The sequence below is a fragment of the Lissotriton vulgaris genome, chromosome 3_1 (genome assembly GCF_964263255.1).
Source record: "Lissotriton vulgaris chromosome 3_1, aLisVul1.2, whole genome shotgun sequence".
Taxonomy (NCBI): domain Eukaryota; kingdom Metazoa; phylum Chordata; class Amphibia; order Caudata; family Salamandridae; genus Lissotriton; species Lissotriton vulgaris.
The window spans coordinates 1339025546-1339097634 of record NC_141689.1 but is presented as its reverse complement, the minus strand read 5'-3'; positions in this window follow the sequence as shown (position 1 = coordinate 1339097634).

Genomic DNA, 72089 nt, shown 5'->3' with positions numbered 1-72089 from the left:
AACCTAGATTTTAACACACTCACTGGAGTGGGATAGTAATTTTTACCCCTACGCTATCCAACGCTTTCCCTACTGTTGCACTCACTGGAGTGGGAATAGTAATTTTTACCCCTACGCTATCCAACGCTTTCCCTACTGTTGCACTCACCGGAGTGGGAATAGTAATTTTTACCCCTACGCTATCCAGCGCTTTCCCTACTGTTGCACCCACTGGAGTGGGAATAGTAATTTTTACCCCACGCTATCCAACGCTTTCCCTACTGTTGCACTATTTGGAGTGAGAATAGTAATTTTTACCCCTACGCTATCCAACGCTTTCCCTACTGTTGCACTCTTTGGAGTGGGAATAGTAATTTTTACCCCTACGCTATCCAACGCTTTTCCTACTGTTGCACTCTCTGGAGTGGGAATAGTAATTTTTACCCCTACGCTATATAACACTTTCCCTACTATTGCACTCTTTGGAGTGGGAATAGTAATTTTTACCCCGACGCTATCCAACGCTTTCCCTACTGTTGGACTCTTTGGAGTGGGAATAGTAATTTTTACCCCTACGCTATCCAACGCTTTCCCTACTGTTGCACTCTTTGGAGTGGGAATAGTAATTTTTACCCCTACGCTATCCAACGCTTTTCCTACTGTTGCACTCTCTGGAGTGGGAATAGTAATTTTTACCCCTACGCTATGTAACACTTTCCCTACTATTGCACTCTTTGGAGTGGGAATAGTAATTTTTACCCCGACGCTATCCAACTCTTTCCCTACTGTTGGACTCTTTGGAGTGGGAATAGTAATTTGTAACCCTACGCTATCCAACGCTTTCCCTGCTGCTGCACTCAATGAAGTGGGAATAGTAATTTTTACCCCTACGCTATCCAACGCTTTCCCTACTGTTGCACTCACCGGAGTGGGAATAGTAATTTTTACCCCTACGCTATCCAGCGCTTTCCCTACTGTTGCACCCACTGGAGTGGGAATAGTAATTTTTACCCCACGCTATCCAACGCTTTCCCTACTGTTGCACTATTTGGAGTGAGAATAGTAATTTTTACCCCTACGCTATCCAACGCTTTCCCTACTGTTGCACTCTTTGGAGTGGGAATAGTAATTTTTACCCCTACGCTATCCAACGCTTTTCCTACTGTTGCACTCTCTGGAGTGGGAATAGTAATTTTTACCCCTACGCTATATAACACTTTCCCTACTATTGCACTCTTTGGAGTGGGAATAGTAATTTTTACCCCGACGCTATCCAACGCTTTCCCTACTGTTGGACTCTTTGGAGTGGGAATAGTAATTTTTACCCCTACGCTATCCAACGCTTTCCCTACTGTTGCACTCTTTGGAGTGGGAATAGTAATTTTTACCCCTACGCTATCCAACGCTTTTCCTACTGTTGCACTCTCTGGAGTGGGAATAGTAATTTTTACCCCTACGCTATGTAACACTTTCCCTACTATTGCACTCTTTGGAGTGGGAATAGTAATTTTTACCCCTACGGTATCCAACGCTTTCCCTACTGTTGCACTCACCGGAGTGGGAATAGTAATTTTTACCCCTACGCTATCCAACGCTTTCCCTACTGTTGCACTATTTGGAGTGAGAATAGTAATTTTTACCCCTACGCTATCCAACGCTTTCCCTACTGTTGCACTCTTTGGAGTGGGAATAGTAATTTTTACCCCTACGCTATCCAACGCTTTTCCTACTGTTGCACTCTCTGGAGTGGGAATAGTAATTTTTACCCCTACGCTATGTAACACTTTCCCTACTATTGCACTCTTTGGAGTGGGAATAGTAATTTTTACCCCGACGCTATCCAACTCTTTCCCTACTGTTGGACTCTTTGGAGTGGGAATAGTAATTTGTAACCCTACGCTATCCAACGCTTTCCCTGCTGCTGCACTCAATGAAGTGGGAATAGTAATTTTTACACTCCCGCTATCCTACGGTAATAAAATTGTTTATTTTTTTATAATATTATGTTAATATATATATATATATATATATATGTTTTAACAAATACAATTGTATTTTTTTATATATAACTTAAATTAATTATTTAATAATTGTAAGGTTATTTAAGTATCTTAAAGTATATTTTAGTTATTTATTTTTAATATTATTTTAATTTTACATTCATTTGAATAATTTCGATATTTTCACAAAATACATATTTTAAACAATATTTTGGAGTCGATATTTTTGTACTTACATGTTTGTAGATAGAACTTCGATATTTTGTCTGTCGATATTTTGGCATAGATATTTTGGGTACACTATATTTTGTCCCTCGCTATTATGTCAGTGATCCCTCAAATTCACAGCGCTTGGACTGCCTAGGCGAGAGCTCCAAAGCAAATGTATACAATTCTGTATGTTTTCTTTTGACGTATAAACCTAAAACAGCATGTATGTGAATAAATCATTTAAAAGTGTCTATTTTTTTAATACTTAATAAAGGAAATGGAGGCATGATTTTACTAATGTGGAGTTACTATTTTCCACACAAATTTGTTTCCACCTACTAGCTCTTAGCTGTTCCAAAATAGCAAATGTAAGCAAATTATATTTTTTCTAGTGTAACCCGATTATCAAGTATCTGTATGTCATGTGAGATTGCAGTCTTCACTGTTTAATTACACCATGTTGCATTCTGGGACTGGAAATGTTTCTCTTTAAAGTTTGACAGTACAGGTGAAAAATGATAGCAAGTAAAGTGGTAATGTGGCTAAATGAGAAGGACATTGAATATGCTTTGTGGGCATCAACAACTTTTCCGCCTCAGTCGCCTTGCGGCCGGGGCGGAAAAGGAATAATATGGGGGCGGTGTCTATCAGACACCGCCTGCCATATTATGATGGGCGTCTGTAGGTGCCTTTCCGCGGCGGCGATGCCGCCACGGAAAGGCATGCAGTCTTCACTCTGAGGGCCCCCTGCAGGCCCCCAGAGTGAAGGAGAGGTGGGGGGTGCACACGGGGGGGGGTACCTATGGTACCCACCTTCATTTGCATTAACAAAGCGGCAGGCACCACGCGGTGCCTGCCACTATGTTTATGCAAATGCATCAATGCATTTTTAGCATTGTGACGGGTGGTGCAGAGAGCACCACCCGCCACAATGCTATAAATGCAGGATGTGCCCGCCACTGTGGCGGGCACATCCTAATACCCCCCAAGGGACCCCCACCCTTATGGTGGGCGGTCCCGAATTCCAACAGGATGGCGGGCGGACAATGTCCGCCCGTCATCCTAATGAGCCCCCAAGTGTTAACACTTACGGGCATAGAACATGACAAACTATTCACTTGTTGGCTAATTTAGCTGAGTATTTATCTGTCACGTCACACCCTTCGTAGTAACTTCCACTCTGCTTTATAGGAATACCAAATATCATGGATTACACATTGCTATAGTATCTTGTATCTCCTACTATTCAATGGTTACCTTTTAGCCATTGACCATTTGAAATTAGTTTTTTTTATTTTATTTGGCATGGTCTATCAGCAGGTCTATCTACATGTGGTATTTTTAATGAATCCTCACATTCAGTTCTTGTGGAGGATACCTGTACGCTGCTGTAATATTTTGTTTAAAAAATAAATGCTTATGCTTCCCCATATAAGCCCATACATACTGTTCTTAATATCTTCACACATTTTGGGAAATACTTGGGGTACACCATTAACTGGGTTTAGTCTGCGCTCAGAAACTAGGCATGCTATTCTATCAACCAGGGTTTGATATGTGGGATATGATCTGCATCTCGGCAGTGAAGGACTTGGTTAAGAAGGGGGCAACACTCAAATTTGAAGACCTCCGAAAGAGTTACCAGATGGCTCCGGGGGAGGTATTTAGATACCTACAAATAAGGCATGCCTTACAGGCGGCCTTTCCGAACTGCAAGGACATACCAGACTTGTCGCCACTGGAGGATCGCTTACTTGATGACCCTCTGCAGTCTAAAGCAATATCCTTGACGTACAAAAAACATAGTAATAATTTACCGGATAGTTTTGGCAAGCTCAAAGAGCATTGGGAGAGAGATCTGGGGCTGATCGAAGAAGATTGGTGGGAGGCTCTTATGTCACCTAGGGAGGCAGTCATCACGCTCAGATTTAGACTGATACAACTCAGGATCCTCCATAGGTCACATATGATGGGAAAAACTCTAGCAAAAATAGGGACAAGGCAGGATGAGTTATGCTTGAAGGGCTGCAAGCAGCCGGCTACCTTCAAGCACATGATACGGGAGTGCCCGCTGATAGGCGGTCTCTGGGATAGAGCCACGAACCATATGCAGTCGGCATTGGTAAAGAAGATAGACCTGACTTCCCGCCTGGGCCTGCTAAACATATGGGCGGACTCGGACCTGACTGAAATTGAACAGCAACTGGTGACGCTGGGTACACATTGGTTAAAAGAGAACTGGCAAAGGGATGGGGTGGCGCGGCACGCCTGCTGTATCGGTATGGCTGAAAGAATTAGGTAGGTGTATGATTGCGTAGAAGGAGGTGTTTGTAACCAGGGGGTGCGGAAGAAATGGGATAAAAATGGTTGCAATGGAACATTTACAGGGGAGAGATCTGTGTATCACCCATGGTGGACCTGGAAATGCATAGAAATGTGGACAGAGGCGTAACTATTTGAAATATCTGTTTTTTCAACCTCTGTAACTTGCATGCTGATGGATGTAATTTGCTAATCAAATGTGTCACTGTTGTATAATTGTAGGTCGCTAACCTTTAAAAATAAAAAAAAAAAAAAAAAAAAAAAGTAAACGCTTACCTTGATAAGATTTGAAACAGTTTTATGTTGGCCTGTTGACTACTGTATTTTTCCGCCAAGTCACACACTTTTTTGTGTTTTCCAACATCTTCTTCTATAGGGACACCAAATATTGTGGCTCATTTATTTCTTTTGATTCTATCCCCTATATTTCAAGGCTTACATTTTAGTTATTAATGAACTGAAATGGCTTTTTATTTGATAGGAGATTACAGTATCTTTTAGCACTTTTGATACCATTCCACAAGCTTTCACTTCAGGTTTCATTAGGGATTACCAAATATAATGGCTCATATGGCCAATAATATTTGGTATCCCCTGTTTCTTGGGTTAAAACGTACTAGGATTTGACATGGTCTTGAAGTGGTGTGGAAAACACAGTGCTTTTCTGACACATCACACCCTTGTTTATAATTTGCACTGTCTCTATCAACAGGGATACTGAACATTATGGAACATGCACTTGTAATTGCAAAACAAAAGCTTCCACCTTCTATTCCTTTGGGGGATATCAAATATAATGGGTAATAAGGGCTGTAATCTTTGCTATTCCATATGCTATTAGAGTTTAAGCTTACTAGGACAACATTTGACACGTCCTTAAGTTGGCAGGGTGAACAGAGTGTGTTCAGCCATATCGCAGCATTTTTTGTGTATTTCAGAGTCTCTTTCTTTATGGACACCAAATATCACAGCTCATGTTTTGCTATAATATGTGGTATCTGCTACTTTCCAAGGTTTACCTTTCAGCAATTAACAAGTTGTAATGGCCTCTTATTTTAGTGCACATTACAGTGAACTTTTGTACTTTTGAATGCATTTCACAAGCTTTCACATCAAATTCATTTTGGGGATACCAAATATAATCACCCATACAGACTATAATATTTAGTATTCCGTAGGTTTTGGGGGATAAAAAATTCCAGGCTTCATTTGAAATGGTCTTATGTTAGCTTGGTGAGCACAGTGTTTCTCTGCATAACTGGCAAACTTCCTTCAGTTTTCTAACACTACTTAGTATGGAGACACCTAATATTATGGCTCATTCATTGCAAAAATGCGTAGCTGGCATTTTTTGCTTGGTCGCAGTTCTCAACGTCAAGTAGGCGACCGCGATCGAGCAAAATCATCAGTCTGGTGAAACTTTTTCCTCGTTCGCGATCAGCAACATCAAGTTGCCGATCGCAAGCGTGGAAAATAAACCTCCCAGTGAGATTCTCAATGTGGGGAGGTCAGGTTTCTCATTGCGAGTGGTCACGTATGCTCGCGACCGCTCGCGATGAGAAACTACCAGTCTGCGTTGAGAAAACTGTAGCTCGAGTACAAATCTACTCAAATGGGCGAAAATGACCGCTTGCACTGTGCAAGATGCCGTTTGCAATGACTGTACAGTGCGGACAAGCATCCGGCACTGTGCAATCAGTGCGAACAGCATTTTGCACAGTGCATTACGCAGTTCACGTAGCTTGCGTAGTGCAAAGTGCACTTCGCGTAGCTACATGTAATGCTACTATGCGAACTACGCCCAGGGTTACACTTGAAGTTGCCTTTTATATGATAGCAGACTGTGGTATCTTTTCACATTTTTTACATCATTCCACAAGATTTTACATTCCGTTCCCTTTGGAGATACCCTACACCAGCTTTAATATCTAGTATCCCCTGTGTTTCCCGGGTTAGAGCTTGCCAGGAATTGATTTTGCATGGTCTTATGTTAGATGGGTGAGCACAGTATTTCTATGCCAAGTAGTACCCTTCCTTTTGCTTACCAACATCTTTTACAATGGGGATACCATATATAATGGCCTATAACGGCTATAATATTTGGTATCCCATGTGTTTCTTGTGTTAGAACTTACCTGGATCGGGTTTGGTATGGTCTTATGTTAGATGGGTGAGCACAGTATATGTATGCCAAATAGCACCCTTCCTTTTGCTTTCCAATGTCGTTTTCAATGGGGATACCAAATATGGCTCACACATTGCTGTAATAACTCGTGCCCCCTATGTTTAATGGGTTACACTTTAGCCATTGACCACTTGAAGTTGCCTTTTATTTGATAGCTGACTACAGTGTCTGTTCAGATTTTTTACATCATTCCCCACAATTTTACGACTGGTTACCTTAGGGAATACTAAATATATTGGCTTATACCGGTTATTATATCTGGTATCCCCTGTGTTTCTGGGGTTAAAGATGATCTTATGTAGGATGGCTGAGCCCAGTATTTCTATTGGAAATAGCACCATTCCTTTTGCTTTCCAAAGTCCTTTTCAAAGGGAATACCAAATATTATGGCTCACGCATTGCTGCAATATGTTGGGTCTCCTACGTTTCATGGGTTACATTTTAGCCATTGACCACTTAAATGTATCTTTTCTTTGATAGCTGATTATAGTATCTTTTCACATTTTTAACTTCATTCCACAAGATTTTACACCCTGTTCCCTTTGGGGATACCATATATAATGGCCTATACCAGCTATAATATCTGGTATCCCCTGTGTTTCTTGGGTTAGAACTTGCCAGGATTCGATTTAGCATGGTCTCATGTTAGATGGGTAAGCACAGTATTTATATGCCAAACAGTACCCTTCCTTTTGGTTTCCAACTTTGTTTACAATGGGGATACCAAATATTATGGCTCACGCATTGCTACAATACCTCGTATCCCCTACTTTCATGTGTTACCCATTAACCATTGGAGACTTGAAGTTGCCTTTTATTTGAAAGCAGACTACAGCATCTTTTCAGATTTTTTTAAATCTTTCTACAAGATTTTACGTCCAGTTCTCCTAGGGGATACCAAATATAATGGCCTATACTGGCTATTATATCTGGTATCCCTTGTGTTTCTGGGGTTAGAACTTACCAGTATTCAATTTGACATGGTCCTATGTTGGATGGATGAGCCCAGTATTTCTATGGCAAAGGGCACCATTCCTTTTGCTCTCTAACATTGTTTACAAAGGTGATACCAAATATTATGGCTCAGGCATTGCTGTACTATCTTGCATCCCCTGCGTTTGTTTTGTTAGCCATTCAGACTTCTATGGACTGGCACACTTCCCGCATGTGATAGGCTGCATTGATGGCACCCACATTCCCCTATGCCCACCTGCAGCCACCGAACACATCTACAGAAACCGTAAGTCTACGCACTCCATCAACGTTCAGGTGATATGCAATCCCCTGCGTTTGTTTTGTTAGCCATAAGGATCATGCATATAATGAGAGGCAGAGTCCGTGGTGTCCGATTCAGAAGGGCTTTAATTCAGAAACTCGAATTACTGGAGAATCGGGTTCCATCTCCACTAGGGATCAGGAAGGATCGTCATCTGAACCTTTATTCACAGAGCACATTATATATAGTTAAAACGTACATTAACTTGAGAAAAGGCGGAGCGCTCCAGGCGGAGCAGGTGAAAGAGAGAGATAAGAGCACATGGGCGTGAAAGAAGGCGTACACATGGGTGTTCACTAGATGAGTCATAGGTGTGTCATAGGTGGGTGGATACATAGAGGGGGTCTGCATGGTCAGCAGGAACCTTTACCCTACTTGTGCGTGCAAAACTGGTCATGATGTGGAATTGACGTGTAACTGGGGAGAGCTGGGGGGGGGTGACTTTAGTGCTAGTAGAGGAGTCTTGGATGTCAGAACGACCTGCACCCCTGGCATTATCTGATATCGTGTATTTGGAGGATGTATTGTCTGAAGCAAAGGTCGCTCGAGCAAAGGCTGCTCATCACTAAATGCTAGTGTGTGCATATATTTCTTCGTGCATTGCGTGGGGCCATGGGCCTTCTATGGAAACGGGTTCTGTAAATCACTTGGATGGAGACAGAAAGGCTAGGCCCTATCTTCTGCAGGCGGAATATGTTTACCCCTTTCGTTAGTCAGGAATGTGTTTCTGCGGAGCAGGGCAGATAACTGTAGGCAAAATACTGTCTTGGCAGGCCAGGCTGAGCACCTCTCGGCTGAGCAGGAAGTAAGTGAGAGGTCAGGGATACATAACTAAACCGCAGCTTTCAGAGTATCAGGAGGCTCGGAGCCTGAATTCGGGTCCTGGCTCAGCTGTGCCACAAAAACGAGTTCATCTCGACTTTTAAACGTGTACCATGTAAATGCATTGGCAACATAGGCCTCAGTGCAGAATTAACGTTTCATTCATGGAGGGCCTAATAACTGACATGCTACCATTGGACGGAAATGCAGAGCCATTATTATTACAGGCATGAGAAGGGAATTGCATTGTAACATGGACATACATGGGGAATATGTACATACATAGGGTGCGTGTAGGGGACACACTGGCCACGTAAAATTTCTATTTCCTCATTCCCTCCTTGTCCCCTACTGTGCCCTTCAGGACACATCTATGTTCATGATACCATATATCTGATCATACAGCATCATTTGCTCGTCTTTTTTCTTTTCTCCACGTGGACGTGGACGGGGAATACAGGCAGTGGCACACAAGCCGCAAATCGCTGGGCCACATTGCAGACAGAGACAGCAACTGAATATAACTAGTAGTATCAGTCCTAGGAACGACAGTACTTTCCATCCCCAAGCTGATATTACACTCCAGAGCCAACCGGACCAAGTCCATGTGCCTGGATTTTGGTGTATCTCGTGAGCTATCTTATGGAGCCTTGTTATTGCTGTATACACGGATGGCGCGTTATTTGGAATAAACACGCAACAACTGGAGCCAATCACTCTACAAGCCCCGCCCCTATCGGCCAGGATGACGTCAAGAACAAGGCGGTTCTGAAGAACAACAAGTCTCATAGCAGACTGCTCCTCGGTCAAGTTTCCTAAAGCAGAAGTAGTCTCATTCACTACTGCTTCCAAAGTTCTTGTTAACCTGCGTATGAGTTTACTATTTTGAACGGGACCTATGAAGAAAAAGAATCCTTTATTGAAATCTGAATATTGCTCCCAAGCCGTCTCAGTCTGATCGACAACTGGGGATTCGGTCTCCCTCTTGTGTCTAACATGTACTAATCGTGAGTCTCGATGATAATGGGATGGGGCTAGAAAAACAGGTGGTAGTAGGAACGCTATATAACACGTCCCACCCCAGTCTAAGGGGAGACGCACATAGGCAGTCTGACGGCAAATGAAATAGGAATGGCGGGAAGCTTTGAAAGTAGACTTTCCTTTATCATTAAACTCAACCACAGTATTACAATCACTGTGTCCTAAGTGCACTGAGCCTTTCTTTCTAACGCATAATTCACCTTTTACTGGTAAAACTGTTATGAACGGTGAACCTATATTTGTCTCGGACTGGACATTCAGGATCATAAGGTTAAGGGAAACATTTCCTAGTTCGTACACTTCATTTTCTAGATCTGTTCCTTTCCTTTGGGGAAAACCATTTTTGTCGGGGAAACATGCCTTATTCATTACTATATTCAAATCTCCCCAAATCCATTCACTCTGGGAATCTGTGAACTTTCTGTCTTGTGATGATGACATTAAAGCAAACCATGCTCCGCACGAACCATTGTGCGAGAACGGGTAAGGAAAGAGGGGCAGAACTCCCTTAGTTTTCTGATAAGGTGGGAGTCGGCCACTTACCCAGCAATTTGTTACATTGCTGGTTTGATGAGAATGGTGTAACATTCGAATAAAAGTATTGTTGCGCAGTGCTAATCGATATGACAATTCATGAGGTGGCAGATCACTGAATGTGTGCTCTACAGTGTCATTGAAGGAAGAATGTATATGTGAACCAAGAGGAGGAAAGAAAACATGTAGCGTCAAGCTTATACATATAATCGATATACTTAGAAAAAACATAATGATCAGAGTTACTATGCATCTGCTGCGTAAGGTCTTGCAGTATTTCTCTTTCTTATCTCTCTGTCTAGTATTCGGGTCTACGATCTTATACATGTCAGGAACCTGTCTAACCGATTCACCACAGGGTGGACTTAAACAATTAAACGCTGTCTGACTTACTAGACCGTAGCTTTAATTTGTACTCCTGTTGCGGAGTCTTTTCTAGCAAAGGGAGTTTCGAGTCACTGGTATCTAGGCAGTCCTTAGTTTCGATTACTGTTCCGTGTCCATGGAATCTTTTAACGTGTTGGGCATGGATCCAGCCCTTTCTTCCCTCGACCTTGACGGCGGTCCTCGTTGTCAGAAGCACTAACTTCGGTGCCTTCCAGCGGGGCTCGAGTGGACTTGAACGATCAAAGTTCCGGACAAAGACAGTATCTCCAGGAACAATGGAATGTTCCTTCACTTGGGTGTTGTCGGGGAAGGCAGCTGCAACCTGTGAACGACAAGAGAGGAGTGCAGACATCAAGGAAGCCAGATAATCTGTCAGCATATTACTGTCAACATCGGTAATTCTTTTTGACATAGGCGTACCCCACATATTCGGCGGTCTACCAAAAACCACCTTGTACGGGGACAGTCCTGTTCTGGAATGAGCTACCATACGCATGTAAAAGAGGGCAACCGGCAAGGCTACCATCCAATCCACGCCTTTTTCTGCACAGACTTTCGCTAATTTTGTCTTGTGTGTCTGATTGTGTCTCTCAACGAGTCCGGCTGCCTCTGGGTGTCGTACACAATGGAACTTCCACTGGTACCCTAACAGAAGAGATACTTGTTTCATTAATTCAGAGGAGAATGGCTGACCGTTATCTGAGTACACGACACGGGGCAAGCCGTACCGCGGAAAGAATTCTCGAACCAACTGCCTGGCAGTGGTCACAGCAGTGTAATCTGGGACTGGGTACGCTTCTGTCCATCTAGATAGTGCACATACAACTACTAGGACGTACTTGTATCCTCGACATCTGTCCATCTGAATGCAATCCATCTAGAGGACTTCAAAAGGGTGGTCAAGAGGATGAAATCCACCTTGTTCCACGGGAATGCCTTTGCCTGGATTGAACTGGCAACAGATCATGCAGGTACGCACTTTCTGTTTTGCTGCTGCACGCAGGTGCTTGTTGAACCAAATGTTCTGTAAACTGTCTAACATTGCCTTTTCTCCTAAGTGTGCTGGACTATGTGCTGTATTTATAATGACTTGAACCATGGAGTCAGGAAGAAACCATGTAGCTTTGCCTTTTGTCATCCAACCCTGGTCAGTCTGGACCCCTCCTTGTTCAATCCATTTCTTTATTTCGTCTGGAGTGGCATGTGTCTGTATGTCGAGTACATCTTGTGAGGGATTCCTGACTGTTATGCAATTTGTCAGTGATGGTACTTCTGTCTTTGTTGTGTCTGTGGGAATGTCCGTTGGAGTCTGGGCTGGAAGTTTAGCTGTTCGATCTGCCAGATCGTTACCCTGGGAAATGGTGTCTGTGACTTTAGTATGTGCTTTGCACTTCATGATAGCTATGGCTGTAGGCAAGTGTATTGCATCTAACAGAGCCTGAATGAGGGGACCATGCTGAATCTTGGCCCCATGAGAGGTCAAGAAACCTCTCTCCCGCCACAAAACTCCGAAGTCGTGAACGACTCCGAAGGCATACTGAGAATCTGTGTATATGTTTACCTTCAAGTTCTTGGCTCGTATGCAGGCTTGTGTCAGAGCGATGAGCTCTGCTGCTTGGGCTGACAGTGTGTCAATTCGATGTGTCTCAATGACTTCAGTATCAGTGGTCACTGCATATGCAGCCACTAATTCTCCTGTGCTTGTTCTCATGCATGAACCATCCACATAAAGTGTCAGGTCTGGGTCTGGCAGTGTAATGTCTGTCAAGTCTTGTCTTGGTTTCGTTACTGTATCATTCACTTCCACACAGTCATGTGGTGCAGTGTCTACTGTGCTTGAGGGCAAGAGTGTAGCAGGGTTTAAAGTGTTGCATCGTCTGATCTCTATGTGTGGCTGGAATAATGTCAGTTCATATCCTGTCAGTCTTGCTACAGTCAAGTGTTGTGTCTGAGTCCTGTTCAAGAGAACTTCCACTGAGTGTGGAACCTGTACTGCCAGGGGGTGTCCTAATACTATGGAATCACTCTGTCTTATTGCTAGGGCTGTTGCTGCAACTGATTTCAGGCACGCAGGCAGAGCCTGGGCCACTGGATCTAATGTACTAGAAAAATAAGCACAAGGCTTGTGTTTTCCTGCTTGATCTTGCGTAAGGACAGATAATGCTGTTCCATCTCGTTCAGTGACAAAAAGTGTAAAAGGCTTGCTGTAACAAGGAGTCGCTAAAACTGGTGCTTGACATAGAGCTTTTTTCAATTCTTCAAATGCAAGTGTATGTTCTTGTGTCCAAGGGAGGACAGTCAAAGATGCTGCCTCCTGTGTTGTTAACTGTATGAGTGGTTTGGCTAGATATGCATACTGGGGAATCCATTGTCTGCAGTAAGAAGTGAGGCCAATGAAGGCCCGTACTTCCTTTTGTGTCTTGGGCTGTGGAAGATTTGCAATTAACTGAATGCGGTCTTGTGTTAGCTGTCTACCCCTCTTGGACAGCAAGTGTCCAAGGTACACCACTTGCTGTGCACAGAATTGCAACTTCGAAGGGGACACCTTGTGCCCCTTGTCTGCCAGAAAGTATAACACTGTCAGTGATGCACGTTCGCAGTCTTTTTCCGTTCGTGCTGTAATCAAGATGTCATCGACATATTGAAGCAGTGCGGTGTCGGCAGGCATGTGAATACTGTCTAGTTGTCTTTTCAATGCTTGACTGTAAATACTAGGACTTTCTGTGAATCCTTAAGGAGCCCTCGTAAATTTAAAACTGCGTCCATTTAAACAGAATCCGAAAAGGTACTGGCTCTCTGGATGTATTGGGACACTGAAGAAGGCGTTCTTAAGATCGATTACAGTAAAGAACGTCGCCTCGGAATCAATTGCAGTCAGTAATGAAGAAATGTCTGGGACCACTGGGTACTGGGGTATTATGCACTTGTTCAGTTCTCGGAGGTCAATCACTAGTCTGTAGACAGGTGGTGCATTCGGGTCAGTTCGTTTAAGAATAGGGATGACAGGTGAATTACACACATTTGAGTCAGTTTCTACAACCACTCCTTGTGCAATGAGTTCGTCAACAATTTTCAGTAATGCTACTACGGCATCAGGTGGTAACTTGTATTGTCGGATTCGTGGCAGTACAACTCCTGGTTTGAGAGTGACACGGTGTGGCGTAATGTGCATGTAACCTACATCAGTCGGACCTTGCGCCCATAAATGCTGTGGTACATTTTGGAGTCTGGGATCAAAATCTCTCAACACATACACGTAAAAACAATTGCACTCCTTCTGGAGAACAACAAATAACAGCTCCTAATTCTTTCAATGTCTTTATACCAAGCAAATTTTCTGGACATGACTTAGTAAGTAACAAGTCTGTGGTGCGGGACAATGGACCAACTCCTAGGGAAACTGGCTTTGACACTTTGTTAACAATAGGCTTTCCTGAAAATCCCAGGGAAATATTCTGTGAGCCTGAGAGGGGTGCCCCTGGAACCTCGTCATGACTGATGGTAGTTCTGCTCGCCCCTGTGTCAATCAGAAATTTTCTGTCTTTTCCCAATACACGACTATGTACATAAGGACCCTCTTGATCTACAGGAACCTCAATAAGGGGCAAGCCAACCTCCCTCTCTAGGCTATTTCATGAGTACTGTTGATATTCTGGATAGTCTGACTGTGCGTACTGGTACATTTGTTGAGTGACATGTTGTGTGGCAGCTATGGGTTGCGGGACAGCTACTGTCTGTTGCATGTTCTGTGGCGTTTGCGTGTTCTGTGGGGTGTTATTCTGTCTTGAAGGATGCGGTCTTTCTTTGGTCTTGCCAGTAGCTATATCGTGTTTCAGAACAGCACATTCATTTACATAGTGACCTGGTTGTTTGCAATAATTACAGTTCCCCTTAACAGGAGCCGTGCCCTTTTTATGTCCATCAGCTGGTACTGATTGTGCGACTAGCACTTTCATTTTCGTATCTTTCATGCGTCTCTTTTCATGTTCCTGTTCCTCTCTAATTCTGTTCTGGTGGTATTGTAACATTTGCAACATTTGGGAAGGGCTATTCGCTTGCCAGGTACTCTCAACCTTCTGTACTCTATTTCTGATTGGGGGTAAGGAATTCTCCACTAATTTGTTCACAAAAAGATGTGGATACGATTCACTATTTGGCTTAAGGCCACTATTAATAGTAAAACATTTTTCGAATCTAGAATAAAAATCACTGGTGTCTTCGTCTTGTTTCTGTTTACAGGCTGAAATAGCATCCCAATCTTCCTTTTTAGTAGTCAATAATCTCGGCAAGACCTGTATTAGGAGTTCAGGTAGTTCCTTAGCTTTTGCCCCAAGACCAACACCAGGGTTCCGATCTTTATCCTCGTCTTCCAATTCTGTCCAATTTATCTTTTTCTCTCCCACTTCCCAATCTTTTTCTTTAAGCTTTTCGTAAATGCCTGCTGGTAACAGTACTTTTAACAATTTAATGATGTCAGCGTATGTGTAATCCCCTATGCGGAGAATGTCTTTCAATTCACGGTGGAACCCCCCCGGGTCTTTATCATGGCAGGGCAGCGCCTTTTTCATGTCTAGTATCTCTATTTTCGTCAAGGGTGTGTAAACGTATACTCGTTGAAGCTCATTCGCTGCATTTCTAACGGGATGCACCTCTCGTAGGGGGTTCTGTCTGTCTATGTGTAAGATCTTCCTGTCGTGGTGTGGAGCAGGAATCATGTGCGTGGTCAGAAAAGACAAGTACTTATGTCGTTGGTCTAGAATGACATTAATTAATTCGGTACCAAGGCCTCTCCATCTTTCTAGGAGTATATCGTCCAGTAATTTATACAAGGGACCGGGATCAGAACGTTGACTCTCGTACAACGTGATCAGATGTTGAACCATGTAAATACCAGCCAAACGCTGTTCTTCCAAAGGAAGGCTTAAAAAGGTTTGCGCCACTACGTCATCATTATATATATTAGAATTACACGCCCATTGAACGGCTGACCGGGCTAGTTCCTGTTCATGCATAGTGTGAGGTCTACCGCCCCCGCCCCCTACTCGTCTTCTCAGTGCATTCTCAGTAGCTTGGAATAGGTGTTCGAGAGAATATCTTTCTGGTATGGGAGGTCCATGTTTGCTGTAATCGAGGCCTTTGGGCCTGTCAAACTGTCTTGCTCTACCTACATAATTCAATTTATCTACTTCCTCTGTTTCAAGCTCAACATCATCCGATGCTGAGTCGTCCTCTTTCTCGTCTGATTCTTTCCTGTGTAAGTTTACAATCTCCTTTCGTATTTTCTTATACATGCATTCTATCTTTCCCACTGTATCATGTTTACAGGCGGCTATGTTGTCACTCCACTCTGTCATACCTCTAGTTACTCCTTTATCTGGCTGGTCTTGTTCCCTGATCAGACAATTAATTAAAAAACGTAAAAGTGAGCGTTGGACATCCACCTTTCTTTGTGCCATGGCCTCATGTATACTCTCGGGTCCCTCCCCCGTTCTAATGAAATGGTATATTCTGTCTAAATGGTTCTTCATGCCTGGTAATGTGATCAGATAGTCTGCAACGCGTCTTAATCGTAGTGAGAACATGAGCATTGGGCCCACACCTGGTACTGGATCATATATACATTGTGAAATCGTTACAGTTTGTTTATGGGGTGTTGCTGTCATTTGTGGCGTTCGTTGTAATGCTAGCTCTTGCAGTTTTCGTGTTGGTGGCGGTGTTTGTGGTATGTCTGTGGTGGGCCCCCCTCCCACTGCCCCTTGGCCTGAGTCATCTTTCACAGTTGGTGGAGGCCGTGATTGTGTAAACTGATCCTGTGATGCGGGCGGGGGAAGAAAAGGATTGTTGCCGGGAGGAGGAGGAGGAAAACCTGCATTAACATAATCCGGAGCGGCCTCTTCTAAATAGGAGGAGAGAAAAATGTCTGCTGCTGTCTGTTTATGATTACGTACTTTGGTCGGGATCAGTGGTGGCGGAAAATTACTGGGTACTTCCGGGGTCACTTTAGCTAGTCCTTCAGCGAAGACGGGATACATGCCTCTGATGAGGGCATTTCTTTCTCTATCTGCTTGTTCTGCCTTGACCCGTTCCCCTTCTTCCTTTAGTTCTTGTTCTCTGGCTTTTTCTGCTGCTTCTTTGCTTCTCTCTGCTTTGTGGAATTCTTTCTCTGCTCTCCTATGCGCTTCTTTACGCCATAACTCAATGGCATCTTTCTGGGACTGTCAAGCTTTCCTTTTCCATAGCGCTTCCTCTACTCTCATGATGCAATCAGCATCCCATGTTCCTGAGGCAGGCCATCTATATTTCTCTTCCAGATCCTTCGTGTAATCTACCCATAAGTCTAAAAACAGTATGGCATCTAACCCATGCTTTTGGTACATAAAATGGCCAGGAGTGTCTCTAGGCTGGACGTGGACTGCTTCTTCGAGTATCCCTTTCCTGGTCCCTATCTGACGTAATTTCGAAAACAGTGGCATGTTGGAACTAACTTGAATGAAAACACAATATGCACAAGAATAGACTGGAAACAACCATTCACACTACGACATTAAAACATGTAAAACAGATACATCCTAACTAGTACATAGAAAAAAAAACATGATCCTGAAAAACTGTTTACTTTATGCACTGCAAAACAGTACAACCATACCGGTCTCGTAAAGAGACACGTCTCTACCGCGTCCACAAAAATGGACACGTCTCTACCGTGCCTGTGTACCCAGACACGTCTTTACCGGGCTCAACTAAATGAACCCGTCTCTATGCGTTCCCAATAACGGTACTCACCGGGAAGCAGAACTGAAGGCCTCGGAAACTCGATACTGGACTGCTACTGCTGCGGCGGCTTCTGCTGCGCATGCGCCTCGGAACAGGTGGGCCTCGGGATACCTCGGACCTTGCTCTCTCGGCTTGGGCTCTGGTCGGGATGGTCCGCGATCCTCACCGCCTCGTATGGATGCCTGGTCGCAGTCTCCGTCTCCTCCGTGGGCCTGAGGGAGTAGGCAGGAAGTCCCGCTGTCGTGTACACTTGAAGTCCGTCACGGCTGTAGAAGGGGGCAGGGATACTGGACCTACATCACCGGCGCGTGGGGAAGGGGACTTGTGCCTATTCGGGCGCCAGATTAATGTGGTAAATAATGAATTACCCTGTCATAATTTCTATACATTAATAAGGATCATGCTTATAATGAGAGGCAGAGTCTGTGGTGTCCGATTCAGAAGGGCTTTAATTCAGAAACTCGAGTTACTGGAGAATCGGGTTCCATCTCCACTAGGGATCAGGAAGGATCGTCATCTGAATCTTTATTCACAGAGCACATTATATATAGTTAAAACGTACATTAACTTGAATAGAAAAGGTGGAGCGCTCCAGGCGGAGCAGGTGAAAGAGAGAGATAAGAGCACATGTGCGTGAAAGAAGGCGTACACATGGGTGTTCACAAGATGAGTCATAGGTGTGTCATAGGTGGGTGGATACATAGAGGGGGTCTGCATGGTCAGCAGGAACCTTTACCCTACTTGTGCGCGCAAAACTGGTCATGACGTGGAATTGACGTGTAACTGGGGAGAGCTGGGGGGGGCTGACTTTAGTGCTAGTAGAGGAGTCTTGGATGTCAGAACGACCTGCACCCCTGGCATTATCTGATATCGTGTATTTGGAGGATGTATTGTCAGAAGCAAAGGTCGCTCGAGCAAAGGCTGCTCATCACTAAATGCTAGTGTGTGCATATATTTCTTTGTGCATTGCGTGGGGCCATGGGCCTTCTATGGAAACGGGTTCTGTAAATCACTTGGATGGAGACAGAAAGGCTAGGCCCTATCTTCTGCAGGCAGAATATGTTTACCCCTTTCGTTAGTCAGGAATGTGTTTCTGCGGAGCAGGGCAGATAACTGTAGGCAAAATACTGACTTGGCAGGCCAGGCTGGGCACCTCTCGGCTGAGCAGGAAGTAAGTGAGAGGTCAGGGATACATAACTAAACTGCAGCTTTCAGAGTATCAGGAGGCTCGGAGCCTGAATTCGGGTCCTGGCTCGGCTGTGCCACAAAAACGAGTTCATCTCGACTTTTAAACGTGTACCATGTAAATGCATTGGCAACATAGGCCTCAGTGCAGAATTAACATTTCATTCATGGAGGGCCTAATAACTGACATGCTAACATTGGACGGAAATGCAGAGCCATTATTATTACAGGCATGAGAAGGGAATTGCATTGTAACATGGACATACATGGGGAATATGTACATACATAGGGTGCGTGTAGGGGACACACTGGCCACGTAAAATTTCTATTTCCTCACGATTTAGCATGGTCTCATGTTAGATGGGTGAGCACAGTATTTCTATGCCAAACAGTACCCTTCCTTTTGGTTTCCAACTTTGTTTACAATGGGGATACCAAATATTATGGCTCACGCATTGCTACAATACCTCGTATCCCCTACATTCATGTGTTACCCATTAACCATTGGAGACTTGAAGTTGCCTTTTATTTGAAAGCAGACTACAGCATCTTTTCAGATTTTTTTAAATCTTTCTACAAGATTTTACGTCCAGTTCTCCTAGGGGATACCAAATATAATGGCCTATACTGGCTATTATATCTGGTATCCCTTGTGTTTCTGGGGTTAGAACTTACCAGTATTCAATTTGACATGGTCCTATGTTGGATGGATGAGCCCAGTATTTCTATGGCAAAGGGCACCATTCCTTTTGCTCTCTAACATTGTTTACAAAGGTGATACCAAATATTATGACTCACTAATTGCTGTAATATCTCGTATCCCTACGTTTCATTGGTTGCCTTTAGCCATTGACCACTTAAAGTTGTCTTTTCTTTGATAAGAGACTAAAGTATCTTTTCACATTTTTTACATTATTCCACAAGATTGTACGTCAGATTCCCTATGGGGATACCATATATAATGGCCTTTACTGTCTGTAATATTCGGTATTCCTTATGTTTCTGGGGTTAGAACTTCCCAGTATTCAATGTGACATGGTCTTTTGTGCTATGGGTGAGCACAGTATTTGTATGCCAAATAGCACCATTCCTTTTGCTTTCCAACATCTTTTACAATGGGGATACCTAATATTATGGCTCAGGCATTGCTGTACTATCTTGCATCCCCTGCGTTTGTTTTGTTAGCCATTAGCCATTGACCACTTGAAATTGCCTTTTATATGAAACCAGACAACAGCATCTTTTAACATTTTTTAGATCTTTCCACAAGATTTTACATCTGGTTCCCTTTGGGAATACCATATTTGGGGCCAGATGTAGGTCGCCAAATACTTGTCGGTAACGGCCCAAAATCGGTAAAATCGGCCGTTACCGACCAGTATAGCGAGAAAGAGACGTAGGTGACCAAAAACTACCGAATCGGTAAAAATGAATCGGAAAAATACCGACTCGGTATTTACCGAGTACATATTTACCGATTCGTAATTTACCGATAGGAAACTTACCGAGTCCTTTTTCACGGAATCGGTAAATAAGAAATCGGAAAACATGCCCATCGAGATGTAGGAAAGGCCAAAAATACGGAATACATTGAAATTCGGTATTTAAGAGTCGGTATTTACCATGGACTGAAAGGTGGTGGTAACCATGTGCATGCTATAAAAAAGGGCCCAAAATGTAACAGTGTTGTCAAAATGGCGGCACTCTATGTGATTGCGAGGAGGCGAAGGCTACAGGCTGCAGGTCTGAGGGTATGGCAAAGGGAGGAGCAGGTGTACAGGCAGAGGATCACTCTGTTCCAATTGACTGAGCCTAAGATACTCCAGAGGTACAGGCTGCACCCGAATACCATCATGGACCTAATAAGGGACCTCCACCCATACCTGGATCATCCAACACCCAGGGCCCACGCCATCCCTCCCCATGTCCAGGTGCTGTGTAGCATATACCTGCTTGCCTCTGGGAGCTACCAGAGTGTGATAGCTGCAGTAGGAGGTGTATCCCAGAGCTGTCTGTCCCGTTTTTTCAGGAAGTTCCTGGATGTCATGACTCAGAGATTGGGACATTACATACAGTTCCCTGACACACCTGCGGAACTTGCCAAAACAAAAACAGACTTCTATGGACTGGCACACTTCCCGCATGTGATAGGCTGCATTGATGGCACCCACATTCCCCTATGCCCACCTGCAGCCACCGAACACATCTACAGAAACCGTAAGTCTACGCACTCCATCAACGTTCAGGTGATATGCAATGCAGGGGACATCATCATCGACATAGTAGCAAAATTTCCAGGGAGCACGCACGACTCCTACATATTCCAGAACAGCGGAATATACACACGGCTACTGAATGGAGGTTTTGGAGATGGATATCTGTTAGGTATAAATGTTGTACACACCCTGAAATGGATCTCAGCTCAATGTGAAATGTGAATGTAACTCATGTACCTCTCGTTCTCTCCCAGGTGATAGTGCATATGCCCTGCGTTCCTTTGTGCTGACACCGTACCTGAACCCAACCAACAGAGCAGAAAGGCGATACAATGTGGCACACAGGTCCACCTGCAACGTAGTGGAGAGAACCTTTGGACTCCTGAAGAGCAAGTTCCGTTGCCTCCACAAAAGTGGAGGTGCGCGACAGTACACCCCCATCCTGTGTTGCAAAATAATAGTGACCTGTGCCATATTGCACAATCTTGCTACCAAGGAAGGCACAGAGGTGGAGTTGACACATCATGAGAACATAGATGACGACCAAGAACATGCAGAGCCCCAGGCAACAGGACCAGCCGCACTAGATGGTAGATTGAGACGGACAGAAATAACACAACGATATTTCTAGTTAAAGTATGACACATACACAGGTATTCTCCAGGACATGAGTAGTTTAATCAGCACTGCATCATAATTGTCACATGAAAGTACGGCAACGTCACTGGCTGCACATTCTCAGTTTCTGTCACTGTGTGCAGTAGAGTCAGTCTCCTGCATAGTTCAGTGCTTGCGTCCTCACACTACATTGCGGGATTTGGTGCCTGTCCTTCAGGTTCCCTGCTGGTGCCTGTCTCCGCATGGCTGTGCCTGCCACTCCTGCGCCCCTCCGGTACAGGTGTACTGGAGCCACTCCTGCTGGTTGACCCCTCAGTCTCCTCCACACCCGTGTCACCAGCATTGCCTGTGTTTGAGGTCAACATCTGCTCCATCACAGAGGTCACTCTACCCATGCCCCGTGTTAAGTCTGTGCAGCAGTGCACTATAGCTTCCTGCATTGATATGGAGCGTCTGCAGAGGAGTGCTGTATTGGTAGCGAACCTATTCATGGCCTTGGTCTGTTGGCGCATGCACTGGCGTTCCCTGGCACGCTGGAAATGATCCCTGTCCAACTTGTCGGATAGGACTCCCATGTATGTCGAGATGTCAGTGATCCCTTGTGCAATGTGCTCCAGGCTAGATGCCATTTGGCTTATGCCCTTGTCCATGTTGGACATTTTTGTGTTCATACAGCGCACCTGCCTATGCATGGCTTGCAGTGATTTGGCCTGCTGGCGTTGAACTTTAACCATCGTGCCCACAGAAGACGCTCTCCCCTTCCTGGCCCTCCCCACCCTCACGTGCCCTCCTGCCAAGGACACTGGTGCGCGCTGCACCTGCTGCAATAGTTGGTCTTGGCCTGTCAGCCACTGGTGCAGTCTTTTGGTGGGCATCTTCCTCATCCTCTGATTCAGAGGTCTGCAGGATCCTCTGCAGGGGCTCCGCATGGCTACTTTCCCCTCCCGGCATGGACCCTCTGGACATTGCACTGGGTGTGTTAATGAGGTCAGGAGATCCAAACAACAGAGGGGACATTGGGACAGGTGTAGTGGGTGGGTCTGGAGATGAGGGCTCCTGGGTGGGGCCGTTTCCTCCTTCTCCAGCGCTGTGACTACTTTTCCTCTTTTCTTTCTCCCCTCTTTTAGTTGTTGCTGCCCTCTCCTCCCTCGGCGGTGCAGAACTACGTGACGACTCTCCTGTGGAATCAAATTGACATAGGGTCAATGTTGTTGTTTGTCTGTGTGTGTTTCTTAATTAAATAGTCTGTACACCTTTGCACAGTCCACATTGCTTGTTTGGTGATGTGTGGGGCATGCCTTGCTGAGTCATGTGTGGTGTACATTGCATCTGTGTATACATGACTACGTCTACCATGATGCATTGCTGCCACAAAGTCTGAGCTCTCCTGCAGTGTGATGTGTGTACACAGTGGGGTACAGGGTTGGGATTGCTGGGGGTGGATGTTGGAACATGCCACTTACCTTGTTTCTTGGCTGCTTTCGCCGTGCTGTCCAGGTCTCCTATCCAATGGATGCAATCAGGCTCTATGGTGGTTTCCACAAGCTCCTCTATTGGTGTCAGTTTTGGTGCTTTGCTCCTGCAATCTCCAGTCACACCAGCATCCTTCTTCTGTCCTGCAATTTTCTTCTTCATCACAATGCGCAGGTCATACCACCTCTTTTTGATGTCCTCAATCTCCCCGTGGGTGACACCTATGGCATTGACTTTTGCCTGGATAGCTAGCCAAATGTTCCTCTTCACAGTCTCTGCAACATGCAGAGACAGTCTCCCAAATATTTGGCTGTAGTGGCTAACTAGTTCATCCACAGCCACCTGTAGTTCCTCTGGACTGAACTTAATCTTTCTTTTCCTCTCACCACCATCCTTTTGCCCTTCCTGTGCCTCCATTGTGTCAGTCTGCTTGCCTGTGGATGCTCTGCTCCTCTCTCCTCTGCAGAACTGTTTGTTCTGTTGGTTTCCACCTGCATGGGTGTGGCCACTCCCAGGTGCTGGGGTGGGGTGCTTCACTCTCATTGGTTGGATTCACATGGCCTAGGTTGTGGGGTGTGTAGGCTGTCCCTGATTGGTTGCCAGGCTCACATGGCGTGTTTCAAACTTCCGAATCAGTAATTACCGATTCGGTAAATTCTGATTCGGTAAAATCCGATTCGGATTTTTCCGATTCGATGAATCCCATTCATTCCTATGGGCCATGTGGCCCATAGGGTTGCTTGGGTTTCACCGACTCGGAAATTAGCGACTCAGATTATTCCGATTCGGTAATTACCGATTTGGGGTAACGAGTCATACCGATTCGGTAACTTTTACCGATTTTTTAGCTACATACCATTTACCGATTCAGGAATACCGATTCGGTATGAGTCGGTATTTATGAGTCGGTAAATGGAGATTACCTACATCTGGCCCATAATGCTTATTCCAGGTATATTATCTTGTATCCACTATGTTTCTTGGGTTAGAACTTGCCAGGATTCGATTTGGCATGATCTTATGTTAGATGGTTGAGCACAGTATTTCTTTGCCAAATAGTACCCTTCCTTTTGCTTTCCAACATCGTTTACAATGAGGATACAAAATATTATGGCTCAAGCATTGCCGCAATATCTTGTATCCCCAACCTTTCAAGGATTACCCATTAACCGTTAGAAACTTGAAGTTGCCTTTTATTTGAAAGCAGACTACAGCATCTTTTCAGATTTTTGACATCTTTCCACAAGATTTTACATCCCGTTCTCTTAGGGCATACCAAATATAATGGACTTTACCGGTACAATATTTGGTATCCTCAGCGTTTCTCGGGTTAGAAGTTACCGAGATTCAATTTGACATCACCTTATGTTGCATGAGGGAGCACAGTATTTCTATAACAAATATCACCATTGCTTTTGCTTTCCAACCTCAATTACTTTGGGGATACCAAATATTATGGTTCACATATTACTGTAGTATCTTATATTCCTTATGTTTCAAGGGTTACACATTAGCCATTGACTAGTTGAAATTGCCTTTTATTTATAAGCAGACTACATTAGCTTTTCACATTTTTTATATTATTCCACAAGACTTTATAACCGGTTCACTTAGGGGATACCAAATACAATGGCATTTACCGCCTATAATATGTGGTGTCCCCTGTGTTTCTCGGGTTAGAATGTACCAGGATACAATTTGACATGGTCTAATGTTGGATGGGTGAGCACAATATTTCTATTTCAAATAGCACCCTTCCTTTTGCTTTCCAACATTGGTTACTATGGGGGATACCCAATAATATGGCAAACGTATTACTGTAATATCTCATATCCCCTACATTTCATGGGCTACCATTAAGTCATTGACCAGTTGAGGTTGCCATTTATTTGATAACAGACTTTGACCATTTTATACATCATTCCACAACATTTTACATCTGGTTCCTTTAAGGGGGATACCACACATTATTGGCTATACCTGCTATAATATTTTGTACCCCTTGTGTTTCCAGAGTTAGAACTTACCAAGATTCAATTTGACATGGTCTTATGTTGGCTTGGTGAGCACAGTATTTCTATGCCTAATAGCACCCTTCCTTTAACTTTCCAACATTGGTTACTATGAGGATACCAAATAATATGCCTCACACATTCCTGTAATACCTTGTATCCCCTACGTTTCATGGGCTACCCTTCAGACCTTCAGCAGTTGAAGTTGCCTTTTATTTGTTTGCACACTACAGTATCTTTTCACATCTTATACATCATTTCACAGCATTTTACATCTGGTTCCTTTATGGGATACCATATTTAATGGGCTATATCATCTATAATATTTGGAACCCCCTGTGTTTCTCGGTTTATAACTTACCAGGATTCAATTGGACATGGTCTTATGTTGGGTGGGTGAGCACAGTATTTCTATGCCAAATAATACCCTTCCTTTTGCTTCCCAACATCAGTTACTATGGGTATACGAATTATGACTCACACATTGCTGTAATATCTTGTATCCCCTTCAGTTCTTGGGCTACGGTTCAGCCATTGACCAGTTGAGGTTGACATGTATGTGGGTGCACAGTCTAAATATCGAGTTTATTATATCGACCTACAGAAATATCCAGTTTTTAATATCGAAAATACAGAATATCGAGGTCAAGAATATCGTTGGACAGAATATCGATCCTAAGGTAAGTAATATCGATTTTTTTTATATCGTTGTAAGTAATATAGAAGTCAATGATATCGATATCAAATATAACAATGTTACTAATCTCGATGTTACTAATATCGATTTTTGTACTTTTATTACAGTATTTTACTTGTTTTAAATTATATGTGTACTATTTTTATATATTAATGTTATTTTTAAGTAAATTTTATGTTTTAGTACCGGAGCGGGTTGTGGGTTTATAGGGGAATAGGGTGGGAAGTAATTTAATAATAGTAAATTAATTATTAATTTTTAGGAGTTAATAATGAATTTTAATTAATTTTTGGATGTAAGTTCTGTAGCGGGTAGTGGGTTTATAGGGGAATTGGGTAGGAAGTATTTTAATTGTAATTAAGTAATGATTTATTTTTATTTTTTGGAATTCATGATTAAATTATTTTCAATTAATTAATAATTATATTTTTTATTTGTTAATTAAACTTTTTAATTGGTAATTAATGTTTGTAATTGAGAATTAATTTTAATTGGTAATTAATATTTGTAATTGGTTATTAATGTTTGTAATTGGTAATTAATTTTTTAATTTGTAATTATTATTTTTTATTTGGAAATTATTTTTTATTAATTGGTAGTTAATTTTTTTTTAAAGTATATTTTGGTATACAAAATAATTTTATTGTTTAATTTTTTTAAATTGCTAATCAATTTTTATTCATTAAAATGTTCTTTTTTTTTAAAAATCTTTTTTTTAAAAATATGTATTATTTGGTAACTAATATTTATTAATTAATATTTATTGGTATTTATTGTTAAATAATTATTCAATTGTAGGAGGAGGAGCTACGACAGCAAGCAAGATGGCCGCATAGTCTCCCGGCTCCGCTGACCTCCGTCTTTCGCTCGAAGATCCTGTCATCTATCCTGATTTCCCGCCCCATATCCGTGTGTATGAACTAATCTGCAGTCCGATGGAGCGATTCCGAGACTTTTTCGACATTGTGGAGTGGAGTAATGTCGAGGTTTGATTTGAGGCCTAACCCAGTCTGGAAGCCAGGGTCTCGAGTGCTGGTCCAGCCGGGTCCTAGTTGAACAACAGCGGACCCGTGAGGGCGGCAGGGTCCGGTCCATGGAACTTTCGACATCTTTTGGATTGCTTTGCTGCCGATCTGCTGCCTTGCACCGTATCGGAGGTGAGGAGACGAGTGACGCCCGAGGCGGTGTGGCGGGGGTCCCTGACCCGGAGGCCTAGCGTTTGCATCGCCGGTGCCTTTGGGTTGGAGACTTGGCGCGCACTAACGCATGTTGACGATCTGTCCCTCACGGTTCATTCCTGCTCCGACTAATCTTACCCCGGGGAAGGCGACTCTCCGTGGGAATCACTATGCCTGATGTTATGCAGAACCTGGCGGAGCGGGCTAAGTGCGGCCCTTCATTGCGGTCAATGCTGGCAGCCCTTGAGGCACTTCAGGCGACTATGGAGGCCCAGGTCTGGAATCTGATGTCGGCAGCGGATGGAATTAGAGGGTCGGGACCGGACCCTGACTCGTTGCCCGGGACCGGGCGGCCAGCTCACCTCCCGACAGACACCCCAGCGGTGCATTCAGACCCGGTGCTTGGAGCTGTGCCTGCCCTTACAGAAGTGGAACTGTTGGAACATGCTGAGATCGGCGTTTCAACTATATGGTCGGAATCTTTGGTTTTGCAACCGGCGGAACATTTAACTGCTGTTCCCATTCTGGAACCTTTTGGTCGGAACTGTGAACTGTGTTGGATTGTGTTGCACCCCCTTCCCAGCTGGTCCATCAAGATGGCGGATGAGACAGTGCCTGGCCTTGGAGTCGGGGAGGGGCATCGTTGGAACCGACCGTCTGCTTTGGGACTTGCCATCCTTTCTCCATCTAACAGACCATATTTCGGCAACTTCTGTGTAAATTTTGACAATTTGACGATGGGGCTCTACTTATCGGAGGGAATCAGCAAATTTGATCGACGGGACCAAGGCTGAGACTGTTGTTTGGGGTTTCACACTATGGTTTCATCGGTAACGGGATTGCTTTACTAGGTTAACGGAGACCGGGGCGGGGTTTATAGTTTCCTCCGGTGTACTTTTCTATTGTGGTCTGCTCGATTGTGTCAGCTTTGTGGGGGATTCTTCGTTAAGGCGGTGGGGAAAGACCGGGAATGCGTATGATATAGCCCTCCTCCATTTCTCCTTTTAGGGTAGGGGTTTAGTTCCTTCTTTCTTTCTCTTTGTTCTTCCTATATTTCGGGTTTCAGTTCTTTGGGGCGACAGGCACGCTGCTAGAGGGGTAGGCCGTAGTCATCTGCAGGGGTGCAGGGTGGGGGCGGGAATTTTGTTTTTCCGTATTGTTTCTATGGCCTTTTTTCTGTTTCTTATCTTTCCTTGCGTTTTCTTTCGTTTCTTCCCTTTTCGGGTCAGCATAGTGGGTCCATTCTTCTGTCAATTGTCGACTTTTTTTATCTGTGCCTATACTTTTCACGGTATTTCAGTATCATTAGGCGAGCGCTGAACTGGTGCGAACTGTGATTGTATGCTTGTTTATCCTGAATTGTCTGCCTTAGCGCCACTGTCTTAAATGAGATCGATCTAATTGTGGAAATCCTACTATTTTGCCCGCCCTTTATGTGACTTTGTGATATTGTATGGCACCTGAACCTTCTATTTTTATATTGTAAAATGGAGCCTTTAGAATCCTGTCATTCGCATGGTATGTTCTATAGCCAGTTTTAATTGAAGTTGTGGTACATTTGCTTCCCGGGAGGCCGAGTCTTGCCCTAACTGACTTGCTGTGATGAAACTGATTAGCGGCCGGCCCTGGTGGTTGTAGGCCCATATTTGTAACTGGTTGAAGTGTTAATAAAGGTTTCCCCCCCCCCAAAAAAAAAACAATTATTCAATTGTAATTATGTTTTTTATCATTATTAATGGGTATTTGTAAATGATGTTGAGTTGTTTAAAATTTAAATTATTATTTATTTTAATTCCAATTTTTTTTATAAGTATGTTATATATAATTTCTATGCTATCCAACGCTTTCCCTACTGTTGCACTCACTGGTGTGGGAATAGTAATTTTTATCCACCCGCTATCCAACGCTTTCCCTACTGTTGCTCTCACTGGAGTGGGAATAGTAATTTTACCCCTACGCTATCCAACGCTTTCCCTACTGTTGCACTCACTGGAGTGGGAATAGTAATTTTTACCCACCCGCTATCCAACGCTTTCCCTATCGTTACACTCACTGGAGTGGGAATAGTAATTTTTACCCATACGCTATCCAACGCTTTCCCTACTGTTTCACTCTCTGGAGTTGGACTAGTAATTTTTACCCACCCGCTATCGAACGCTTTTCCTACTGTTGCACTCACTGGAGTGGGAATAGTCATTCTTACCGCTACGCTATCCAAAGCTTTGCCGACTGTTGCACTCCCTGGATTGGGAATATTAATTTTAACCCACCCGCTATCCAACGCTTTCCCTTCTGTTGCACTCTCTGGAGTGGAAATAGTAATTTTTACCCCTACACTATCCAACGCTTTCTCTACTGTTGCACTGTCTGGAGTGGGAATAGTAATGTATACCCCTACGCTATCCAACGTTTTCCCTACTGTTTCACTCTCTGGAATTGGAATAGTAATTTTTACCTACCCGCTATCTAACGCTTTCCCTACTGTTGCACTCACTGGAGTGGGAATAGTAATTTTTACCCCTACGCTATCCAATGCTTTCTCTACTGCTGCACTCACTGGAGTGGGAATAGTAATTTTTACCCACCCGCTATCCAAAGCTTTCCCTACTGTTGCACTCTCTGGAGTTGGAATAGTATTTTTTACCCTTACGCTATCCAACGCTTTCCCTACTGTTGCACTCTCTGGAGTCAGAATAGTAATTTTTACCCCTATGCGATCCAACGTTTTTCCTACTGTTGCACACTCTGGAGTGGGAATAGTAATTTTTACCCCTACGCTATTTAACGCTTTCCCTACTGTTGAATTTTCTGGAGTGGGAATAGTAATGTTATGTTCTACGATATCCAATGTTTTCATTACTGTAGGTTTTTTGGACTTTAATTAGAAGTTTTATTTATTAATGTATTTAATATTTTTTGTATTATTTTTAGATAATATGGTATTTAATTAACTTTAAAAATATTGAAAGTATATTTAATTTTTTTAATTTATTAAATATAATTATTTATTGTTATGTATGTTTTATTTTATGTGTGTGGATGTATTTGTAATTTATAGTATTTTTTTATAATTTATAAGTAATTAAAATAATTATTAAAAATTATTAGGTACATACATAATATATACTGTATGTATATTTTTAATTAAAATTGTATTAATAAATATGTATTATTTATTAATTTTAAACATTATTAAATATATTTAAAAATGTTGATTTTATTTTATATTTTTTAATATATTTTTTATTGCGAAAGTATAAAAGAGGCACAAAGTACATGGTCATTGAGACCGCTTATATGTAGAAGATGATAACATGCTGTTGCAAGGGTAATACACAGCCACATATGGCCCACATCCCGGAGGCTGGGCGACGTAGGAGCAAAGCATGTAAGGAGGAAAGGAAGATTGCATTTGTGCTCTAAGGATATGAAACTATCGTTACATTCGCTAATTTTCTTATTTTTTAATCTTATTTTATGTAACTTTTTAACAATAACCAAAACCCCAAGAATGGCATCATTAGTACAGAGTCGAACAAAGTAGGTCATTTATGCAGGATCCAGCTAAGGCGCAGTCATTATAATGTAGTACGGACCTATGGGGATCACAGCTATGTACAAGCATATATATCAAGGAATATCGGTGTGGCTACGTAGGGTCTTTACACTGGATCCAAACTCCCCACATCAACCCCCTCCCCATCACAGTCAGACTCCGAGTTAGTGGGAGTAAATAACTCAGCACTGGTGGCATGCGAATCATCCTCCGCCAGCCCTTACATGCACAAGATCCTCCAAGCCTGCAGATCATCCTGCAGCTTCCCATCCCTACGAGTGCGTTGCATGTGCGTCTCCTCAGCTAAGGCCCATTCTCTTGCATCCCTCAGCCAAAGGGAAATCTCGGGTGCCCTCTGACCCATCCAGGTGATAGCCACGCGCCTCCTCGCCAGAACTAGCAAGAGTTGCAAGAATTTATAAGACAGCTTCTTCTTTCTGGGCTTGGGCACCAGCACCAAGAGACAATGGATTGGGTCTAAAAGAAGCCTAATTTGTGTGGCTCGGGCAATGTGGGCCACCACTTTCTGCCAAAAGTCCTGAACCAGAGGGCATTCCCATGCCAAGTGCAGAAAACCCGCCCTCTGCGCCCCACACCTAGGGCAAGTGTGTCGTTTATCCACCAATATGCGATGCAGGGAAACAGGGGTCATATAGGTTCGATGGACAAAGTTAAAATGTATAAGTTTAAAACGTGCATTGCAGGAGACCTTACGGGTCAAAAGCCCGATCCTTTTCCATTGGTCAGGCTCCAGTTCCACCCCTAAGTCCGCCTCCCAAGCCGCCCAAGCCGGTGCCATCGGGGGGGTCGAGTCTCGGCGCATGGCCGAGTAGAGAAGGGAGATCAACCGTTTGCCTCTTCCACAGGATAAAATGATGTCATGAGTATAGGTGAGTGGAGGTGCCTCTGGATATTGGGGCCACGTTGTCCTGGCCACGTCCTGGAGGCTTCTGTAGTGGAGGTATTGCCCCCCGCTTAGCTCAAAGGACTCCATGGCACGTTCAAAGGACAGAAAGGAGTCGTCCGGGTAGAGGTCCGCTAGTGTCTCGCATCCGCCGGAGCGCTACTCCCGGTAGGACATATTCTCTTCCAACCGGAGTATAGGGGCCAAGATCCATATTGGGAGCTCCCTATGAAACGGTGCCCGTCTCAACACCTTTTCTACAAACCGCTGCCAAATTCCGGCTGTGTGGCGCACCACATATGGTAGAGTGTTATCAGCACCGCGGCCCTGAATCAAAGCGCCCGTAGGACCTTTTCATTCGCCGTACCAGCCAGCAGTGCCAGTTCCCAATTCTCCTCCTCAGCAAACCACCTTGCGGCTGGGAGAAGCTGCGCTGCATAATAATATAGGTAAAATCTCGGGGCCTCGGGGCCTCGAGGCCTCCTTCTTCCCAACACCGCGTTACTGTGTGTAAAGCTACCCTGCTGCGCCCACCCGCCCAGAGTAGGGAGGTGAGGAGCGAGTCCAACGTGTGAAACACTCGGGGAGGTAACGGACATAGGGTGTTCTGTAAGACATATGGGATCCTAGAGCATCACCATTTTGGCGATCGCCAACCGTCCCATGAGAGAAAGAGGAAGCGTGTTCCAAAAGGTAACAGATTTGTGGAGGGCTTTGAGTACTCTGTCTACATTGTGAGTCAGTAGGGCCTCCTCAGATGTGGCCACCTGAATGCCAAGATATCGGAACGCCTCCTGCTCACAACGAAGGCCCAAATAGGGCATATCCATGCCCGGGTCCGGGACACAGCCCGTCAACGGGAAAACCAGGGATTTGTTAAGATTAATACGCAACCCAGAGGCTGCACCAAAGTGGTCCAGGATCCGCATCAAGACGGGGAGGGCCTCAGAGGGGGAGGTCAGATAGAAGAGCGCATCATCTGCGTAGAGGGAGACCACATTAGTAGTGTCACCCACAGTTATCCCCCATTGCTGTAGTTCAGTGGGGGCGGAAATGGCAAGGGGCTCAATTGCGAGAGCGAACAGGAGAGGGGAGAGAGGACAACCCTGCCGGGTGCCTCTCTCCAATGACCACTCTTCTGAGCGGGCCGACCCCAGCCGCACTCTGGCCCGGGGCGCTCCATAGAGCACCCGGATCCAATTGCGAAATCCAGGTCCAAATCCCGTTTTCTGCATTAAATATCCCCAATGTACTGTGTCGAAGGCTTTAGCCAAATCAATTGACACCAACACATGAGGACCCTCTCTTCCTTGTACCTCATGCAGGACATGATTCAGGCAGGTCAAATTCATCGCCGTGTTACGACCCGGGATAAATCCGCACTGGTCGGAGTGGATCAGTCGAGTCATGAGTGGGGCAAGGCGAGTGGCCAACAACTTAGTAAGGATTTTTGCATCCGTATTAATCAAAGTGATAGGGCGGTACGCCGCAGGATCAGTACTATCACCACCTGGCTTCAAAATCATGCACACTTCTCCTTGATTCATGGTGGGCGGAAGGGCGCCAGTATGCAGAGCCTCATTGTAAACTTGCAACAGGAGGGGAGCTAGAACGTGCCCGAAGGAATGATAGAACTCGGCCGGATATCCGTCCCCACCAGGGGTCTTAGCACGAGGGATGGCGGCTATCGCTGCACTAATCTCACCCAGTGTCAGTTTCGTATCTAGTTCTTTTGCCGCCGCCTCCGGCAGGGTTTGGAGGTCCATGTCCTCAAGGTACGAGTGATAGGCATCCTCCGTAACCGATGGGTCAGCTTCATATACAGCCTGCAGATGGCACCGGAGGACCTCAAGGATATCGGACTCAGAGTCGACCACAACTCCATTCAAGTCGCGTAGGGCAACTATCCTTTCAGGTGCGAACTCACGGCGAAGTATCCAGGCCAATAAGCGGCCAGATTTATCACCTTTGCAGTGGAGATGTTGCCGGTATTGGCCCAATGTAAATTTGTCAAGTCTGGTGAGGATGTCATGCATCGATACCAGGGCGTCCCTCTCCATTTGTTGATCTAATGTGTCCGGATCGGATCGGGACTGGGTGCGTTGAAGCACAACTTCTGCATCCTGCAACTCAGACAACAATTGTTTCCGGACCCCATAAGTGAGGCCCATGCACGCTCCACGCACCACTGCCTTCAAGGCGTCCCATTTAGTAGAGTAGGGTAGCCCATCGCCCCCCAGTTTAGGTCCAAATAGTCCGACAGCGATGCCGCCACATGGTCCCTGCCCACTTGATCATGAAGGAGGTCCGCGGGCATTCTCCATGTACGGGGACGTGCAGCTCGATCAGGCCACTGCGCCACGCATGTCACTGGGGCGTGGTCCAATAAGTATCGGGCCTGATGGGTAACCGTCAAGGTGAGAGATGGGGTGAGGTTAGCCGCAAGAATACGGTCTAATCTGCTATGGATACAATGCGCCGGAGTGTAACATGTGTAGAGCTTCTGGGCAGGATGACAAGTTCGCCACACGTCTAGTGCTCCAAGATTATGCATCACTTCCCGTAAACGCGCCATCATACGGGACTTAGTGCCCGATCGGGGTGGATGACGGTCCAACTTAGGGTGCAATACGCAATTAAAATCCCCAAACCAAAGGAGGGGTGCATCCAAACTCGAAGCCACAAGATCTTGGATTCGAGAGAAAAAGGCTGGGTCATCAGTGTTCGGGGCATAGGTGTTAAGGAGCAGGAGTTCTTTGTCGTCGATTCTAAGTCTCACTAATAGATACCTACCGTCCACGTCCGTGTCAATATATTGAACAGCGCAAGGAATCCCCGGGGCCACCCGACGAGGACCCCCCTAGCATATGTGGAGAAGGAGGAATGGAAAATCTGGCCCCTCCATTTCTTGGACAGCCGCTGCGCGCCGTCGTCGTCTAGATGGGTCTCCTGTAGACAAGCTACTGAGACCCCATGTCGTTTAAGGAAGGTGAGGACTCTGTGTCTCTTGGTGCAAGTACCCATACCACGCACATTCCACGTTAAAAATGTAAAAACCATGGCCAATGATTACACCCATTCGGGCCACAGTATAGGTACACCATGACCTGCCACCACTCGGCCCCCATTGCAATTAGACAGGGAGTAGCCCTGTCAGTGAGCCACCCACAAATCGGATTCAATATACACATGATGCCAACAATACCTTGTTCACGAACCCCAACCCGCCCTCCAAAAACCCCAAAACACAGAACTTTTGCAAAAACAGCAAGCAAGAGGATAGCAACAAAGAAAAACACCACCCCGCCCTTCCCCTGCCAGTGCCATGACGTACACAGCCACCCCATACAACTTATTCAACACACAATCACACACACCAAATCAACCCCACCCACCCTCCCTCCCAGCTCCCTGAAAGACCCAATGATCCTAAGATAGTACCCGGGCATGTCTTTTCACCTCTGTTAGCAGTTCGGGCAAGATGTTACTCAAGACGAAAGTTGGCCCCATCCTCCCCCCCCCCCGATAAGGGCGCAAGTCCTCTATCATGGTCCATTATCTAAAACCCTCAGTGTTAATGAGGAGCCGTGGTAGCCTACCAATGTGTCAATATGAGGTCCCCCAATCGGTGGACATCCGCACATACAGGAACATCCAACTCAAGTCAATAATTTATTCCAACCTTGGCTCAGGGAGGGCCGTCTCCGGGACCACCGGGGCTGTAGAGTCTGTGTCCACCGGTGTTTCCTGCAGAGTGTCCAGAACCAAAATCTCACCAGGGGTAGGAGCCCCAGGTGATCTCGTCCCGCTCTCATCGGTGATGTTTCCATATGAATAGCTCCATCCGCCCCCACTGTAGGTCGAGTCTCAGGAGAACCACGGGATCTAGATTGGCGTCTTCCCCTACCCCGGCGCTTATTCTGTGGTCTGGTCCCCCAAGTTTCACGGGGGCCACCTCGCTCACCCGGGGGTAGGTCATCTCCTCTGATCTCAAGCCAAGCCCAAACCTCCGCTGGTGTCTCAAAGAAGTACGCTCGGCCCTGGGAGAGCACCTTGAGTTTGGCTGGATATAAAAGCATATACTGGAGTTTCATGTCACTGAGTTTTTTTTTAACTCCAAAGTAGGATTTTCTTTGTTCCTGCACTTGTTGGGTGTAGTCAGGGTAAATTGACATGTGGCTGTTCTCAATCATGAGGGACTCTGTCTCCCGTGCAGCCCTCAAAATACAGTCACGGTCCTTATAGTTCAGGATCTTTGCGATGAGGGCTCTAGGAGCTTCGCCTGGGCGTGGAGGGGGCACAAGGGCTCTATGCGCCCGTTCCACAACGAATACACTGGACAAACCAGACGGGCACAGATGCGTGCGGATCCAAGTTTCTAGGAAGCATTCAGGGTTTCCAGCCTCCAATAGTTCCGGCACTCCTAGGACCCTTATGTTGCTTTGACGGGCCCTCCCCTCCGCGTCCTCAGCACGTCTCTCCAATGCGCGGGTGGTAGATGTAAGTTGCGCAACTGTTTTTTGTAAAGAGGCCACCTCACCCTGTAATTGTGTAATATTGCCCTCCACATCTGAAACTTTGTCTGCCACTTTGCGGAGATCAGTCCGGAGTAGGTTCATTTCTATAGAAACAGTCTCTATCTGTCGCTCCAGGGCAGAGTGAGAACCTTGAATAGCTTTCAAGATTTCGGCTCCAGATGGTTCCACAGGGCCCTCACTCCTGTCCTCGGGCCCCGTCTGTCGCGTGATCCTCTGCGATGGCAGGCGTGGGGTAGTATATTGCACAATAGTGTTAGGTTGGGAGCCCTTTGAGGACCGATCCTTGCGAGCCGCCATCTTACAAGGTAGAAGCTGCACCTATCCAGTGCGTGCTAGAGGGCTCTCCCTAGGCTTCGCCGGTCTGAGAAAGCAAGTGCGAGGAGGCCCAGGCCAGGGGCTGGTAGCGATAAGGTCGCGGTAAGACTCGTGACAATCAGAGTATGGGCAGCGTTCAAGGCCAGCCAGGCGACCCCACAGCAAGGATAGTGCGGTGGTAGCGGTCTCCCGACCCCTTGACAACGTGACGAGTCCAACAGTGATCAGAGCCCTGCGCCTGTCAAAGGAGCGAAGAGGGGGCGGCCGGTCTGCCCATCAAGGCACCCCACAAAGATCCCCATACCTTCAGTTGGCAGCAGTTCGGTCTCAAGGGCTCCAGGAGCACCCCCCCGGATGGGCACTCAGTTGCAGGTCTAGCTGTATCAAGGATCTCCCCCCCCGCAGGCGTCCACAGCACCATCCAGGAATCGCCAATTCATGCAGTCAAAGATGGCGGACGAGCGCGGGACGGACGCCAGCGCTGCCGCCATTTCCAATGCTCCTCGTCCCACATCCCCCCCTGGGAATTGGATCACCAGCAACGGCCAGCGGGGGGTTCTAAGTCAGGCTTCAGCGCGGGAGGGGGGAGTGTTAGGCCGCAGTTCTCGTGTGTCCCGGCCAAGGGCTTAGAGTAGGCCGGCCGCCCAACAGCCCAGGAGACGCTGCGCTCGATGTGTGGTCCTGTCAGGGGCCGAGCACTTAGTTTTCTTCGCGCCTTGTGGGACCCCCGAGGTCCCGGGGGTCAGTCAGCCGATCCTCGGCAGGAGCAGCGCTCGGCCGGAAGCCTCGCTGCAGGGGCACCGCTCGGGAAGGACGGCGCCGTGATCCTCACACTCCGGCTGGTGGATATCACCGGGGTCCCGTGGCTGCCAATCACCACCTCCAGATGCACCCCAGCGGTGTAGCGTAGAGCGCTGGTGTCCGCCAAGGAGTTTCTCATGTCAGAATCCTCCGCGCTCATCTTCTGGGCGGGCCGCTCGTAGGTCAGCCCCACGTCTCAGGCCCAGACCGCGGCGTCGCGTAGTTCAAAGCGGCGCCGCAAGCGCTGACAGTGCCACCATCTCCGCTCACGGCCGAATCCCGAATCGCTCTTGCAGCGCAGGGGTCCCACTCGAGTTGGGAAGGTTTCCGGCACCGGTTTCAAGGACTTTGACAGCTCAGGCAGGATGTTTTTCCAGGATTTGCGGGTCTTCGGGACAGAGCTGGTGGAGCTCACGTCCTGTCGGCCATGCTGCTTGGCCACTCCCCCGTTTATTTTATTTTTAAGTATTATTTACTTTATTTTACTTTTTTTTTTACAGAAAAAAAACACAATTTTTTTAATTACGATATTTTTAACATCGATACTTTTATTTCGATATATTTGTACTTACAATGTTGTAGATAGGATGTCGATATACTTGCCTTCGATATTCCAGCGTCGATATTTCTGTAGGTCGATATTCTGTCCGTCGATATTCTTTCAGTGATCCATTTATTTGATAGCAGACTACAAGTAGCTTTTAACATTTTATACATCAATCCACAAGATTTTACAACCTGTTCATTTAGGGGATACCAATTATAATGGGCTATATCAGCTACAATATTTGGTATCCCCTGTGTTTCTCTGGTTAGAACTTACCAGGATTCAATTAGACATGGTCTTATGTTGGGGGGGTGAGCACAGTATTTCTATGGCAAATAGCACCCTTCCTTTTGCTTTCCAACATTGATTACTATGGGGATACCAAATATTATGGCTCACGCATTGCTGTAATATCTTGTATCCCCTGCATTTCATGGGCTTCCGTTCAGCCATTGGCCAGTTGAGGCTGACATTTATTTGATAGCAGACTACAGTAGCTCTTACCATTTTATACATCATTCCACAAAATTTTACATCTGGTTCTTTAAGAGGATAACATACATTATTGGTTATACCAGCTATAATAGTTGGCATCCAATGTGTTTCTCGGGTTAAAACTCACCAGTATTCAAGTTGACATGGTCTTATGCTGGATGGGTGAGCAGAGTATTTCTATGCCAAATAGCACCCTTCCTTTTGCTTTCCAACATCAGTTACTATGGGGATACCAAATATTAAGACACACGCATTGCTGTAATATATCGTATCCCCTTCATATCTTGGGCTACCGTTCAGCCATTGACCAGTTCAGTTTGACATTTATTTGATAGCAGACTACAGTCGCTTTTAACATTTTATACATCCATCCACAAGATTTTACAACCGGTTCCTTTAGAGGATACCACACATTATTGGCTACACCAGCTATAATATTTGGTATCCCATGTGTTTCCCGAGTTAGAACCTATCAAGATTCAATTTGACATGGTCTTATGTTGGATTTGTGAGCACAGTATTTCTATGCCTAATAGCACCCTTCCTTTAACTTTCCAACATCGGTTACTATGGGGATACCAAATATTATGGCTCACACATTGCTGTAATACCTCGCATCCCCTACATTTCATGATCTACCGTTCAGCCATTGACCAGTTGAGGTTGCCATTTATTTGATAGCAGACTACGTTGCTTTTACCATTTTATACATCATTCCACAAGATTTTTCAACCAGTTCCTACAGGGAATACCCTATATAATTAGCTATACCAGCTATAATAGTTGGCATCAAATGTGTTTCTCGGGTTAGAACTTACCAGGATTCAGAGTATTTTTATGCCAAATAGCACCCTTCCTTTTGCTTTCCAACATCAGTTACTATGGGAATACCAAATATTATGACACACGCATTGCTGTAATATATCATATCCCCTTCATATCTTGGTCTAATGTTCAGCCATTGACCAGTTGAGGTTGACACTTATTTGATAGCAGAGTACAGTAGCTTTTAACATTTTATACATCATTCCACAAGATTTTACAACTGGTTCCTTTAGAGGATACCATACATTATTGCTATACCAGCTATAATATTTGGTATCCTCTGTGTTTCACGAGTTAGAACTTATCAAGATTCAATTTGACATGGTCTTATGTTGAATTGGTGAGCACAGTGTTTCTATGCCTCATAGAACCCTTCCTTTAACTTTCCAACATCGGTTACTGTGGGGATACCAAATATTATGGCTCACACATTGCTGTAATACCTAGTATCCCCAATGTTTCCTGGGCTACCCTTGAGATATTCAGCAGTTGAAGTTGCCTTATATTTGTTGGCAGACTACAGTATCTTTTCACATCTTATACATCATTCCACCACATTTTACACGTGGGGGCATATTACCAAGACAGGCGATAAAATTATCGCCGCTTTAGCGGCAGGAAACTGCCACTACAGCGGCGATAATGGCCTTGATAATATGCCCTTGTGAATTCCCATAGCAGCCCAGGTTCTGGTGTTAACCTGGGCTGCTGTAGGAATTCACAAGGACATATTATCAAGGCCATTATTGCCGCTTTAGCTGCAGTTTCCTGCCGCTAAAGCGGCGATAATTTTATCGCCTTTCGTGATAATATACTAACTATAATATTTGGTATCCCCTGTGTCTCTCGGGTTTGAACTTACTAGGATTCAATTTGACATGGGTTTATTTTGGATGGGTGAGCACAATATTTCCATGCCAAATAGCCCCCTTTATTTTGCTTACCAACATTCTTTATAATGTGGATACCAGATATTTTTGCTCACACATTGATGTAATATCTTGTATCCCCTATGTTCCATGGGTTAACCTTTAGCCACTGACCCCTTTAAGTTGCCTTTTATTTTTTAGCAGACTACAACAGATTTTTACTTTGTTTACGTGATTCCACTAGATTCACTATATCCCCTTAGGGGATGCCAAATATAATGGCCTCTACCGTCTATAATATTTGGTATCCCTTTGTGTTTCTGGGGTTGGAACTTACCAGTATTCAATTTGACATGGTCTTATGTTGGATGGATGAGCACAGTATTTCTATGGCAAATAGCACCCTTTCTTTTGCTTTCCAACACCGTTTACAATGGGGATACCAAAAAAAATGGATCACTTATTGATGTGATACCTCGTATACCCTATGTTTCATGGGTTACCCTTTAGCCATTGACCACTTCAAATTGTCTTTCATTTGATAGCAGACTGCAGTATCTTTTCACATTTTTTACATCATTCCACAAGGTTTTATGTCGGGTTCCTTTAGGGAATACCAAAATATAATAGCCTATACCGGCTATAATATTTGGTATCCAAGTGTTTCTTGGTTTAGATCTTACTAGGATTCAATGTGATATGGTCTTGTGTTGGCTGCGTGAGCACAGTATTGCTCTGCCAAATGGCACCCTTCCGTGAGTCTTCCAACACCTTTTACAGCTTTTCAAGGGTTACCTTTAAGCCATTGTTCAACTGGAAATGCCTTTTGGTTTGATACTAGATTGCAGTTTCTTTTCACATTTTTGATGTCATCACGCAAACTTTCACATCCGGTTCCTTTGGGGAATACCAGATTTAATGGCCCATACCGACTATAATATTTTGTATCAAGGTTTATAAATTACCAGGATTCAATTGGACATTGTCTTATGTTGGCTTAGTGAGCATAGTACTTGTCTGCCAACTGGCACCCTTTCTTGAGTTTTCTAACATCTCCTACTATAGGGATACCAAATATTACAGCTTTTGCATTTGTTGTAATATCTCAAAACCCCTTCTTTTCATTAGTTACCCTTTAGCAATTGACCACCTAAAGTTGCCTTTTATTTGATAGCAGATTATAGTATTTGTTTGTATTTTTGATAACATTCCATCAACTTTTTTTTACATTCAGTTCCTATGAGGGCGCCTGGCAGCATTACACTGAGCTTACCCGCGGCCCAAACCTGGTGGCGAGTCAGTGGCGGTGGCACACTGTCTAGAACCTGCTGGTGCATCCACTTGGGGTTGATACGAATGTGGGTATGATGGTGACACCAAAATCTGCTAAGAACCCCATTTCAGTCATTGGGGATTCAGGGGGCACTCCACCTCTCCTGATAATGGGGCCGGCACGCTGGGCCAATCTCTACAGTCACTCTTTACAGTTTGAAAATATATTGCAGGCAATTCTGGACACACAAGCCACGATGAAGTTAAAGATCAAGGCAGTCTCCTTGGATGTGAACCTGCTCTGTACGGACCACAGGAAACTGGTGGAATATGTGCATGATGATGAATCCACATTAACTATGATGTTACCCACATTGCAAGAGCTACAAACCCAGCTGAAGGACATGAGGGTGGAGTTGACCTCTCCACATCAGAAGATGCAGATTGGTGCTCGTGGAATAATACTGTCCACATCTTGGGACTTCTGGCATGCTGGGGGGTGGGGATGAGTACAGAACTCTTCTTCAATCAGTGGCCAATGACAACAGTGCTGACAGGCAATGTACCCAAATTCTTCTCTGTGGAGAAAGCACATTATCTACCTGGGAGGTCACAGCCATCAGGGGTCCATACGAGTCAAGTAATTGCTAAACATCTTAATGATAGAGAGAGACTTTATTCTGAAGTTGTTTTGGATGAAAGGTCCCTGGCACTTTGAGGGCAGAATTTAGTGTGGACATGCAGCATTTTCGCAAGTCGCATACTGTGGTCAAGCACCTCCTTCAGGAGCAAGGCCTTAACTACGCTCTTCTCTATCTTGCTAAAACTTAAGGGGATGGATGAGGACTGAGCCCATTCTTTCTTGACTCTTGGAGACACATGAGCCTGGTTACATGGCAAGGGAATAGCGAAGCCCACATCAGAGAACCAGAACACTGGTAAATAGATGACATTGCAACTGAGGTGCAGGAGGAGTGGGGGAACCAGAGCTGCCCCTTCATGGCACAGGCGGCCAGGGTGCGAGCACGGGCAAGTGGTGCAGAAATATTGTCAGAACTCTTTTGAGGAGTTACGGTCAGACCGTGCCTCTCACAGTAGGATACTAATGGCTCCATGGTTTATGAACCCCAATGTACCCCAATATAGGCCTAGGTAGTTACACAACCTTTTTACCTACATCTGTCCTACCATTGTTCTACATAACAGGTCTGGCGCTGACCTTTTACCTGAATAGGTGCTACATGACTTTCATGTGGTATTCTCCGAAAACTAGCCTCATGTATTATGCATGCAGATTCTCAGTATCATAGCAGGATTATCATCTTCTTCATAATACCTCTGAATAAGAGCCATCTCAGTCGTCATATTCGCCCAACAGGCCCATGGTATACTTCTAGGAAGAACCCCTGAGGGTACCTTTCAGGTATATAAATGCTACATCTTCACTAGGTAAACCAGAGAGACAGACTTCCATTCTGAAATGCTGACGCAAGACGCTGAGGTCCCTGCAAGCAGGACACTGCAGCACGCAGTTGTCTCACAGATCTCTTGCAGGATGGCCATCTCAAGACCAAGACGGGGTCCTTCGCGCTCCCACATCAGGTATGGTGTTGGCTCTATCCAAATGGGGATTCTTGGCTATTAACCAACATACATGCTAGGTACACTTAGGTACATCTAGTTAGGTTTGCTTCGTAGGAGTATGCATTTTTACTGTTATGTATCTATATGCCTGCATATTGTCATTGTTTTAGCACTATGGTAGAATTCTACCTTTTCTTTACTCTACTGGTGCTCATAATCGTGTATATTTGTTTTGGTCTCATGGTTGTTGCAGCAGACATATTTTATACTAGAATGATGTTGGTTCAATAAATACTTCGTGAAAACGTACCCACCGTTTATTCTGTGTATCTCTCTGAGGCAAAGTAAGCACAAGTGACTGATCGAAAAGTACTGTACAGTTTCTATGATCCCTGAGGTGCAGGGTTGTCATATTGAATAGTTGCCAGAAACGATTTGCTCCTTGGTAAGAGGGGCTCGTAGTGGCCCTGTGAGCTAGCTGGTCTACAAACTAACATAACCTGTGGAGTGCCTGGAATCAGTCTGGACACCAATCCCTTACTTTATGTTATCTAAACAGGCAGATCCTATATTGATTTGTAGGAACTACACAACAATGGCCTCTGCTTGGGAGTACTCCCAGGGGCAGGTGTTGACGCCATGACTGGCAGATAATCTGCTATGAAGGGTGGGGGTTTGGTCTTTGCTGTATGAGAAGTTGTGTGGACTGCTCACCAGTACCTACAGGAGACACCTTAGAACCTCACGAGAGACGATTGGACGCCCAGATCATTGGCGACGACCCTTGTGTCCATGAGCCCTGATCTCTCTAAAGAGGACATGTATTTTATTACATATTTCTCTTTGGTTGTTGTTCATTTGTTGGATGCTTATGGCTAGTCACTCAGCGGAGTCTTTGTCGGAGGGGTTACACATCTTGTGTTTTCTTTTGATGCATAGATGAAGTTTTCTACATATAATTCTGTGGCATGGGCCTGTACTGCACTGTTCTCTTTATCGTTGATCAAAAGTTTGCTGGGCCTTCACACTGGAGTTTTGGGGATTTGGGGAATTGTGGAATGTGATGCATCACTCCTTACCACCATACTTAATGGGCACACCTACAGGCCACACTACCCCACACTATAACTTGCTGACCTGAAATGTGAAGGGCATGGTCACTACCACAAAGAAGTACTGGGTTCATACATATCTTAAGCGGCGCTGCACAGACATAGCTTTTTAGCCAGAGATGTATTTGATACATGCAGAGTTACAAAAAGTAAATGTAAAATGGAGGGGACAGGTGTATGGCACTACAACATCCCATATGCAAAGGGGGTCATGATATGGATTGCCATGGGGATTCCATTTGTGAAAGACATACATAGAGTTGACACCAAGGGTAGGTACATGGTGGTGGAAGGACATATGGACAGTGCCCCACTCATGCAGGTGGTTGTTTATGTCCCCAACACTATTCACTCTACTTTTTCAGGTCTCCTCACCCCAGCTCTCTTCTGGGACCCAGACAATCCCAGCACATCAGGCAGCAACTTTAATTGTGTTCCAGAAGTTGCCTGGGACTGCTCCACCTCTCCGCTGAATGGCACTATGTGTGTCAGGGTGTCAAAATACTTTCAGGGCTGGATGGGTAACAAGAGCATGTTCGATATGTGGCCCTTGCACCATTCGGATGCCGCTAATACACACTGTAGGCTCTCCACATTGCTGAAATAGGCAAAAGCTAATCTGGATGTCCTCATAGTGGCACGTACATATGGAGGGGGGGATGCTCAAGATGGGTGCTGAGATACCTACATTAGAAACTTGGAGGAAAAAAATGATGCACATTCACCCTGAATCCTGCCCTAGGTCCTTCTGTCCCATCCTTAAACTCATATGATGAGCCATCCCAGCACATAAGATAGTGGGACCATGCCCCTGTGAGGACTCCACATAGGTAATACAGCCACACCAACATTGCCCCTTACAACCGTGGAGTGTGGATCTTATTGGGGGGTCCTGACAGGCACGCCAGAATTGGTGTCCTGGCCCCGGTGTCACCACTCACACTGGCCTACAGGATCTTCTTATATCTCCATGTGTGAATTACCCTTTACTGGTGCACACATGTTCCTGGGTGTATTTCCAAATCATATTGTAGCTCAGGGACTATTGCCACTATGCACCATACTGCGACCCATGTCCATGCAGGGGCCTTCTTCATTATGACATGGTACCACACCTGAAGTTGGGGGTGTGACATGTCTAGACTATTATGACAAATACAAGGAGATGACTGGCCGAGCACGGAAACTTTTCAGGCACTCACTCCCAGTCACAGATCTGGGTTGAATCCATCATTGTTCTTTAGCACAATTTTCCACCTCAGTTCAGACCCAGCCATGTGCAAATCAGTCTTGACCCTGTTCCTCCTGGGAACAGTCCAGCCCGAACTGCCAAGCCGGCTCCTCCCTGGACCAGAAACAAGCATCCTGGGACTGGTTTCGTGGAATGAACTGGGGCGGCGAAGTTAGCTAAAGAACGATGATAGATTCAACCCAGATCTGTGACTGAGGGTGAGTGTCTGAAAAGGTTTAGCGCTCAGTTTATCATCTCCTTATGTTTGCTGTAGGCTAGTGTGACTCCACCGTTCACTTTTGTGAATTTTGTTTGATGTGATATCGTTTGTGAGTGGCACTTCGGAATTGTCACTATTATGGTTTTTTGTTTCTTTTTCTACTTGTGCTAAAGCCAATAAAGAAATGTGTAAAAACAAAAAAAAGGTTATGTTTTCAGTGAGTCCTTGAAGTCCCACGATATTGCCACTGGGCGGATCAGTCCTTAAAGAGGACCACCAAATCACTTCAATAACTGAAGACTTCTTTCCATTTTTTAGGTGTAGGTGTAGGTGTTGAACCTTTCATCCGTCACACTGCAGTTTCACACTTTGCCAAAAGTAGAGCCACGGCTACATATCCTCAAACCTAACAATGCCAATAATAGAAACAACAGTGCAAGGATTTATCTCATCTTATGAGTGCATTCATTGGCCCCAAAACGTAGCTATGTAGGGATATGTCCATGCCAAATGAAGAAAACATGACCCTCTGGCAACTTCGGTTTGCACAATTAATTTTTAGCCCAGCGATAACACTGAATCAGTCAGTTTCTTGAACAATTGGATTCATGTTTATGGTTGTGTTCTGTATATACACAGAAGGACATTGTCCATGTACAGGTATACAACCAATGGCCTGCCACCTATATAAATTCCTCTATGTGCATGCATCTGTCTGTAAACAAAGGTCAAGGGTTCCACAGAAATAACAAATAAGAGTGGTGATAGAGGGCAGCACTATCTGGTGCCACTGCCCATTGATAAACACTCTGGCCAAGGGGTTCCTACCGAACACGTTAATTTTGATAAAATGCCTAACCAGGCCCATTTTAGTTAATTCCTAAAACATATATGGCTATTCCAGAGAGCCAAATACTTTTTTAATGCCAAGAAGAAGTGACTATGGCAGTAATTGAGGGTCTAAATGATGTACCACTGCTAGGAGAATATTTAATGTAACACTGTTGGGTGGCTGGGTGTTAGACCTGGCACCCTTGGCTTGGGTCTCCCTTCCATTTTTTCTGTTGCCTCATGTGTTTTTGCTGGTGTTAGATGCTTTGGGCACTGTGCCACTGCTGTCCAGTGCCACAGTGCGAGTGCTCCCTACTGTAAAATAATGTATTGATTAGTGGTTCCATGATTGGATGTTTGGTTTACTTGTCAGACCCTAGTACAGTGCACTGAGTGTGCCCATGGTGTGTAATTCTAAATGCTGCTAGTGGGCTTGCAGCACTGGTTGTGCCACCCACAGAAGCGGCCTTGTAAAACGTTTCTAAGGTTTGCCATTGCAGAGCCTGCGTGAAGTCTGGTACTGTCATGCTGACTGGGCAAGTGCACCCAATTGCCAGTCCCTAAATCTTCCCTTTTCTTCATATCAGTTAACCCTATGGTAGGCCCAAGGGCAGGGTGCATTGTAAGTATAAGGTAGGACAAGCCCTGATGTGTGTGGCATGTCCTAATAGTGATTTATAGCCATTTTCATTTTTCACTATTGCAAGGCTACCTGTTCTCCATAGGCCAGAATGGGCTGCTAGATTTTTGGATTGGTGTCAGTACAACGCGATGTATTACAACGCGTTCCGTTACAACGCGATTTTTACATCGCAAATACCATTACAATGCATGCCATTACAACGCATGGCATTACATAGCAGATACTTTTACAACGCATGGCATTACATCGTAAGTATAGGTAAGTATATCTTTTTTTTAAAAAATGTAATAAAGTTAATTAAATTAATTTAAAATAATAAAAATAATATAACATTTTTAAAACAGTAATTAATTTAATTATAGTAATTTAATTAATATTAAAATTGATATTAATTTAATATATTTAAAATAATATAATTAATGAAATATAAAAAATTTATAAATAGAAAATAATATAATGTAATTAATTACAATAAATATAATTATAATTTAATTTAGTTATAAATAATACATAATATAATTATATTTAATAAAATTAAAAGAATTTAATTAATTAAACATTTTTAAATAATATAAATTAATTATAATCGTTTATTAATAAAATTAAATTAATAATTGTAAATATAGTTATTAATGTAATTAAATTAAATAAAATTAATTTAATTAATTTAATTTATATAAAGTCGTAATACCCCTGTACCCCAAAACCCAAACCCTGCCCTAAAACCTAAAAACACCCCTGTACCCCAAAACCCAAACCCTGCCCTAAAACCTAAAAACACCCCTGTACCCCAAAACCCAAACCCTGCCCTAAAACCTAAAAACACCCCTGTACCCCAAAACCCAAACACTGCCCTAAAACCTAAAAACACCCCTGTACCCCAAAACCCAAACCCTGCCCTAAAACCTAAAAACACCCCAGTACCCCAAAACCCAAACCCTGCCCTAAAACCTAAAAACACCCCTGTACCCCAAAACCCAAATCCTGCCCTAAAACCTAAAAACACCCCTGTACCCCAAAACCCAAACCCTGCCCTAAAACCTAAAAACACCCCTGTACCCCAAAACCCAAACACTGCCCTAAAACCTAAAAACACCCCTGTACCCCAAAACCCAAACCCTGCCCTAAAACCTAAAAACACCCCTGTACCCCAAAACCCAAACCCTGCCCTAAAACCTAAAAACACCCCTGTACCCCAAAACCCAAACCCTGCCCTAAAACCTAAAAACACCCCTGTACCCCAAAACCCAAACACTGCCCTAAAACCTAAAAACACCCCTGTACCCCAAAACCCAAACCCTGCCCTAAAACCTAAAAACACCCCTGTACCCCAAAACCCAAACCCTGCCCTAAAACCTAAAAACACCCAACACCCCAAAACATATACATCAGTACCCCAAAACATATACTCCTATACTCATACTTATTTTAAAAAATACTTAAATTAATATATTTAATTTATAATATTTAAAAACGAAATAAATATTTTTTAATAATTAATAATAATTAAATCAATTATAAAATATTAAATAAAATTAAAAAAATAAATAAATACTTACCAATACTTACGATGTAATGGTATGCGTTGTAATAGCATCTGCTATGTAATGCCATGCGTTGTAATGGCATGCATTGTAATGGTATTTGCGATGTAATAGCTGCGTTGTAACAGCATTACGTTGTAAAAGATGCGTTGTAGCGGTAACACACCAGATTTTTACATGTTTATAATCCTAACAGACTCAGAGAACATGGTAGAAATTCGAGTTTAGTATGCCTGGACTCAGAATAATAAAATACATATTTTAGTGAAGTTTATTTTAATATTCTGTGTTTGCAAATACCACTTTTAGAAAGTAGGTATTTGCTTGCCGAACCATTTCAGCATGACTCTGCGAGGTTGTGTATTTCTTCGTCTGGTTTTGTGAGTGACAGGCCTGGGGGATTCCAAGAGACAGGCTGGGGCAGCCCAGTGGCGAATAGAGAGATCTGCATCTAGATGGGAGGGAGGAGTTGCACCTGGGACCTGAATCGGGCTGGGCCTTCCCTCTACAATGCCGGCTCCACCCCCTGTGGTGCGTCGGATGTCTCTTCCCTGCACACTGAATAAAGAGAAGGAAGGCTGTAAACAAAGTGCTCCAGGATTGTACTTGCCTTCCACAATGCTGGCTCCACCACCTGTGGGACGTCTGATGTTCGTGCTCTGCACTGCGAAAGGAAAGAGAATTCTGGTAAACAGAGTGCTTCAGAACTGGTTTGGACCGGGCCCAGGCCCCTCTCCCCTCAGAGAACAAAGGATTTTGGGGTATAAATATTGGGACCCTGATCCCAAGAAATTAGATCTCTAGACTTACAAGACGAAACCTCTGCTGAGGAGAGGAACCTGAAGAAACTGAGGAGAGACTATTCCCAAGCTGAAGTGCTGCTTGGGGGACTGGCCTGCAGTGGTTGCCTGACTGCCAAAGAGAGCAGAAACAACTTTGTGGTCTTTACTTTCAACTTGTGCAACGATCTCCAAGGGCTTGGAAGAGAGCTTGCCCCCTGACCGAAGTCCCCAGAGTGATCTCTAGAGAGGGCTAGAGAGCTCCGAGAACGCCAGAACCAGAGCCAGAACGCCAGATCAAACAGGGCGAACGGACCTCGGTTGCTGCTGCTGCCGCTGCTGCTGACGTGGAACCGGCCACCGGTTCACAGGTTCCCTGCGGAAAACCTCTACTAAGCCCCGTGCCAGCTGGTGGGCTTCTGCCTGCCTGCCTTGCCCTGCCTTGCCTGCTCGCCTGCTTGCTTGCTGCAGTGTGCGGCTCCGTGAAGCCGAGCCCTAAGACCTGAGATCTAAGCCCTAAGCCCCAAAACCCCAAACGCTAAGCCACAAGTGAGCAAGTGAGAGGGGAAGGAGTGTGAGGAGAAGGGAGGCTGCCGCACAGGTGCACAGGTCCTTCGCATAGTACCTGCACAATACCTGCTTATCCGGCCATCAGCCCAACCATCAGCAAGGGGGGGCCGCCAGGAACGCCAGAGCTGCAGTGGCTGAGGAAGCTAAGAGGTCCTTAGACTCCCCCCATGCCACAGCTCACTGAGTCCAAGATTCACCCAAGACTGACACAAGCCTCATTTAAGACTAAACTAAGATTCATCTAAGTCGCAATCGGCATCTCCTCCTGCGCAGTAGCCCCGGAGGCCCGCACAGGGGGAAAGCAGGGACCCGGAGCAGTGCAGAGCGACAATTAAGCCCACTTTTAGACCTTGGTTAGCCATGAGGTCAGTAAAAGTAAGACGGCCTCTCACAAATTCAGAATCCAGACGGAAAAGGGGGGGTCATAAAAGAAGCTGGAGTACCCCCATCACCCACAGATAACACTCTCTGCAAAACAATAAACGCAAAGGAAAAAGACAACTTCAATGAAACCAACACTAGCAAAGAAACCACAGACGACATGGGCTGCCTCTGGTTTACAGACTAGGAACCCATTAAAGACAACTACCCACCAATTACAACAGGCCCAAAAAACGAAAAAAATTTAAGAAAATCAAGCAAACCAACCAAAGGTTTAAAAAGAGTCAGAACTGAAGACCTTATAACTATAGACGGAGAACCAACTAGCAAAACCCCACATACCTAGCAACCAAAAATTTACATGAAATTCGGAGCAGCAATCTTTACAAAATACGGGAATATAAAACATCTACCCACTCCTCTTGAACCTGGGAAGATAGAATATCCCCCACTAGAAGCACAACAACCATCGGAACTTGTAGTGGTGGACAACCACATCGGCAATTTGCAGAAGGTATCAACTGAAAGCGGGCCAACAATCAACAAGGAAAAAGGCGTCACAGCCTACACAACAACAGATCGGTCAGAGGAGTCTAGCAGCCCACTAAACATGACATTGAGGAGTCCCCAAAACATACAGACTCTCCTCGGAAGGATAAAAACAGAAAGCTCTCCACTCAAGGATACCTCTCCAAGCGAGCCAAGAGTAAACAGAGCACTAGATGCTTCCATTATTTTTGAACTTCAAGATCTACATGACTGGGGCGATCTATCAGTCCGATCGCCGCAGCAAAAAGCCCCGAGCGAACAGGACGGAATGAAAGTAACACCTCAACCAAGTAGCACCCCCCATCTACGCCCACGAGTGCGCAAAACTCTCTCCAAATGGCACCTAAAGAGCAGAGTGACATAGGACGTGTTAACATACCCAACACACCTAAAAGACAGAAAAAAGAAAACCCCTACGCCACAGCTAATGACATGACCTTCCTTGCATCACAGGAGTGGCAAGACTTAGTGGCGGCTTACAACCTAAAACCCACCAAAACCTCTAGCACCAGCAGAATGGAGAATGAGAGCAAAAGCTTGTTCACCGCGTTCTGGGCAAATCTACTAAATACAATACAATTATCTGCAACCGCTTTACAATATCAATCAGAAAAATTAGACATGCAGCTAACAGTACTAGCCGAGTTTACCTCAGGGATTGAGAAGAAACTAGGCGACCTAAACGGTCTTATAAAAAGGGTACAGGAAGCAGCAGAGCTTTCAGCGCTAGCAAAAACAGAATGCGACTGCCTCCCAATAATAAACAAGCTAGCGACGTTACCAACAATGCTAGAGAGCCTTCTGGACGACCTGAAACAAATCATGGCACCAGTCCCAACAGATCCAGCCACTGAGGGAAATGAGATCAGGGACTTACAACCAAATGGAAAACCGCCAAAAACAGAGAATAAGTTACACCAAAATGAGAAGACTTGCTCTCCCAAAACCACCCAATTGCCAAAAAATTTACTCTCAACCCTCCCGTCTACCGAAGTTAGGAGCACAGCAGTGCCAACTAACTCACGAATGCGCCGGAAACACAAAAGGAAAGGCAGGAACAGGAAAATGATAGTTATCATCCAAGAGCAGGAAAGGCAACAAAAGGAGCCAGTTTGCCAGGAGGAACAAGATGAGACCGCATCTTCCTACAATGAGGCCGAGTGGACTCCGCTCGCAGGCAAAAAACTGACTCCCGAGGAAAAACTGATTCCTGCAAGAACCTCCGACAAACTAAAAAAACCAAACACAATAGAAGTATTTACAACAACAATCGATCACCCTGGGCATAAGGAGGAGATAAAGACACAACCCACACAACAGCGGAAAATCCCCGAGCGAGCGACCAACGAATGCAACACAACTAGTAGTCACACCTCTGCGCCACAAAACCAGAGCCTGCCGGCTCTGGAGCAGGATTACGAATACCCTGAACCAAGGGAAACCACACCCACAACAGATTTCAACCGCAGCCAACCTTTCAACAGGGTTAACGACCTCGTCCAAACTGCTATCCAACCAACACGCGCTACTTCGTCCAACAAGACAGACATATTAATATTTGTTAAAGAGTACAAATCCAGACGCAGAGTCAACGTCTTGAATAGAGGGAACATTATAAAACTGATTAACTCAATTGAGGGCCTGGAGGAAATTTCTTCAACCGATCTACTTCGAATCGAATTTCAACCTGCATCTGTACAGAATAACTCAGAAACAACTAAGACGACATGGTCTACAAATGACCTGGTCGATCGTATCCTAGAAAAGTACAACAAATTCGTAATGTGGGGAATAAAACTTGAACCAGGCAGAAGGCCATTCTACCCAACGCCATTCTTAAAAGAAAGCAAAAGAGAACATCGCCCCAAAGCCACATCAATATTAAAAGGAGCACTCAGCCAGTCACCAGGCTACCAAGGCAGGCCATTCCTTATTCAACCGGTAACAACAAAACCGCCAACAACGAACCCTGACATAATTCTGCGAACAATAACCAACAGAAGTGGGCATTGGCAGGAGCACCCAGCAGAGCCCCGGCACCTGCAAATTCTTCTGCCCTCAGAATATGCATCTGGAACATCAACGGTCTGACCAATAAACTGGACGACCAGGAAACATTAAAATACCTAAGGTCATTTGACTTAATAGTACTACAAGAAACCTGGGAAGTAGAAGAGATCGCCCTGGAGGGATATATGATGCAAACCTTCCCTGCAACTAGGACCTCATCCTTTAGCCACAGCTCAGGAGGATTAACAATCCTTGCCTCAATACTCACAATAGGATCAATTAGGGAAATAAAAACTAAAACCATAGCTCCTAACGTGATACAGCGGCAGTCATTACACTCAACACAAGGAAGCCGGATCATCCTCTTGTAATAATCAACTCCTACATACACCCGAAGCACAAGCAGAAGGGTGCAATAGAATTGGCCAAGGAAACAGCAAGAATCTTGACTGAGGGGGAAGTTGAGGACATAATCCTGGCAGGAGACTTTAATCTCTCTCTCTTTGGCACCGCAGCGGACAACGAACTAGCACAAGTACTCAACAGAGCCTGGGGAATACCAGTGCAAGCACAAGTGCCGGTAACAAAACCAACAAAATACTCAACACAATTGCTAAAAGACCTAGAGCAACTAAACTTAAGAGCACTGAATGGCCGGTTTAAACAAGACACCCCCCAGCAGCAACTTACCACTCCGCCACATCCTCCTCTTACCTATACTACACATTTGTAACCCTCCCTCTATTTGACGCCATTAGATCAATTCAACTGGGCGACAGCGATCAAAGCAACCATCTGCCGCAAGAAATTGTCCTAAATACCCTTAGTGGAAACTCCGAGGAAGCCAGGGCTACCATCGGCTCTGAATACACAACAGACTTCAAACGCATCAGATCTAAACAAGACAACATTGAAGCACTCTCCACCGACGCAAAGGAGCTAATACAGCAAGGCAACTCGGCTGCAAATCAAATAAAGGTCTGGGAAGGGTTCTCAAAGGCCCTCGAGACAAAACATGCAACCAAACCAAGAACGTCTAAAGGTAAATCCTCGAAGAGCACAATGAGAAAGACAAGTACACCGAAGATAAAATGCCTCAAAAGGGACATCAAGCAAACTTTGAAACAACTCCGCATACAGCCCACAAAAGAACACTTACAACACACCCTACGCGGTCTAAAAGTAAGCCTAAAAAAGGAAATTTGTGAAAACAAGAGGCAGGCGAACGACAAACTCTGGGCAAAAGTAAAGTATGATTCCAAACTAAAAAACAGCGCCTACTTTTGGAAAACGGTTCACAGTCTGCAGCGACCAGGGCATCACGGGATAAGCTCACATATATCAGAGCCAGCCTGGGCAGACTACTTGCACAACCACTTCAACCAACCCAACGAAAACAACCCCTCAGGCCCGATAACACAAGAAAAAGAGCCTAATAAGGAGAACATCGAAACAAGAAAGTTTGAAAAAGGGCTTAACACTGCAGTAGAACGTACAAGAGCAAAATACAATCAAGAGAAGGCAGGAGGGCAAAGAATAACAGCACATCAACACTCAGCATTGAAAATGATATTAAAATAACCGCAAACCGGATTAAAACCCAAAGCAAGAAGGGGAAAATGGAAGGAGCCCCGGGCCCAAATGGGATTCCACCGGCAATATTCAAGCATGACTCAGAATTCTGGAGCAACACATTAGTGCCACTTTTTAAGAGCACTCTGGAACTAGAAACATGTCCGGAATCCTGGAAAGGATCTATCATAAGCCTAATCTACAAGCAAGGAGACAGGAGTAATCCTGGTAACTATCGGCTGATTGCCCTATTAGATATAGAGGCAAAGTATTACGCTGGAATACTACTAGAAGAACTGACATCGTGGGCAGAGACAAACCACATAATTCCACCAACTCAAACAGGATTCTGTAGAGGACAGGGAACTTCTGAGGAAATATGAATTTTTATGGTCAATTATGTCCCCTATCGTAGACCCCAACGGCTCCATGTACGTGCTTCAAGTACATGTATGTTCCCTCCACTTTTAGCTATGAAGACGCAAATACATTTGCGTCCAACGTTAACATGTCCTCTTCCAGATCCACCATGAATGGGTCGGATATTCCGTTCCTAAGTGTGCCTTGCCAACGTCTTTACATGGTGCACTTTTTACGTTTTCCCTGGCTCAGGCGAGTTAGGCCCTGATTTCTGTCATCGAGGTCTTTTCCTGCCTTCTGTCTCCGGATGCTGCAGCCTGGACCTGCATCTGTATCCCTGACCTTTGTCTTACTCCCTGCGCGGCTAGCGGTGCCTGGCTCGGTCTGCTTGCCTGCCAAGACTGTATTTTGCCTTCAAGTTATCTGCTCCGCTCCTCGAAAATACATTCCTGTCTAGTAGTTTAGGTAAACATCCTTCCCAGCTGCAGAGTAAAGGGCCCGGCCTCACTGTCTCCATGCAAGTAATTCATAGCTCTCGTTACCATGGTAGGCCCATGGCCCCACACTACATGTAGACACGTAGACGCATATACACGCACTAGCAGTCAGTATAGAATAGCCTCTGCCCGAGAGACCTCTCCCTCTAGATAATACAGTTCTCCAAACACCAGATATTAGATATGATTTGGGATTAGGTTGTTCTGACATCCCAGACTTCTGTCTCCTCATGTAAGGCTAAATGTCAAGTCCCCTTCACCCTCCAGTTCCACATCAATTGCACGTCATACTGCTGCGCGCGCATCCCTGCCATGTATTTCTGCTGACACTGCAGGATTCTCTTATGGATCCACCCACTTGTAACACCTTTATGTGACGTTTCGAGTACACGCCTTTGTGCACACCTTCTGTTTCCGCCTTTTTCATTACGTATATGTTTTCTTATCTCTCCTCTCAGCTGTTACGCCTTCTGCATCCATCACCACTGTAATGCATTGACTATATATATGATGTTCTGTCAATAAAGTATTGTCTATCCCTTCCTGAACCTTCGTGGTGATGGAATGCGATTTGCCTGGTTCGAACCATATAACCAATTCCTTTTTAAGGAATAAAACCCCTTTTAAAAACCTCAGATGCCACGGACTCTGCCTCTTATTTTTTCTGAGTTATTCTTATTGAACTTTACCGCATAAATTAAGTATAGGTAATTTATATTTACCACATAATTGGCGCCCGAATAGGGACCCCTCCCCCACCTTACGCGCCGGCGGTGCGTTGCAGGCCCGGTCCCCTGCCACAGCCGGACGGACAACTACGCGTACCCGCAGGATTTCCTGTATCTCCCTCAGGCCAACGGAGGTGACTGAGGCTGCGATCGACACCCAGACGAGGCGGTGAGAAGTGCGGAGGATCCCGACCAGAGCCTAGCTGAGAGAGCAAGGTCCGAGGTATTCAGAGGCCCACCAGTTCCGAAGTTCCGAAGTATCTACGTCATGAGTCGAGTCCAGTCCGGTCCAGTGTCGAGTTTCCGAGGCCTTCCGTTCCGTGCTTCCCGGTGAGTACCGTTGCTGGGGACGCATCTAGACGAGCGCATTAATTTGTGCCGGTCAAGACGGGTTTGGGTACACAGACCCGGTATGCACTGTTTTAGCGGTGTATCTGTACTGTTTAGCAGTATATCCGGTCTGCACTGTTTTAGCGGTGTATCTGTACTGTTTAGCAGTATATCCAGTATGCAGTTAGCTAGTTTTATTCTAATTATTATTGTTCGTTTTAAAAATGTTTCAGTGTGTTTTAAGTGTCGTGGTATGAGTGATTGTTCGATCTTCATTACTGTGTTTATTGTATTTAACTGTGTTCAAGTTCGAGTAAGTATCAAGTAGCAAGGTTCAAGATGCCTTTATTTTCCAAACTAAGACAAATAAAAACTAGAAAAGGGATACTCGAGGAAGCTGTTCCCATCCCACCCAGGGACACTCCCGGATATTTTATGTACCATAAGCACGGCCTAGATGCCGTATTATACCTTGACTTGTGGGTGGACTATACCAAAGATTTAGAAGAGAATCAGAAATGGCCCACTACGGGGACATGGGATGCCGACTGCATCATGAGAGTAGAAGAAGCATTATGGAAAAAGAAAGCCAGACAGTCACAGAAGGATGCCATTGAATTATGGCGTAAAGAATCGCATAGACGCACAGAAAAAGCACTCAGACAAGCAGAGAAGAGTAGAGAGGATTCAGACAAGGCCCGAGAAAACGTATTAGTTGAGGAAGGTATACGAGTTAAAACAGAACAAGTAGACAGACAACGAAACACTCTTATGAATGGTATGTATCCTCTTCTGACCGAGGGTTTACCTAAGGCCACCCAGGAAGTACCAAAAGATCTGCCACCTCCATTACTCCCGACCAAATTACACCACAAGACCGCAAAGGACATATTCCTTTCTTCCTATTTAGATGATGTAGCCCCCGAATATGTTAATATTCCGCCGCCACACACACCACCTGCTGACGGCACCCCACCCGAGATAATCGGCACCCACTTCCGCAACAACGAACTCCTCCTCCTGGTCCACATCCTGCGCCCGTTCCACCAGCCCCAGTCCTTCCTGCACCTATTCTTCCTGGCATGAATCCACTAAATCCTTTCTTACCTGGCACCTCAGGAGGTGCGGCAGGAGGTTTCCAGACACCGCCACCAACACATCGAACGACTTATAGGGATTTAGCACAACAACGTACACCTCAAACAGTGAGTTACGACATATTTAAAGAGCCTCTTACAGACTGCAGATATGATCCAGTACCCGGTAAAGACGACAGAATGATGCTATCATCAGTACGTCTACGACGAGTTGCAAACTATTTAATGTTACTACCAGGAATGATTGAGCATCTAGACAGAATATATCTTTTTGTCCAAACGGGGCAAGGCCCTGAAAGTATTGGCGAGGCCATGGCACATCAGAAAGTTGACACTCAAAAAATGATATTACGTTTCTTCATAAACTGCTTGATAAGAGACCGAGATAGGCCCGGTGTAGACCCGGAAGAAATGAAAGCACTTAACAAATGGGGCCAGAATATAGCGGACGGGAAACATGATAAACAAAGTTGTATAGAAAATATGTACCGAAGGATCCGAAAAGCAGTAGAGCAAATACACGAAAGAAGACAGCCTGAAAGGGAAATAGATACAGACAAGAATGATTCCTCGGAGGAGGAACAACCAGAAACAGTAACAGGAACAGTGCAGTTACCAGCTAGAGAAATGATAGCATATGTAGGTAAGGGAAGATACTTTAATAATAGTATGCGTCCAGTACGTCCAGAAAGTAAGAGAGTTTTTCAAGCAGCCATGTCAAAACCAAAGACCCCTGAACACCTATTTCAGGCTACCGACAAAATACTTCAGGAACGAATGGGGTACCATGTACTCGATTCCATGGATGAACAAGAATTAGCCAGGTCAGCAGTACAATGGGCTGACAGTCCTGATAAATATAGTGATGACGCGTTAGCGCAAACGTTTTTGAATCTTTCCCCAGATGAACAGCGTCTAGCTGGTATGTACATGATACAACACCTCCTTATATTGTACAAAGGTCAACACTCTGATCCTGGTCCCCTACCCGATATATTAATAGAACTACTCATGAATAAATGGAGAGGCCTAGGTACCGATTTAATTAAAGTAATTCTAGAACATCGACACAGATATAGTGCCTTCCTGTGTCCACAGTTTGATCCAGCTCCACCCATAGAAAGGAAAGCATATTACATAGACAGACAGAATCCCTTACGAGAAGTGCACCCAGTCCGGAATGATGATAATACTTTTAGACGCGTGTTTGTGTACACGCCCATAACTAAAATAGAACTATTGGAAATGAAGAAATTAGTGCCCAGCCATGACAAGGATCCAGCAGGTTTTCACCGTGAAATAAAAGACATGTTACTCATGGGTGATTACACCTATCCCGACATTATGAAAATATTGAAAGTATTATTGCCTGCCGGTATTTACGAGAAACTCAAAGAAAAAGAATGGGAGGTGGGAAAGCAAAAGATTGATTGGGCTGCGTTAGAAAACGAAGAAAACACTCGAACTCCAGGCCTAGGGCTTGGGGACAAAACTAAAGCATTACCAGGATTGTTAGTACAAGTATTGCCACGTTTATTAGCAACGAAAAAGGAAGACTGGGATGCAATCTCAGCCTGCAAACAGAAACCTGATGAAGACACTAGTGATTTTTATTCCCGATTTGAGAAATGTTTTATTATCAATAGTGGCCTGAAAGCAAGTAGCGAGTCATATCCACATCTTTTTGTATCCAAATTAGTCGAGAATTCCCTGCCCCAGGTTAAGAATAGAGTACTGAAAGTCGAGAGCACCTGGCAAGCTAATACCCCTTCACAGATGTTACAAATGTTACAGTACCACCAGAATAGAATTAGAGAAGAACATGAACACGAACAAAGACGTATGAAAGACACGAAAATGAAAATGCTAGTTGCTCAGTCAGTTCCAGCTGACGGTAATAAAAAGGGTGTGACACAGTCAAATAATTCAGCAGGTCCTGTTAAAGGGACATGCAACTACTGTAAACAGCCAGGTCACTATATAAACGATTGTGCAGTTTTGAAACATAATATCTCTACGGGTAAAACCAAAGAGAGACCGCGTCCACCTAGACAAGATCAAGCCCAACAACAAGTATCTCAGAACGTACAACCTATGCATGCTTCACAACAGACAGTACAGACCGTAGCAGTACCACAGTCACAGCCCATCACCGCAACACAAAACACGACACAACAGATGTACCAGTATGCACAAAATGATTATCCTGATTATCAGCGATACACATGAAACAGCCTAGAGAGGGAGGTTGGCTTGCCTCTTATTGAGGTTCCTGTAGATCAAGAGGGTCCTTATGTACATAGTCAAGTATTAGGGAAAGACAGAAAGTTTTTAATTGATACAGGGGCAAGCAGGACAACTATAAGTCACGACGAGGTTCCAGGGGCACCCCTCTCAGGCTCACAGAATGTCTCCCTTGGATTTTCAGGGAAACCTATTGTTAATGAAGTATCGCAACCACTTCCCCTTGCAGTTGGTCCATTGACACGTACTACAGATTTACTACTTACAAAATCATGTCCCGAAAACTTGTTAGGCATAAAGACACTGAAAGCTCTAGGAGCTGTAATTTGCTGTTCTCCGGAAGGAGTAAGATTGTTCTTACGTGACTTTAAGGGTCACTATGTGTTGAGAGATATTGATCCCAGATTACAGAATGTTCCTGCACATTTATGGGCACAAGGCCCCACTGATGTAGGTTGTATGCACATTACACCATATCGAGTCACATTCAGGCCAGGAATAGTACTACCACGAATCCGACAATACAAGTTACCTCCAGATGCTGTAGCGGCTTTACTGCAAATCATTGACGAGCTCATTGCCCAAGGAGTGGTTGTTGAAACCGACTCAAATGTATGTAATTCCCCTATCATTCCGATTCTTAAACGTACTGATCCAAATTCACCTCCAGTGTATCGATTAGTCATCGATTTGCGCGAATTGAATAAATGCATTGTACCACAATACCCTGTGGTTCCAGACATTTCGTCTCTATTGACTGCTATTGATTCAGAAGCAACGTTCTTTACTGTAATTGACCTCAAGAACGCCTTCTTTAGTGTCCCGATTGATCCGGAAAGCCAATATCTTTTCGGATTCTGTTTAAATGGACGAAGCTTCAAATTTGCACGCGCACCTCAAGGATTCACAGAAAGCCCCAGCATCTATAGCCAAGCACTGAAAAGACAACTTGACAGTATTCACATGCCTGAAAACACTGCCCTGCTTCAGTATGTCGATGATCTACTGATCACTGCCCGAAGCGAACCCGAATGTGAACGAGCATCACTGACGGTTTTACATTTTCTGGCCGACAAGGGGCACAAGGTGTCCCCTTCAAAGCTTCAATTCTGTGTTCAGCAAGTTGTGTACCTTGGGCACTTGCTGTCCAAAGGGGGGAGACAGCTCACACCTGACCGCATCCAGTTAATTGTAAACATGTCACCACCGAAGACACAAAAGGAGGTGCGGGCCTTTATAGGCCTCACTTCCTACTGCAGACAATGGATTCCCCAGTACGCATTTCTAGCAAAGCCACTCATACAGTTGACAACTCAGGAGGCAGCGTCTTCGACTGTCCTCCCTTGGACACAGGAACATACACAAGCTTTTGAAGACTTAAAGAAAGCTCTATGCCAAGCACCTGTTTTAGCGACACCATGTTACAGCAAGCCTTTTACACTTTTTGTTACAGAACGTGAAGGTACTGCATTGTCAGTACTCACTCAGGAACAAGCAGGTTCACACAAACCGTGTGCTTACTTTTCTAGCACATTAGATCCAGTAGCTCAGGCGTTGCCTGCATGCTTGAAATCAGTAGCAGCGACAGCTCTAGCAATCAGACAAAGTGATTCCATAGTGTTAGGACACCAATTGACAGTGCAAGTTCCACATTCCGTGGAAGTTCTTTTAAACCGAACACAGACTCAGCACTTGACTATAGCACGACTGACAGGTTATGAATTGACATTGTTTCAGCCACACATAGATATCAGACGCTGTAATACATTGAATCCCGCTACACTTCTGCCATTAAGTGAAACAGACCCATTGGCACATGATTGTATTGAAATCATTACTATTACGACGAAACCCAGACAAGACTTGACAGACACTCCATTACCAGATCCAGACCTGACACTTTATGTGGATGGTTCATGCATGAGAACAAGTACAGGAGAGTTAGTGGCCGCCTACGCAGTCACGACAGAAACTGACGTTATAGAAACAAATCGTATTGATACCCTGTCAGCTCAAGCAGCAGAGCTCATCGCTCTGACACAAGCTTGTATTCAAGCCAGAAATAAGAGAGTTAACATATATACAGATTCACGTTATGCATTCGGAGTCGTACACGACTTCGGTGTTCTCTGGCGAGAGAGAGGTTATTTGACTTCTCACGGTGCCAAAATTCAACACGGTCCCCTCATTCAAGCACTATTAGATGCAATACATCTGCCTACAGCCATATCCATCATGAAGTGCAAGGCACATACGAAAGTCACTGATATCATTTCCCAGGGTAACGACCTGGCAGACCGAACAGCCAAGCAGACAGCCCAGAATCAAACTTATGCAACAGACTTGACAAAGACAATAGTCTCGACACCGACACACTGCCTGACAGTTAGGGATCCCGCCCTTGATGTAATTGACATACAGACACATGCTACACCAGATGAAATCAAGAAATGGACTGAACTAGGAGGGATCCAAACAGATCAGGGATGGATGACGAAGGGAAAATCTACATGGTTTCTCCCCGACTCTATGGTTCAAGTTATCATTAACACAGTACATAGTCCTGCACATCTAGGAGAAAAAGCCATGTTAGACAGTATTCAAAACATCTGGTTCAATAAACATTTACGTGCAGCAGCCAAACAGAAAGTGCGTACTTGCATGATTTGTTGTCAGTTCAACCCAGGTAAAAGCATTCCTGTAGAGCAAGGTGGATTTCATCCTCCCGATCACCCTTTTGAAGTCCTCCAGATGGATTATATCCAGATGGAACGTTGTCGAGGATTCAAATATGTCCTCGTAGTTGTATGTGCACTTTCCCGTTGGACAGAAGCATATCCAGTCCCAGATTACACTGCTCCGACCACTGCCAAGCAGTTGGTACGTGAATTCTTCCCCAGGTATGGTTTGCCCCGTATCGTATACTCAGAATACGGTCAGCCATTCTCGTCCGAGCTTGTGAAACAGGTTACACTCCTGCTCGGCTATCAGTGGAAGTTCCATTGTGTCCGACATCCCGAGGCAGCAGGTCTCGTGGAGCGTCATAATCAGACTTTGAAAATTCGTCTTGCCAAGATCTGTAGAGAGAAAGGCGTCGACTGGATAGTAGCTCTACCAGTCGCACTCTTTTACATGAGAATGATCGCACATTCTAGAACAGGGCTATCCCCATACGAGGTGGTCTTTGGTAGGCCACCAAATATGTGGGGGACGCCTCTGCCTCGAAAAATTACCGATGTTGACTGTAATATGCTGACAGATTACCTTGCTTCCTTGATGTCTGCACTACAATCATGTCGTTCACAGGTCGCTGCAGCCTTTCCCGACAACACCGAGGTGAAGCCCCATGAAGTTGTTCCAGGCGATTTCGTCTTCGTAAGAAATTTCGACAGGAGGAGTCCGCTGGAGCCCCGTTGGCAACCGCCGAAACTAGTACTTCTGACCACAAGGACTGCCATAAAAGTCGAGGGCCGCAAGGGCTGGCTTCACTCGAGCCACATAAAGAAATTTCATGGACTACCGCCAGATTTGAACTCTCAGCCCTGCCCTCCTCCACAGACTGATTCAAAACTCCCCCTGCTAGAGAAAACTTCTTCTCAGGAGTATAAATCTAAGTTGAGGTCTAGCAAGTCAGACAGTTTAATTGTTTAAGTCCTCCCCTAGGTGAATCGGTTAGACGAGTCTCTGACATGTATCCCCTAGACCCCAATAGAGAGAGAGATAGACAGAAACAGCTCAAGAAACGTGAATATTGTAAATCACTTCGTAGTCACTGTATTGTGACACTATTGATTATGTTTTTCTGAGTCTTTTGATTATTGCTGCAAGTATACTGTTGCATATATACTACCCTATTTTCAAGCGTGCACATTCTCCCTTTAATGTTACTGCAGAACACTCTTTTAGTGAATTACCCCCACATGAATTATCTTACCGACTTGCGCTGCGCAACAATACATTCATTAATATGTTACACCATTCCCATCAGACCAGCAACGCTACAAATTGTTGGATATGTGGCCGACTCCCTCCCTATCAGAAATACAAGGGAGTTCTGCCTCTCTTTCCGTACCCGTTCACACACAATGGTTCCAGTGGTGCATGGTTTAGTTTGATCAATTCCTTAGATTCCAATTCTGTAGTTTACCAGGGCAACTGGGTATGGGGAAATCTGAACACCGTTTTGCATAAAGTATGTTTCCCTGACAATGAGGGTCTCCCCAAAAGGACAGGGACTGATCTAGAAAATGAAGTATATGGATTAGGTAACTTTACGCTTAACCTCATGATTCTGAACGTTGAATCTGAAACCGTACTAGTCTTGCCTGCTATGTCAGTATTACCAGTCAAAGGTGAATTATGTGTAAGAAAGAATGGTTCAGTACACCTGGGTCATAGTAAATGTACTACTGTGATCGATTTCAGTGATAAGGGCCAGTCTACATTTAAAGCTTCCCGTCATTCCTATTTCATTTGTGGTCATACCGCATACATACGCTTACCTCCAGATTGGGATGGCACCTGTTACATTGCATTCCTTCTGCCACCTGTTTTCCTCGCCCCTCCTGATTATCATAGGAATACTCATCTAGTACACACTAGGCCCCAGAGAGATCTCCCGATTGTCGACTACACTGAAACGGCATGGGAGCAATACACCGACTTCAATAAAGGTTTCTTTCCCTACTTAGGTGCTGTCTTTAATAGTAAACTGATACGAAAATTAACCAGAACCCTCGAAGCAGTAGTGAATGAGACTACTTCCGCCCTAGGCAACTTAACGGAGGAGCAGTCTGCTATGCGGATTGTTGTTCTTCAAAATCGTCTTGTCCTTGACGTCATCCTGGCCGATAGGGGCGGAGCCTGTAGGGTCATCGGATCGAGCTGCTGTGTTTTCATTCCAGAAAACGCGCCATCAGTATATAGAGCCATAACCCGTCTTCACAACATTGCAAGTCAGATACACCAGAATCCAGGCACCTGGACTTGGTCCGGTTGGTTCTGGAGCGTGTTGTCAGCCTGGGGATGGAAGGTCCTATCCTTCCTAGGTATTGCCCTTCTCATAGTATTCAGTTGTTGCCTATGTTTACAATGTGGGCCAGCGATTTGCGGCTTGTGCGCCACATCATGTATTCCTCATTCAAGTCCACGTTCAAAACACCGTAAGAAGAAAGAAGAGCAAATGATGTTACATGAACAGATTGATAGAATAATGAGGATTGATATATCATGAAGGGTCCGTAGGGGACAAGGAGGGAATGAGGAAATATGAATTTTTATGGTCAATTATGTCCCCTATCGTAGACCCCAACGGCTCCATGTACGTGCTTCAAGTACATGTATGTTCCCTCCACTTTTAGCTATGAAGACGCAAATACATTTGCGTCCAACGTTAACATGTCCTCTTCCAGATCCACCATGAATGGGTCGGATATTCCGTTCCTAAGTGTGCCTTGCCAACGTCTTTACATGGTGCACTTTTCACGTTTTCCCTGGCTCAGGCGAGTTAGGCCCTGATTTCTGTCATCGAGGTCTTTTCCTGCCTTCTGTCTCCGGATGCTGCAGCCTGGACCTGCATCTGTATCCCTGACCTTTGTCTTACTCCCTGCGCGGCTAGCGGTGCCTGGCTCGGCCTGCTTGCCTGCCAAGACTGTATTTTGCCTTCAAGTTATCTGCTCCGCTCCTCGAAAATACATTCCTGTCTAGTAGTTTAGGTAAACATCCTTCCCAGCTGCAGAGTAAAGGGCCCGGCCTCACTGTCTCCATGCAAGTAATTCATAGCTCTCGTTACCATGGTAGGCCCATGGCCCCACACTACATGTAGACACGTAGACGCATATACACGCACTAGCAGTCAGTATAGAATAGCCTCTGCCCGAGAGACCTCTCCCTCTAGATAATACAGTTCTCCAAACACCAGATATTAGATATGATTTGGGATTAGGTTGTTCTAACATCCCAGACTTCTGTCTCCTCATGTAAGGCTAAATGTCAAGTCCCCTTCACCCTCCAGTTCCACGTCAATTGCACGTCATACTGCTGCGCGCGCATCCCGGCCATGTATTTCTGCTGACACTGCAGGATTCTCTTATGGATCCACCCACTTGTAACACCTTTATGTGACGTTTCGAGTACACGCCTTTGTGCACACCTTCTGTTTCCGCCATTTTCATTACGTATATGTTTTCTTATCTCTCCTCTCAGCTGTTACGCCTTCTGCATCCATCACCACTGTAATGCATTGACTATATATATGATGTTCTGTCAATAAAGTATTGTCTATCCCTTCCTGAACCTTCGTGGTGATGCAATGCGATTTGCCTGGTTCGAACCATATAACCAATTCCTTTTTAAGGAATAAAACCCCTTTTAAAAACCTCAGATGCCACGGACTCTGCCTCTTATTTTTTCTGAGTTATTCTTATTGAACTTTACCGCATAAATTAAGTATAGGTAATTTATATTTACCACACTTCCACCAACATTATGGCTCTGTCGTTACTAACAGACGCGGCAAAATTGGGAAAGAACCCACTGTTCTTGAGCTTCATAGATTACAGCTCAGCCTTTGACCATGTGGACTGGGGTAAACTATGGCAAAAGCTCAGAAAATGGGGGATACCATACCCCCTCTTGAACCAACTCATCCTACTCCACACCAATACTTGGGTCAGGATCAAGCTGGGTGATGGGACGCACCTTTCAAGGCGAATTAATACCTCCAACGGCCTGAAACAAGGGTGCGTCCTAGCCCCGAGCTTGTTCAACCTTTATCTGGCAGACCTACCAGAGGAATTGGACAACACCAAATTGCACGCCCCACGGTTGGGGGACATTACGCTGACCAATCTCCTCTAAGCAGACAATCTTGTTTTAATAAGTCGCACCCCAACAGGCCTCCAACATCTTCTAAACACCACTAGCTCATTCTCACACCGCAACGGCCTAACCATCAACCTGAAAAAAAAACAGAATGCTGGCAGGGAACTATAAGAAGATCCGGAAGAACAATTGGTTTTTGGACGGACACAAACTGGACCAAGTGACGTGCTACAAGTACCTGGGTGTTCTGGTGCACAACAGAGGGTCGTTTAAACCCCAATTAGAGTCGCTGCACCGAAAAGGAATCATGAGCCACCTCGCGATGAAACCCTTGAAGAAGATTCTGCCAGAACACACGCTTGATCCTTTTCTACAGGTACTAAGAGCCTGTCTCCAACCAACACTAACATATGGTGTGCGAATCTACTTTCGGAAGAGATGCATTGACACTCGACAAGGTGATCGCCAAAACCTATAGGTCAATCTTTCAGCTAGGCATCTCCTGCACCAATTCATCTGGAGTTCGGGGTACAAAAACAAACAGTGGAAAGAAGGGGTAGCTTTATAAAATGCTGGCACAAGATCAGAAATGCAGAGCCAGGCACACTAAATACCCACCTTTGGACCAAACTGCAAAGACGAGAACGATCGCACGCCAGAGAGTATCTGACAGAATCTCTAGAAAGTCTCGAACTGACTGGCCTCTGGAACAGCACAGTAGACCACAAAAGCTTTAAAAAGCTAGTAGCAAAAGCAACGAAAATAACATCGCTACTGGAAAACAAAGAAACTCTGGCAAAAAGGGCCCATGGATGGTTAGTCTTAAATGACTATAAACCTTTAAAGCCCCAAGCGTACCTAGACCATGGGTTCAAACAGAAGACCAAGGAGAAATTCTTAAAGCTGCGCCTAGGCATATTACCAATTCTCCCTCACTTGGCCCCATGGGAAAGGAACAAGGAAGACCAAACTTGCCGTCTCTGCGGAGCAGGCTCTGAAGATCTAACCCACATAATATGTATTTGCCCAGGTTTAACTGACTTAAGGAGAACACTACTACGCGTAATTTGGAATCAGAAGGGGATTGGATCCTGTCGACAGGCAGTTAAACTGTGTTTCAATCCACAAGATACTCAACTAAACTGCAGAATTACAAAATTCCTTGAGGCAGTGGCAATGAGGATCAAGGAAGCACAAAAAGATGTAACAGTGCAATAGCCAGACAGTGACACTGAGCATTCTTGGGTTGGCGACCCAAACGAGGCACATTGATTGACCAACCATTATATGAACTACAATATTTTAACTTTTGATAACCAACTTTTTATCCTTGATATATTTTCTTTTATAAACAATGTATTTTAATTGTGAGTTTTAATTAACTTGACAATAAATCTTTACCTCTTTACCCTGACCGAAGTCCCAGGACCAGTGGACTTCCCCAGACTTTGTGAATTGCTGCTGGAAACTCTGTTTTAGTGGCTACAGAGGCAGGGAGCTGTGACCGACTCTCACGACTGGCCCGGTGTCCTGTAGGCACCGCATCAAGCAACGTCCGCCTCGAAAAACGCAAGCTCTGAGCTCACTGACTCCGTCTTGACACCGTCACTGAGCCGTTGCCAGCACCACGACTGTTGGACACCGCGACGTGCAACGACTTGCTACACCGACTCATACTGGTCTGACCGGCGCGGTCACTGCTGCTGACTTCAAGTCCTGTGAACGCAATGGAGTTGGGCACCGCCTCGCATGCTTTGCGACGCACCACCCGACTCACACTGCGGTCCGGACTGATCGACGCCAGCCCCCCAACTCCGGCTCTGTCGCCGCACCGCAAGCGGGAAGCACCGCAAGCGGGAAGCACCGCAACGAAGCACCGTCTCGCCTTGCAACGCAAGCCTTGGATCCACTGACTTGGTAAACGGGCCGCTGCCTGCACTGCATCGAGGGACAACGGGTCCTGCAACGCTTTCTTTTTTGCACCACGATAAACACCGGAACCGGCTCGCACATCCGTGCCGGCCACCTCAAGTCAAAAGTACTGTGACTGAGTCTGTCGACATTTGAGTGGGCCCGGACCGCCACAGTCCACTGGATTTGTTAGACTCTGTGCTATTTCAGCAACACTGTAGCCGGACAAGGCTACCGACTCGCACAGAACTTTGATTTAAGCCTTTTAACCTGAACTCTTGAAATCTAATAGTATTGTGGATTCTTTTGTCGTTTATTGGTCTCGTGGTAACTCTATATAAAGCACAGTTATTTTTTATATAAAACCTTGTGTGGTGTCCATTTGTAGTGTTGTCACTGGGTTACTGTATGTGGTCACAAATGCTTAACTTACAACGCCTCTGAGATAAAGCCTTGATGCTCGTGCCAAGCTACCAAGGGGGTGAGTAGGGGTTATTTTAGGAGTGTAATCCCTCTTATCCTGACTAGAAGAGAGGGTCCCTATTTGGCACAAGTACCTACCTGTGCCAACTAGAGACTCCCAATTCTAACACTGGGTATAAAATCAGTCTGGTCTGGAAGTACCAGACCTGACATAAGTGGTTTTAACCTACTAACTAGAACTTTTGCAAATACCATATTGTTAATGTAAAGCAATTACCGTAGTCTTTATGATGCCCAGCGTTCTTCTGATCTGTTAGGGTTTGAGAAGTGCTGTCCACATGTCCTCTAATGTCAATGTGGGAAGTCACCCTTCCAGAATGGCTTCTTCATACTCCTTAAGTAGGAGGGGGCTTTTTAAATCAGCATTAGTTTCATAAAATCTAATTAAAATCCCATCAGGCCCAGATACCTCACCACTCTGCAGCTACTTTATTACCTCTAGTAAATCCTCAAGGCAGACATGTGAACCTTCCCAATCATGAAAGTGCGATATCAAGTCAAGTCAAGATAAATTGTATTCGACGAGAGACCATAAAAGCACACAAAAGGCAGATCACATAGTTATAAAAATATGGTAAATAAAAACATATCATTGAGACACATAAAATCAAGGATATTCAGTACAATTCATAACATTTCATAATACTAAAAAACAATGACTATAACTTATTCATACATAAACTGCATCTTTTAAGGTTCATAAGCCCTCCTAATGTGTAATGCTGATTTGATACAATTGAGTCACGCACACCAGATTTCGAATAACCTAGTGCCTGCATAATCAGTAGCCCTTCCTAGTACTGTCTCACATTGGCCTTCCGTAAAAAGGATGCCATGGTTCAAAGTCTTGGCTCCTGGTACAAGTGGAAAAACAAAAATAAGTGTATGATTTTTCAAGTTCCAATATTTTTGCACCTGCAGGTGGGTAGGTCTTGATGCCAGGGGCCCATTGTGGAAGAGTCAAATTTAAAGTGCAAAGTCCTTAATTTAAAAAGGGTAAGCCATTAACGATAAGTAGGGTATTTATTTCATCCCCGGTAAGGCTCTAGACCAGAGGTTGTTGTTACTTGAGCTTAAGTTACAATACTTTGCATGTTTTGGGGTGCATCTAAGAGGTATTTTTGCAGTGCTCAAAGTATGCTTTTTTAACACCTTGCTTAAAAATGGGCCAATTAAAAAGGGGGACCTGTAAAAATCGAACAGACACAAGCATGCAAAAGAACCTTCACATACTTAAGTGGTGGTATTGGTTTAGCCCCGTCTAATAGCAGGCAATCGCAGATACAAGATCTTGTTATTCCAGCCTCTTGTGATGGCCACATTTTTGTCCAGAGTAATAGGGGTGCTAGCCCTATCGCATCTTTCAGAGACAGCATGCCAAGCTCTTCGTGACAAATTAGAGAGGGAGTGCTTCCCAGGACTCATAAAAGTCTACACATAATTTGATTCTCTTTGCGTTGTAAAGTTTCTATGCTATTATGCCCCCAGAGGCAAGTACCTTAAACACATGCTGACATACACTTACTCTTGCAAATATTCAGCATTTCCTCAATTGGTTTATTTTGAAGCTTGCTGGCAAATCTAAAAATGGCTTCAATATGTCCTCAAAAAATCTGGCCTCTCAATGTTATGAGTGATGACCAGCTTAAAGATGCTTAAATAAAATCCCTAGATAACTAACATTTTTAACCGTTGATAAGGCAGATTTGCCCATCTCAAAAGACTTTCATTTGGTGCCAGGGCTACCATCGGTCAGGATGAAGGACTTTGAAAAATTAACTTTGAGGTATAGGTCCTCCATTTACATTACAAAACAAGTCTAAGAGGTGCCATAGACTATTTGTAGTTTGGTCTACTTAAACTGCGTTGTCCACATATAATAGGATGGGGATAGGAGTATGGCCCATTTGTGATATCACTGTAGACCAATCCCACTGTGGTGTGAACGCATGCAATATTTCAAAGTGTACTGGACAGCACTCAACTGGGTGTTCTACCTTTCTCCAGTCTATTGCCATAAGTTTTGGGAGTGTGCTGTATCCTAAAACCTTACACTACAATAACACTCCCACTGGTTGCGTGGATTGGGAATACTGTTCAAATGCAGCTAATCTCATTTATATGCCTAACGTCATTGCAGTGAAGGCTCTCTTTAATAGAACAATACATAGTAATAGGCAAAATTCATAAAAGAAAAAGTTCCAAATATGCAGGAAAATCAGTATGAACTCAGACAGCTAACCCCCAAAATTGGGCATTTATGTATGAAATCGCCTCATGGAACAGTATAAAAACTGCTGAATCATGGTGCGAGGAAGATAATACATGTTCAACCAATCAGAATACAGACTTTAAAAACATCCTACAGCCTTACTACCTAAGCACTAACCTACTATGTGAATAATGAATACTCCCTAACCCTGCCTAATGTCATCGGGAGGTGTCAGAACAAACTAGTTACAGAAACAACAGTAAACCATTGTGAATAAATGCAATACCTCATGTGAGACCCATGGAAAAATGTTACATTCTAAGTCCATGCCAAACAGTCTTCTTCAAGAACAGTGTTATTCAGAAATAAACAAAAATGACTTGCTTGATTATATGCAGTAGAAATAAACAGTGAATGTGACATACATTTTTTACAAGATGGTATTGAAAATCGATTGAGGCCTAGTTAGCCAGGATACCACACTTTAACAGGTCATATCAAATTGGTTCAAATGAAATAGCATCAGGTCAGTATAAATGTATGAATTTGAGTGCAGATTAAGATTATGCAGATTGTTAATAATGCACAATTATTTATTAATAGACACTTCCTTAGCTTGCTTTGCTAAGAATCACCGTTCGTGCTCTGCAACCTCCATGTAATTGCTTAATGGTTCATTTATTCAGGACAGGATAATTATGATCCTGTGTTTAATCTTTTCCAGCTACCTAAGATAATTTTTAAGTCATGTTAATCATTATCACAGCAATTTCAATGTCTTTGCTTCCTTTGCTAGGCCCTTACCTACAACATACACTTTAAAGGCCTGCCAAAATGTAGTTATCCACAGCACAGAGACTAGGTTGAGGTCCGAGAGTTCAGTGATTGCTTTACACTGCTCATTCCTGAAAGAGACATCTAATTAGAATTCTGGTTTAGATCTCCAAGTTCCAGTATGTCAGGTATCTTGCTTACAGTCCTGTACCAGAACTATTGGGGAGTTGTCTGATAAGGATCTGCGTAGAATGCAAGGGTGCCTAATCTAGGATATCATGCCCATAGACACCAGCGGATAGTCTATTCTTCAGTTTGCATTGTGCACTGTAGGTTAATAATTATATCGTACTGTGGTTGGATGCTGTGGTAACTAGAGATCCAACAACTCACTGTGTTAGACCTTGCATCTTTTGGCGTGTTTCCCCAGGCTTTTTGCTTTCTGACCTCCCGGTTTTGTTGACTCTGTTTTTGCTAGTTTTATGTCTCTGGGCACGTTCTCCCTTCTGTTTAGTGTTAAAGTGCAAGTGCTCCTGTTGTAAATGGTGTTATATATTGGTTTTTCCATGATTGG